The sequence below is a fragment of the Onychomys torridus genome, chromosome 23 (assembly GCF_903995425.1).
Source record: "Onychomys torridus chromosome 23, mOncTor1.1, whole genome shotgun sequence".
NCBI classification, from domain to species: domain Eukaryota; kingdom Metazoa; phylum Chordata; class Mammalia; order Rodentia; family Cricetidae; genus Onychomys; species Onychomys torridus.
Genome location: NC_050465.1, coordinates 49,776,791 through 49,848,449, shown reverse-complemented (window position 1 = coordinate 49,848,449; position 71,659 = coordinate 49,776,791). Strand labels below are relative to the sequence as shown.

At 43.7% G+C, this 71,659-nt stretch overlaps 4 protein-coding genes across 4 annotated transcripts in view; all 4 read left to right on the top strand.

The window, feature by feature from the left end:
- The window catches only part of Idh1 (isocitrate dehydrogenase (NADP(+)) 1), a 14,823-nt gene extending 6,751 nt beyond the window's left edge, over positions 1–8,072 (top strand). The window contains exons 5-7 of the mRNA XM_036173798.1: positions 3,394–3,534; positions 4,177–4,339; positions 7,172–8,072. Coding sequence (XP_036029691.1) covers positions 3,394–3,534; positions 4,177–4,339; positions 7,172–7,262 — 395 coding nt within the window. The 3' untranslated portion in view covers positions 7,263–8,072. The remainder of the gene's footprint in view (positions 1–3,393; positions 3,535–4,176; positions 4,340–7,171) is intronic.
- A 23,143-nt stretch (positions 8,073–31,215) lies between these two features.
- Positions 31,216–52,690, top strand: C23H2orf80 (chromosome 23 C2orf80 homolog). The gene is given in 11 exon segments (XM_036173746.1): positions 31,216–31,320; positions 34,646–34,775; positions 36,750–36,831; positions 38,409–38,491; positions 40,916–41,003; positions 41,676–41,747; positions 49,659–49,746; positions 50,228–50,269; positions 50,272–50,341; positions 52,000–52,054; positions 52,219–52,690. Coding segments are annotated over 10 exon segments (630 nt in total). The 5' UTR covers positions 31,216–31,320; positions 34,646–34,734; the 3' UTR covers positions 52,228–52,690.
- Positions 52,691–53,593: 903 nt separating this feature from the next.
- On the top strand, positions 53,594–56,816 carry LOC118573441 (gamma-crystallin A). Its single transcript, XM_036173745.1, has 3 exons — positions 53,594–54,302; positions 54,404–54,646; positions 56,478–56,816. Exons 1-3 carry the CDS (start codon positions 53,772–53,774, stop codon positions 56,748–56,750), a joined length of 1,047 nt encoding a protein of 348 aa, XP_036029638.1. The 5' UTR covers positions 53,594–53,771; the 3' UTR covers positions 56,751–56,816.
- A 10,618-nt stretch (positions 56,817–67,434) lies between these two features.
- On the top strand, positions 67,435–69,601 carry LOC118573254 (gamma-crystallin B). Its single transcript, XM_036173497.1, has 3 exons — positions 67,435–67,566; positions 67,649–67,891; positions 69,256–69,601. Exons 1-3 carry the CDS (start codon positions 67,558–67,560, stop codon positions 69,529–69,531), a joined length of 528 nt encoding a protein of 175 aa, XP_036029390.1. The 5' UTR covers positions 67,435–67,557; the 3' UTR covers positions 69,532–69,601.
- The last annotated feature ends 2,058 nt before the right edge of the window (positions 69,602–71,659 follow it).

Below are 71,659 nucleotides of genomic sequence, written 5' to 3'. Positions count from 1 at the left end.
ACAAAGTTCTCGGGTGTGATAAGGGAATTTCTTAATCCTTCTTTGGCAAGTGATGAAATGTTAGCACTTTGGGGTGTCTTCTCAGGTAAGGGAATCAAGCTCCTCCTGGGAAAGTGGCTTTGTTCAAGGTCACATAGGAAGTTCCAAAGTGATTTGACATTCCTGGCTCCAGCCTTACATTGGTAACACACCGCAGCCTTTTACCCTACTTGAAGTTTCAAAGCTTCTAGTCGGTCTGAATTTCCCTATCTTCTCACGGTGAGAATGTGAAAAGAGGCCAGGCATGGTGGTGGACACCCCTAATCTCAGGAGGCAGAAGCTAGTGGATTCCTTTGAGTTCCAAAGCCAGAATGGTTTACATGGCGAGTTCAAGGACAGCCAGGATACAGAGAGAAGTTCTGTCTCAAAGAAACAACCAGAAGAATGTAGAGAGAAAACCAAGAAGGAGGAGTAAATTGAGGGACCCCAGCACCAAGGATGGGGTCTCTAAGAGTTTATTCATGTGGCAGCGGGTCCTAAGCATGCCCCTGCTGCCAGCCTTGAAGGCTGTTCTGATGCTCTGTAGAGCAGTTGTGTGGTGTTTAGCTTCGAACACCGAGGAAGTGAGCGAAGCCCATGCTGTTCACAGAAATTCCAAGAACCAGGGTGGTTGTGCCAGGTGTGAGGTCCAAATCAATCCACATCAGTTCCCTGACTTCCTCGGCACCAGAGACCTCTATGAACCTGAATCTCCCCAGAGGAATGTTTGTGTTAGAGTCAATTATGTTTGCTTTTCCTGGGTAGGTATTACTTTTGCTCTTGTGAAAGCTGGGTCTCTCTTGTCGGTTTGAAAACCAGCAGACCAGCCCAACACAAGAGAGCTTTAGTATCAGATATGTGGGTTATACAGCTTTCTGTATTCTCCATCTGGCTCTCTAAAATCTCAAACATTCACGCTGAGTGGACAGGGGTAAGAACCGTTCTTTGCCGCGACTCCATGGTAGGTAGGGAAGGGAAACCATTCCTTGTCATCAGAGATCTGGGAAAGGTGTAACAAAGTCATCCCAAGACCTTGTCTGTGCTAGGCAAGTACAGTACTGTGAGCTAAGTCCCTACATCCATTGTTTTGTCTTAGGAAGAAGCATCTAGAGCAAGCGTGATAAGCCCTAATAACAACAAGACCCTAGAGCAGTAGTTTTCAACATGTGGGTCTTGACCCCAAAGGGGTCGCACATCAGATATTTACATTACGATCCATAACAGAAGCAAAATTACAGTTATGAAGTATCAAAAAAAAGATAATTTTGTGGTTGGGGGTCAGCACAACACGAAGAACTATATTCAAGTGTCAAGCTTTGGGAAGGTTGAGAACCACTGCCTTGAGCCTATAAATCGGGGGATCTCAGAGAGCCAGTCAGATTACAAGGCAACAGAGCTGGCTTCCCTTTTGTTCTTGAGAGGTACAGCTGCTGATGTGCTCGGTGTGACAGTGGCACCAGCTGGTGTCTGAGTAGACACATGGGGAGGAGCCGTGAAATCACAGTTGGGTAGAACGCAGGTCAGTGAGTACTGACCTCTCCAGTCCTGCTCATCTGAAGCCCCAGGGCAGCACCGTGACTGGAGGCAGCTACTGATCCCACACAGAGGCATCTTTCTTTCCTTTTACCTTTGCTTGCCAATTTCAAAATAAGGATTTCTTACTAGATCAGCGTGAATAGATTTAGATTGGTACAGAGAGGCGGGTGGGAAGAGAAATCGCAATTCCTCAGGAGCATGCTTACGACCTGTTGACAGAGAATGAGCTCTTGGGGATCCATCCTTTGGGGGTTAGGGGTCCCTCACTTTACTCCTTGCTAGCACCTTGGTCCTCTTTTTACGTTCTCACCGTGAGGTATGACGATAGAGAAATTGTGTGACTCTCAAATTTGGTTTGCATTTCGAGGGGGGGGGTTGTTTTTGTTTTTTTGTTTTTTCGAGACAGGGTTTCTCTGTGTAGCTTTGTGCCTTTCCTAGAACTCACTTGGTAGCCCAGGCTAGCCTCAAACTCACAGAGATCCGCCTGGCTCTGCCTCCCGAGTGCTGGGATTAAAGGCATGTGCCGCCGCCGCCAACCGGCTCTGTTTTTTTTTTCTTGTTGTTGTTTTTTTTTTTAAATCATCAAATGCATGAGATAACAAGGTAAAAAGAGAAAAGATTGATTTCACTGAGGTCAAAGATGACCAAAACCATCGGGGCTGGTAACTGTGGCTCAGCAGGCAAAGAAAGGCATCTACCACCAAGCCTGGTGATGCAGTTCAGTTCCCAGGATCCACATGGTAGAAGGCGACTCTAAAAAGTTGTCCTCTGACCTCCACATGTACATGTGTGTGCGTGCATGCACAAACACACACCCCAAGTATAAAATTTTAAAAAATTAGTATGACCAAAGAATAAAATTTTAAAAAAATTAAAAAAAAAAAAAAAAGACATCTTCTTGGTGTCAGACTAAAAAAAAAAAAAAAGGTGGCCTGCTTGTAACCTGTTTATTATGTTTGTGTCATCAGCTTCATTAGGTGCTCATAGGAGAATAGTGAAAATGAAGAGGTACTTTGTAAGCAAGAGAATGCATAAAAAGAAAAGGTGGTTGCATGGACTTAAATGTTGGAGTCAGCTTCTCTGAGTAGGATACTACAGAAATGTCAAGAGTATTGAACAGAGAAAGCAAGTGGGATGTCCCTGCATCCAACCCATCCTCCTCTTAATCTGCCTTTTCTTTCCGCCCCAGCAAGGGTGAGCCATGTGGGGGCAGCAGATAACTCACTTTCATTCTATGGAAAAGAACGTGCTCTCCACATAAGGACAATAGAGTGAGCTCTTACTTGATAGGAAGTTCTTTTCTTTAATTTTTTGTTTTTTGTTTTTCGAGACAGGGTTTCTCTGTATAGTTTTGTGCCTTTCCTGGAACTTACTTTGTAGACCAGGCTGGCCTCAAACTCACAGAGATCCACCTGCCTCTGCCTCCCGAGTGCTGGGACTAAAGGCGTGCGCCAACACTGCCCGGCTGGAAGTTCTGTTCTAAGGAATATAAGTATGACACCACATAGTCAGGATTATGTGTATATTCCTCTAATCCCACAACTCAGTGAAGTAGGTGTTTTTATTCTCCAATTTTATAGGAAGGAAAAGTGTGAAGCCACAAAATTATAGGTGGTCCCCTATCACAGAGCAGATGCTCCTAAGAGAGTAGAGTTGCCTTCCCAGACAGGTTGACTCAGACTTGAAGCTGGGATCCTGTTTTCTGAAGAGCAGAAGCGTTCTTGATGGTTGTACATACATGTGCCAGGCTTATCATAATCTGTCATCGTCAAGCCCCTTACTCTAGATCAGTGCTGTTCATGCAGTTGGACCCAACACTTCATGTTCTACCACTTACAGGTTATGGTTCCCTTGGCATGATGACCAGTGTGCTGATTTGCCCAGATGGTAAGACGGTAGAAGCAGAGGCTGCCCATGGCACCGTCACACGTCACTACCGCATGTACCAGAAGGGACAGGAGACGTCCACCAACCCCATTGGTAAGATGCTCTCCTTGACTGATTTCCAGCCAGGGAAGTCTTCAAAGGCAATCTTACAGGAACCGAGACATGTACCTTTGCTACTTAGAGTCTCCTGTGTGAAATCATCACCAAGTTGCTGATTCATTTAGTGCTGGGGGTTGTGGTTTGTTTCACTTTGTTTTGTTTGGGTGGTGGGTGGTGAGACAAGGTCTCACTATGTGCCCCAGGCTAGCCTAGAACTTCTTTACATAGCACAGGCTAGCCTTCAACTTTTAGCAATCTCCCTGCCTCTACTTACCAAAGGCTGGGATTATTGGTGTGTGCCACCATGGCCAGCTATGAGGAGCTATTTTAATGTCCTTTAAAATACATAAGGTTGGTCTTCTATTTTGTTGGAGAGTAGACATTACAGAGAAGAGTGTTTTCAAAAGCATTTTCCTTTACCCCTGGAATAGTGAAGTGTCACTTAAAGCCAAAGGGATAAGTCTCTAACGGGGCTTCAGATAAAATATTTCCAACTGTCCTAAAACTCTAATTCATAGCATCTAATGATGCCCATCACCTAGACAAAAACCTGCTCCATCTCTGGAAAGAGTGAAATACTTGGAATCCCCATAACTAGAGTGATAAAAATATAGACTTCTCCTTTTCTTTTTGTAGCTTCCATTTTTGCCTGGTCCCGGGGGTTAGCCCACAGAGCAAAACTTGATAACAACACTGAGCTCAGCTTCTTTGCAAAGGCTTTGGAAGAAGTCTGCATTGAGACCATCGAGGCTGGCTTGATGACTAAGGACTTGGCTGCTTGCATTAAAGGCTTACCCAAGTAAGTGTAAGATGCTCTGAACTCTGTGGTCAAATCACCCCTCTTTGGAATTAAGTGAGTTGTTCCTCTTTTCTGGGGCCAGCACAATACCGGTGTGTGTTTGGGTAGAAGGTAGAGAACCTACCGAGCTTTGTGAAATGTCCGGTCTTTCTACAGCCACTTCCTTTCACATTTGTTGCTGTAGCAGGAGAGTGGTCACAGATCACAGAGAAAAACATGGGCACAGTGGCATGCCTGTATATAAAACTAATTTTTTAAAGAGAACAAGAGGGCTGGAATGATGTCTCAGTGCTTATGAACATGTACTGCTCTTGTAGAGAACATGAGTCGGGTTCCCAGCACCCAGGTGAGGTGGCTCACAACTGCCTGTAAGTGCAACTCCAGGAGTTCCAAATTAGGCACCTGCACTGACATGCACACACACACACACACACACACACACACACACACACACTTAAAAATAATAGAAAGAAATCTTTAGGGAAGGGGTAAACAATGAAGGGAACGTTCTGATTAGGATATTCCACTCTTTTGTTTTCTTTAACTTACCAGTGAGTAAAGGAAACAGCGTAAGTATAAATATAAGTGATCCGGACAGCATAGTCCATTCTTGAAGTATCTGCAACCAGTAATCCAGCGTCCCTGTGGTGCCAGGGTTTGTCTGAGGACCTGGGAGCCAGTATCCTAGCTAAATTAGCTGTTTTAGTCAGAATCTTCTCCCAAAGTCAAAGCTAGTTACTGCATCTCATCTCAAATTCTGGAGTCAGCCCTAAAACTATATACACACAGCAAAAAATGGACCTTAGAACTGTATACACACAACAAAAATGGACCCGAAAACTATATACACACAACAAAAATGGACCCTAAAACCATATACAGACAACAAAAATGGACCCTAAAACCATAGACACAACAAAAATGGACCCTAAAACCGTATACACACAACAAAAATGGACCCTAAAACCATAGACACAACAAAAATGGACCCTAAAACCGTATACACACAAGAAAAATGGACCCTGAAACCATATACACACAAACAATAAAAATAGACCCTAAAACCGTATACACACAAACAACAAAAATGGACTCATCGGGTTGTATTTATATATTTGTGCATACATATGCACATATATGTAACAATAATAATTTGGGACAACCCATCAATTAGAGAGTGGGGGGACCTGGGAGTGTCTGAAAGGAGGAAAGTGGTACAATTATATTCAACTAAAAATGTATAAAAATAAAATTGTAAATAAAAAGGAAATTCTACTAAACAATAAACTAGTAGCACATCCCTACCTATTAGAGATCTGTCACCATGAGTGTAGCCCAGGAAATGTTTCTTAACTTAAATCTCAAAGGTTCATAGGAAATGTTCTTACCAGTGTAGAGGTCTTATAATCTATTCTTCAGGCATTTATTAGCAATCTTCTCCCAGACAATCCATTGCCTTTTGTTTTTATTAAGACACAGATGAAAATAGGCACACTAAAGCCTATTTTAAGAGCACAAAACTGTATGGGAATGCAGGTAAACACATGGCTGTGCCCCGGATGGGCTTTGTTATTTCTAAGAATAAAAAAATAAGAAGGGGCCGGGCGGTGGTGGAGCACGCCTTTAATCCCAGCACTCGGGAGGCAGAGGCAGGTGGATCTCTGTGAGTTTGAGGTCAGCCTGGTCTCCAAAGCAAGTTCCAGGAAAGGCATAAAGCTACACAGAGAAACCCTGTCTTGGGAAAAAAAAAAAGGGATGGTTCCAGTCACATTGGCATTATCTGGAATTGAAGCTCCAATTGGTTCAAAGCCACACAGCAAGGAGCCTCCTGTGTTGTATGCACCTGTGTCTGTCTGCACTGCAGGCTGTCCTGTGGATGTATGCACCTGTGTCTGTCTGCACTGCAGGCTGCTCTGTGGATGTATACACCTGTGTCTGCACTGCAGGCTGCCCTGTGGATGTATGCACCTGTGTCTGTCTGCACTGCAGGCTGTCCTGTGGATGTATGCACCTGTGTCTGTCTGCACTGCAGGCTGCCCTGTGGATGTATGCACCTGTGTCTGTCTGCACTGCAGGCTGCTCTGTGGATGTATACACCTGTGTCTGCACTGCAGGCTGCCCTGTGGATGTACACACCTGTGTCTGTCTGCACTGCAGGCTGTCCTGTGGATGTATGCACCTATGTCTGTCTGCACTGCAGGCTGCCCTGTGGATGTACACACCTGTGTCTGCACTGCAGGCTGCCCTGTGGATGTATGCACCTGTGTCTGTCTGCACTGCAGGCTGTCCTGTGGATGTGTGCACCTGTGTCTGTCTGCACTGCAGGCTGCCCTATGGATGTACACACCTGTGTCTGCACTGCAGGCTGCCCTGTGGATGTATGCACCTGTGTCTGTCTGCACTGCAGGCTGCCCTATGGATGTACACACCTGTGTCTGCACTGCAGGCTGCCCTGTGGATGTACACACCTGTGTCTGTCTGCACTGCAGGCTGCCCTGTGGGTGTATGCACCTGTGTCTGTCTGCACTGCAGGCTGCCCTGTGGATGTACACACCTGTGTCTGCACTGCAGGCTGCCCTGTGGATGTACACACCTGTGTCTGTCTGCACTGCAGGCTGTCCTGTGGATGTATGCACCTGTGGCTTGCTGCAGGCTGCCCTGAGCATGATCAGTCCAGGAACCTCAATCATTGCCCACAGATTTGTAGCTGGTTAACATTAATCACTTTTCTTCTAGAAGTTTGAGTAGTGTGGCTAGGATTTGTTTTTAATTACCTCCTAGCATACCAGAGAAAAAAACTAAATTTCCTTCTTCTTTTGTTTCTCCCACCAGCGTACAACGTTCTGACTACTTGAATACATTTGAGTTCATGGACAAACTTGCAGAAAACTTGAAGGCCAAGCTAGCTCAGGCCAAACTTTAAGGTCAAACCTGGGCCTTGCGGGGACAAGTCCTTGTGGTAACTAAGTCCACAGGTTTACATTTTTTTTTTTTTTAAGTAACACTCAAGGATAAAAACAAAAATCATTTTATAATTTGTTTAGAAGACAGAGTTGAACTTTCCTATATGTTTACAGGCTTTTCCTTTTTCATATAGTTACTGCCGCCTCTATGGGCACGATGGGGACTTTTTTTTAACCTGTATTTTATTGGTTGGTAGCAGTCTAGGAATGATGTTAGTCACATGGGTGTCACTTTTTCTCCTGCTCTGGTGTAAATGACCAAAATCAGAAGTACTCCAAGAGGTGAACGGTAGCTACAGTGTGGCTCCCTATAAAGGTGAAAAGGAGAGTGTGAGCACTGGGGGCTTTGGTGTGCACACGTTGCACTCTGTGTGGGAGAGAGCTGTACACAAGTGAGCTCACTCAAGACTGGAACAAATAGAACGTATGTAGCTAAAATGCATGGCAGCCATGTTCGCAAAGAGCATCAACATGTCCGATATACGAAATACGTTTTAAGGCCACTGGGGAATTCCAACTCTAGAATAAATGCAGGGGGTTGGGGTGGTCTGCCCTCTTTGATTTCCCTTTCTCCTCTGGCCTAGCCTAAGTATGATCCTACCCCAAGCGGCACATTTGCAATAATGGAAGCTGCACCTTTTTTTGGATTTCTGCTGGCCTGTTTCATTTCTTTTATATAAACGTGATTTTTCAGAAGTTGATATTCAACACTATTCCAGTCCTTCTAAACTGTTAATTTTAATTAAAATTACCTACTAATGATCCTTCTCCGTGTTTGTGCATTGTGTGTACTTAGATGCCCCGCCTTCATTTCTTTTCCTGTTACTGTAATAAAATACCTTGACGAAGGCCACTTAGAGGAGAAAAGGTTAGTGTTGCCTCACTGTTGAAGGTACAGTCCCCTCATGGCAGGGAGGTTAAGAGAGCAGAAGCTTGAAGCAGCTGGTCACGAGTCTACAGTCACAAAGCAGAAAGCATTTAAATGCCTGCTAGTGTTTAGCAAGCTTCCGCTGTTTCACATAGTCCAAGACCCTCTGGCCGGAAGTGGAGTCATCTACAGCCAAGGTGTGTCTTCCTATACTTTAACAGAAGTCATGATAATCCCTTACGTGTGTGCCCAGAGGCCATATCCTGGTGAGTCTAGACTCTGTCAAGTTGGAAAGTCACACTAACCGGCACAAATGCTATTATATCCTCGCCCTAGGAGTTGGAATTGAAGATATTTTTTCTCTTAAATAGTTTACTGTGGTGGGGGAAGGGTGTAAATTAACAGATAGTGAGAGAGGAATCTCCAGTGTGAGGAAAGAGGAGTATTATCAAACTATGAGAGGAGACACTGCATAAACTGAAGAGTGTAGGTACTGCCTTGTAAGTTAATAGAGAGACAGTGAAGAATCCTAAGAAGGAAGAGACATGTTTTCAGTCTTAAAAACAGCACTCTAGTAAAGACTCTGTGGTGGAGGGTAAGATCGGAGACATTGAGGGAGGAAGAGCACTTTTGAGGCAACTCTAGTCCCTTAATTGGAAAACATTAAAGGATGGCACTGAAAAGAGCCTGGCGTGGAATTCTGAGATCACAGAAGGGGGTGCAGCTGGAAACATCACTCAGTGAAGTGCTTTGAAGACCTGGAGTCAATCCCCACATATACCTAAAAAATACCGAAGTCGAGTTCACTAGTCTGTGTTTGTAATCCCACCACTGGGGAGATAAGACAGCAGGTGCCAGGCCAACCAGTCTCGCCCTCTTGGCAAGTTACAGGCCAGTGAAAGAACCTTTCTCAAAAGAATAAGGTTGATGGCGCCTGAGAAATAGCAGTCATTCAAGGTTATCATCTGGCCTCGTGTGCACAAGCACACACACACACACACACACACACACACAAGCACAAAGAAATTGGATGAGTGGATTTCTCTAAAACCAGATATGTGGGGATTAAGGGGAAAGTCAAAATCTCAGCACCAAGGAAGGCTATGTATATCCTAGTGTCTTTGGTTCAGAAGGCTCTGTGAATCTGCACTTTTCCCACCTCAGAAGTCCATGAGGACCAATGAGATGACTCAGCCAAAAAGCATCTGCCACCAAGCTTGACAACTTGAGATTGCTCTCTGGTACCCACATGGTGGAAGGAGAGATCAAAATCATTAAAGTTGTCCTCTGTAACACTCCCCCACCTGCAGCCCAAAAAACAAAAAAAAGGGATGAAAATTGTAAAAAGCAAAAAAAAAAAAAAAAAAGTCCAAGAGTAGGATGGCTATCTCCTGATTATTTTCCAGTCTGCCCTCCTGGCAAGCTTGAGCTCAGGCTATAGACACTGCCTATACATGGGGCCTTTCAGAATCCAAGCAGGTGGTGACGAAATACGCACATTTGGCCCAGTTCCCCAGTACCACCCTCATGGTGAACTCCAATCATTGACCCACTCTCTTATGAGGAAAGCCTCACAAAGTGGAAGAGGCCCGTGTGGCATCTCATCCCAGACAAAACAAGTTATAAACAATCCACATGAACTCTTCTGAAAAGTGGGAAGGTTCTAGTGTTCATCAGCTTTCCCAAATTTCAATCAGGTCCCTAGAGCAATAAGAAAAAAACAAAACATTGTTTCCATCTAACACTGCTAGGAAAACATGAAAACAAAAGGAATAAATACTTATATCTACATAAAAACTTAAGATACTTCTTTTTTTTGGGGGGGGGGCAATGTTTCAAGATGACCTCAAACTCACAGAGATCCACCTGCCTCTGCCTCCCAAACACTGGGATCAAAGGTGTGCACCACCACTGCCCAGCAAATTTAAGATACTTTCGCCAAAGATCATATAACTCATAACCTACACTTGAGGATGGCTTCAAACTTGTTATCCCCTGCCTCAGTCTCACAAATAGCTGAGATTACAGATGCATATCACCATATCTGCTCTCAAATGTTTTAGAATTAAAATTTACATTCACAAAATGTGTGTCATCTTGGGTGATAGTTGGTCTCAGGTACTTGGAAATCTGAAGTTTGGAAGACTGCTTGAGACTCAAAGTTGAAGATCAGCCCAGGCAACATAACAAGTTGAACTCTTAACATACAATTGTTGAGGTATTTGTATTCACCTTGCCTTATCTAAACTTACCTACTGCTCTTTAGACTTTGGACTGGTAATACTTATGATAACACCCATTTCCCCTTTATTGATTGACAAGGTGATAATTTGTGAAGCATTGCATCTAGGGTGGAACTCGGGTGGTAGAGTATTTGCCTAAGCACTGCATAAACTCACACAATGGGATAGCCTATGCTCCCAGCACAGGAGAGATGAAGGCAAGAGCATCTGAAGATTAAGGTTATCCTCTGCTACAGAGCAAGTTCAAGGCTAGGTGCTGCATGAGAACCTGTTCGGAAGGAAGGACAGACCATGGGTCCACTCTCCATTTGTTTCATAGACCCTTCAGGGTAGGTGGTAATTACCACAATGTGTTGTTAGGAAGGAAATGAGAGAGCCGGAAAGAGCTTTGGCTGAGATAACAGAACGTGTCAGTGGACATTTGTGACTGGACTTCAGGAGTCTTAAAACTGAACAAGGCCTTGTTCCGCTCTACCTGAGCCCTTCAGGTTTGGGAGTTTGGGAGGAAGAAAGCATGGCGTGGAACAATGACTTTGGACTGGGTGATCTCTCTTCCCCTCCTGTTCTCAGAGATTCTGGGAGTTGCTCAAGTAAGTGCCACTGCAATGCCCGGGCACAGCATCCGGCCAAGAACCAGTTAATGTCTAACGCAACTAGCAGATGGGCAGTTGCTGACTAATGTGTCCACAGGCTAATGGTTGAGTTTGTAACCACTAGAGGGTCAGCGCTGCTGACCTGGAAAATGGCTCCTCAGCAAAACCTTGATGGCGGCAGGATTCAGGGACGTAGGAGGAGAATTGCAAACTTTGGAATTCTTACGTTTCCACAGATACTCTTTCCTAGGGGAATTTTAAACTGAAACTATTCAAGTTCTAACCTTAACAACTAGAATCATATTTCTCCTATTCTTAATATAATATATAAAATATATAAAAATCCATTAAGAAACATTTATATAATACAGATTTTCCCGCAGATGAAGGCTCTTGCTCTCCCAGCTAATCAGGAGATGAACTCAAAATCTACTATAACAACAACAAAAACGAAAAGCACAGCAAGGAAAGCATGGAACACTTATGTGAACACTGCCACAAGTGTTCTGCTTCTTATATCTCATCCATGATCCCTTATTTTGTACAGGGGGCATGGAATTTTCAAACTGCTAATCTGCATACCTGTAAATTAGGGGTGCACATAATACAGAAAAAGTGGGAGCCTCTGTGGCCAAGCAATGCTTTTTATTGCAAAATGGTAAAAATTCTCTTTTGGGGGTGGGGAGGGTGGTTGAGACAGGGTTTCCCTGTGTAGCCCTGGCTGTCCTGGAACTCACTATGTAGACCAGGCTGTCCTCGAACCCAGAGATCCACCTGCCTCTGCTTCCCAAGTGCTGGGATTAAAAGGGCTAAAAATTCTTACATGGGAAATTTCTCTTGAATATTGGTACAGCATGATGAATAGAAAACAGAGAAAAAAAAGTTTAGACAAGAGGCTAACAACTTTGTGATATCTTAAGTCTGTGGACTTTCTAGATCGCTGGATTCCAAGGATAAAAGTGACTAACGTTCACATTCCCCAATTCCCAATGTGGGGCAAAGGAATATTTCTCCTATATCCTCTGAAGAAGGGTCTCAGGAATAAACTGGCAAAGATTGACTAAACAAACGAAAAGCATGGAAATGTATTCATGTGTAAAAGGGAAAAATCACAGCCTGTGTGATTCGGAAACTCAACTGTCCCTCTCCTACAGTATAAGAGGGAGTGTCGGATAGTGGACAATTTAAGGAGAACTTCATGGATTTCCAAAACAAACACTAGCCCAGGACAAAGTCCCTAGAACCCAACAGACAATGGATTGTGGGTGATTGTCTAGAAGACCTAAATAACGGACAATAGTGTGGGGCAGACCATTAAAAAAAAAAAATGATCCTTTGAGTTTGCTTTTCTTTGATTAAAGAAATTTGGGGGTTAGGGAGAGACTAAAGGTAATTTATTGTGTTCCTTTCTTAGAGGATCATGTAAGATTGATAGAGGAATAATTTGCAGGATGTTTCTCTTCACTCTGGAGGGAGAGGAGCAAGAAGAGACTAGAGGGACCTCATTCTGGTATGTTCTGTGATCCTTCAGCATTGAAGAGACAGTATCTGAGGTCCCGCTTTCTGAACCACAACACTAGTTATTTTATAGAAAGTTCCTAACTAGGGTTTGGCTGATGTTTCTTTGCAATCTAATTCAAATTAAACACTTTGGACAAAACAAAATAATACAGAAGTGGTATAGTACCCACCTAAGTAAGGCTTCCTCTGAGAGCTGCTTTCTACATGGTCTCCTTTTCCCACCAGCCAACATTTTAATCTTTACCCACCTTCTAGACCTCACTCCACTGTCCATGTACTCCCACTAACTCAACAGTAAGTATTCATGGAAGACTATGCTTTTCAAGACAGGACCTCTAGAGATCACAGACGGACTTAAAACCTGAATGCCACCACAAAAAGGACAGGTGTGGGCAAAAGAAAAGGAGGATTACAGGACTCTTGACCCCTTGGAGACAAGTGGATACCTACATTTTAAATTATAAAGTCAATGGGGTGTGTATTCAGATGATAATCAGTGGATGTAGTGGGTAACTGTTCCAGCTTTGACCTAGAAGTACTACCCCTAGGGAGGCTTCTGGTAAATGCCATGCCTACCTATCACCTGCCCCTGGGTTGGGGCCGAGACAAGAGCCCTTAAGACCTGATATCTGGATGTGGTAGGTCTCTTGGTTCCTCATGATCCTGGATGCTGGATGGTGGACCAAATCAGAGTTCTCCAGAGAACCCCACTAGACTGTACCTCACCTCTCCCAGATCCTGTAACCAACCTCTTTATTGGTTGTAAGTTACCTCAAAATAAACCTCCTTTTTTAACTATGTGAAGTTGCTTTGTTAAATCCCCACATTATGAGGGGCTGAGAATTATTGGAAGAGGCAGTGGAGGACTTCAAGGAGGTTGACAGTGTTCAATCTCTTGAGAAGGGTCATAAATAGAGTGCCTTGTAATAATTTGTTAAGCCATATCTTTGTTGTGTACATTTGCTATATCTATTTTAATAAAAGGTTCCTAAATGCAATACAAATGTGGAGCACTGTTCTCCCACCATGGCAAGCTTTTGCCATGCTTGAAATGGAGCATCTGCAATAACCTGCTTGAATCCTTCGCAAGATCAGGGTTATTGATATTCCCTCATGGAAGGAGTGGGAAGAGCGTTATCAGGCCCTCACCTGAGACTCCAGCCTCCCTTGTACCTTCTGCATGTGTGTCCTCGGGAAGATGCTAGGATATATGGGTATATATCCTATATATGGTGTGGAGTGTTCACTGAAACAGGATTATTTCTGTCTTAGTTAGGGTTCATGTGAAGAGACACCATGACCATGGCAACTGTTATAAAAGAAAACATTTAATGGGCTGGCTTACAGTTTCAGAAGTTTAGATCATGATTGTGATGGTGGGAAACAAGGCAGCATGCAGGCAGGCATGATGCTAGAGCTGAGAGTCTGTCGAGACCACCTCGACCAGCAAGGAAGACGCAACACCGAGCTCTTCTTTCTGCAGTTTATTCAGGAACCTTGAACAATCTTCTGACCCCGGGGGGAGCCCTCCCTCAGCCCTAATAGCCTCTGGGTAGCCAACCCTAAACCGCCACGTGGGCATCGCAGACAGGTCCAGGTATACAGAAACAAGCCAGATCCTAAAGCCAAGCCAAATATGGAGTTGTTTACTACCGAGAGTGCTCACCATCGGGAAGGTGGAAGGCGGAAGCCAGCGCCATCTCTAGGGTGCGGCACGCAGCTCTCTACAAGAGTCCTTACATCTTGATCCTACAGGCAACAGGAAGTGGTCTGAGACACTGGGCATATATGAGACCTCAAAACCCACCTCCAGAATGACATACTTCCTCCATCTAGGCCACACCTCCTGATAGTGCCAGTCCCTGTGAGTTTATGGGGGCCAATTACATTCAGACTACCATACCATCTATTAACTTTTGGGAGGTCATCATCCATGCTGTGGTGAGACTTTTTGGTGGTGCAGATGTTCTGGGGTCATCCATATACCTGTAAGTAGCCCTTCTCTCATGCTTCTGTAACTAGGCCCAATGAACTGATATTGGTTCACCAAGCTGGATTTGGGTGGGATCCTTTCTTTGGTCTGTCCTTGGTACTTTGTCTAGAGTGAATAGACTATTGCTCACATTTCCCCAGAAAAGTTGCACAACAGGAACCCTATCCCAAATCTTCCAGGGTAGACAGCACAGACCCGCATTCTCCTGGTCCAAGAACTTTCTCTGCAGCATTGGCTTTACTTTATCTTGCCTGATAGAATGACACAATTCCAGTCACATCATCTTTCACCTTTTCAAACATACGCTAGAAAGTTTCTCTTAGGAGATGTCTTTATCTGAAATCTCCCAGTAACTTCAGGGGGACGAGAAAGTAAGTGTTATATGGAAGACTCATGAGTCCTTGGCTGGATTTTTGGAGTTCCAGTCTCTTGCCTTGATGAAGTCATGACATCTTCCTGTCACTAATGTCTGGGGTTAAAGCTTTGCTTTGAGTTCTTTGTTGTGGTGGTTTGAAAGAAAGTGGGCCCCCAAAGGGAATGGCACTATTAAGGGGTGTGGCCTTGTTGGAGGAAATGTGTTACTGTCGGGGCGGGCTTTGAGGTTTCATACGTTCAAGATACCACCCAGTGAGTCAGTCAACTTCCTGTTGCCTGCAAGATGCAGCACTCTTAGCTCCAGCACTACATCTACCTATACATTGCCATGCTCCCATTCATGATCATAATGGACTGAACCTCTGAAACTGTAAGCAAGCCACCCTCAATTCAATATTTTTGTTATAAGAGTTGCTGTGGTCATGGTGTCCCTTCACAGCAATGAAAACCCTAAGATATGTGTGAGAATGATGTCTTACACATAGTTCAGCTCTTCAGGAACTAAGCTTCAATATGCATAACCAAATCACATTTTCCTATGTTGGGGGTCACTAAACTTGGGTCAATTTCAAATTTTCTCCTACATGTTTCCTGGTTCAAGAATTTTTTCATTTCTTAAATAATATTTGGGCACTATGGATTTTCCAGATAACCTCCCAAATCTTTAAATAACACAATGGAAACCTAACTTTGACTCTGTGTTTTGATCCTAATATTTTAAGGCTAGTCTCACCTATTTAGAGGTTCACGGATTCTCTATTTGCTGGGACTGCTCAGTGAGTTTCCACCCCTCTGATCATGCTCTTAGTTTTAATTTTTGAGGTAAGCCTGGATGTTGGTCACTTGTTTATTTGCGCAAGGCTGCCACACCCTGTACTATTCCATGAAGACTTACAGCTTGGGTCGCAGCCAGAACTTTGAGCCTGGTTTTTCCATCTTTGAAGAAGAGCGATTTTTTTTCTCCCTTTCTTGTGTCTTTGAACCCAATTCATGCAACAAGTAGATTTGAGCGTGTCCTTTACTCCTGATACACTCTGAAAAGCAGTGTTGCACAGAACCCACGACCTTCTAGAAGGAACTTCTTCTGGGTCAGACTATTCCAATGGCTCCATTTGCACAGCTGGGGTTTGAGTCACTGTTTGTTCCAATGCTTTCTTGTGGCTTATTACGACAGGAATTCCTTTCAGATTTTATCAGGAGTGCACATGGGCCTCGATTTTTTTTTAAAGAACACATGATTTAATATCCTAAAGCTGTGTCAAGATAAGCACTGTCCTTATCTGTGCAATGAGTAGCTTTGTGTTTAACCTTTCCCACAAGTGTGATGAATTCTTGGGATTTGGTGGCACCAGCACCCCATGGTTAATGCAATCCATTTCCTCAGATGGTTACAGGGGAAGTATCAGGCTTTGCAATGTCTGTCTCACAAACTCATAGTTCAGAGCACAGGGTAAGGAGGGAAGGCCTACGGCAACTTTGGACTGACAGTATTATCAATGATCTCATTGTCTATTCCACAATCAGATTATGTTGTTTATAAGTAAAAAGAAGAAAACATCCACCCCACGTAATGAGTATAGGCGGCTAGCTCTATGGTAACTCTGTGGCCAAAAGGTCACAAGCAAAAATGTGAACATTTTGGAAGAGACACATCAGAGCGTGGTGTAGTATTGGAGACATACATAGCAAACATGTCCATGTCATTTAGACAAGAAGCTGGGCAAGCAGAGCAGCCCACCTGGTCCTCCAGAGGTAATACAACACCTGTAACCAAGCATTCTGTCTACCTCCTACCTAGACTAATTGGTCATTTTTCTCAAATTTGGTTAAGAGCATGGACTGTGCTATATGTTGAGGAATCTATCAGAAACAAGGGCTGCAGCCTAAATTCCAAATGCCAGAGAAAGGCATCTTCAGAAACATCCAAAGAACACCTCAATCTTTGGAATTTTAACATGTTTTATACAAGGTGTCTGAGTTAGAGTTTCTACTGCTGGATAAAACACCATGAGCAAAAGCAACTTGGACAGGAAAGGTTTTATTTCCGCCTATGTCACAGTCTATCACTGAGAGAAGTCAGGTCAGGAACTCAAACAGGGCAGGAACCTGGAGGCAGGAGCTGATGCAGAGACTGTTGAGGGGTGCTGCTTACTTGCTTGCTCCTCATGGCTGGCTCAACCTGTTTTCTTATAGCACCAGGACTACCAGCTTAGGGATGGCACACTCCACAATGTGCTGGGCCTGCCTAGGTCAACATAAATCAAGAAACTGCAGCCCAGCCTACCCACAGACTAATTTGGTGGGGGCATTTTCTCAATTTATGCTCTTCTTCTCAGGTAACTCTAACTTACATCAAGGTGACCAAAAACAAAACAAAAGAAAACAAAAACAAACCAAAACAAACCAAAAAAAACCTAATCAAAACACAAAGCTTTCTCTGTACTACTTTGCTGTGGTTAGATAAATATTAGCCCGTTTGCAGAACTTCTTCATTACCTTAACTGCAGAGGATTCATCCAAGACAGCCTGCAGATGTCTAAAAGCACATATACACTAAACCCCATATAAATTATCTTTATTCCTATACACAAATATATCTATGAATGAAGTTAAATTTATAGATTAGACACAGAAAGATGTTAAGAATATCTAATAATAAGAAGGGACAATTATAACAGCCTACTATAAAAAAATTGCCATTTAAAACTCTTAGGTTGAAAAAAATAAAACCTTCCAAGTTGTTCATTTTTGGAATTCTCTATTTCCTATTTTCAGATTGAAATTGACCATAGATGACTGATGGACCTGTGGAAAAGAGGAACTACTGTGCCAGACATCTGTACTCATTTCTTTTGCTGTTGTTTGATGTTTGTTTTCAAGACGGAATTTCTTCTGTGTATCCCTGGCTGTCCTGGAACTCACTTGGTAGCCCAGGCTGGCCTCAAACTCACAGAGATCTGCCTGCCTCTGCCTCCCGAGTGCTGGGATGAAAGTCCTGCGCCACCACCACCCCATTCCATAATTCTTTGACCAATGTCTTTTTTTTTGGGGGGGGGGTCTTTTTTCACTTAAAATACGTTTCTTTAAAAAGTAAATCTTTGGCACTAAGAGTTGACTTGGCAATTAGAGCACTTGGTGCTGCTCTTCCAGAGGACCTGGGTTTGGTTCCCAGCACCCACATCAGGTGGCTCACAACTGCCTGATGACTGTTTCTGATGCACACAATTCAAGGCAGACTGGTGAGTTCTCTTACTTATTTGGCCTGTGGACCAAGCAGCCTTTGGTTTCTGGAAAACCTCCTCTGAGGCCCACCGTTCCAAGCTGCTGGTTTCAACATTCGTTTCCTCACCTCTGAAGTGGTTAGGCTGGGTTTGGTGTCGGGCATTCATCTGAGCTCCCACTAGTGAGGTCAGGAGACTGGCAGGGCTGGTACTCTTCAAGCAGGGTCACTTGTTAGGCCAGGAGCTCCTGATTCTGCAGCTGCCAGGGAAGGGATGGGTGCCCCAGTTTTCAAGCAGATATGCGATATTTTCCCCAGAATCTCTCAGGCAAAATGCACATTGGCATCAAAAGCCTCATTGCACACGAAAACCTTAACCACAAGGCCACTAATCACAGACAAATCAGGAATCATCTGTCACGTGTCAGAGCTGCAGTAGAAAGACCTGTGAGCCCAAATTACCATTTAATGCCATTTTATCGACTCAGGTAAATACTTCAAACTGATGTTCTATTGTGTGGAGAACTCTGCTTTCCCAAGAATTTTTCTTCAGCTCCTGTATGCACACACACACACACACACACACACACACACACACACACACACACAGAGAGAGACAGAGAGACAGAGAGACAGAGAGAGAGACAGAGAGAGACAGAGAGAGAGACAGAGAGAGAGACAGAGAAATACACACACACACACCAATCTTTTTTCTCTTGTTTGTTCCCATCTAAAGATTAAGTATCACAGACTAGATTGACTTGGATGAGTCAGCCATGGTCAACCCAGACTTCAAGGTAACCTCCATAAAACATAACAGATCAGGGTCAAGGACCAGACCCTTCGGGCAAATGATCTGGCATCCTCCAAAGTCTGAAATTCTAGGTAGTAGTCCAAATGCTGCCCAAGGGTTTCTATTGCTACAGTGTGTACCTGTCATGCCAGAGAGTTACTGTCAGCATCAGAGGGAGAAATGGAGACTTCTAATCATGCCTTCAGGGAAATTCAGACTCCCTGAGGGAGTTCTCAGGTCCCTGAGCACGTTCTAATCAGTTTGATCTATTTGTCTGCAGCTGTCTTGACCCATAGAAACTTGGAATATGATAATGTTTTTAAGAGGAAAGTGTATGGTTGGAATATGGGGTAATTATTCATTAATGTGCATATATATATATATGGAAATTTAAAATATGTTGATTTTTAGTCTTTCCATGGAAGACTGTCCTTTGACACCAAGAGGCCAGTTAGTACCCACAAATACCTTTGGCAGTGAAGGATTTTAGGCATAAAGAAGAAAATGGAGTTAGGAGGGACACTTAATAGAATCATAATTTACATTTAGACTGTACATTAACATAAAATTAATTTACATTTAGACTGTACATTCACATAACATTAATTTACATTTAGACTGTACATTCATATAACATTAATTTTACATTTAGACTGTACATTCACAAGTGGAATGGGAAGTTCTCTCTCTCTCTCACACACACACTCACACACACACACACACACACACATACACACACACACATTCTAATTCTCTGAAATATAAGCTCTTACGCATGCACACACACACATTCCCACCATAACATCCTGTCACCTTGCACACATACCAAAGGCTAAACCAATGGTCTCTCCTTGCCCAATCCTAGGCTTTAAGCCTCCAAAGCTGTGAACTAAATACACCTCATTTTCTTTTAAGTGTCTCACGTCAGCTATTTCATTATCACGGTGCAAAGCTGACTAATGATTACCAACAAGGATATCTAAAGGAGGACACTGCACTGAGCAAGTCACCTGGAGAGGCTGTGAGCTTTCCTGTTGCCACTGTTATGCACATGGTGATGCAAATTCTTATACAGCTACCTTTGGAGCTGGCAGATGAACCTCTCCTACATTTCAGGGTGAAAAGTAATTTAATGCAGAACTAAGTTCCATCTCTGACTGTTTCCTGAACCAATGATAGGGTTAGGAGGGATCACCAGCCACACAGTTTTCTGACTGCTGGCAGGCTCAGCATATGTATCCCACTGTTCACTCCTGTTAACCCCAATAGCCAAGATACGGAAACAAACCAAGTGTCTGTCTGTTAATGAATAAAGAAATAAAATGTGATTCTGTATATAAGTGAAATGTATTATAAATATATATATATATATATAATTTATTCAGCCTTGAACGAGAAGGGAATTCTGTCATTTGTTACAATATAGATAACTATAAATCCATAATAAATAGTAATAATCTGGACATAGAAAGACAAATATGACATCATCTCACTTAAACATCCTTCTGATGATGAATTTGTAGAAACAGAGGGGAGATCAGTGGTTACCAGAGCCAGAGAGTGAGAGAAAAGTCTCAGTCAAAAGGCATGGTCCAGGAGTGGTGGTCTAGGCATTTACTTCCAGAGACAGTGGCTCTCTGTATATCTAAATAATTTGGAAGGGTATACATTTTATATTCAGATTTGTAAAATGTTATATGGAAAACATGCAGATAAGTGACACACAACAGTCCTAACACTAGCCTGAATGATGACCATTGTAGATCACACCCATGACCCTTCTGTGTTAGAATGAATCCAAAGGTCCCAGAACACTCACAAAAACAGAATAGTCATGCGGGGAGTTATCTTATTCATGACTCAAATATATTTGAAATTTCATAGCAGAAATGAAAGCACCAGAGTGTGCCATTGCCTGCTGTCATTATCAAAACATTGTTATAAACTCTGCCTCAGCCTCATATGGTTGGGACAGGAAGCCAGCCTTAGTGTATTTCTGGGATCTTTGATCTGGTCCACTTTGATGTGGTAATGATTAAACTAGATCCTGAGCCGGGAGGAAGGAGAGAAAAGATTGATGACCGGTGCCCTAACTAATGTGAGAAGAAAAATTTGAATACTTCCCCCTTCCCTGCTTAATTTCATTAAAGTTTCCTGATGCTGGAGGAGCTGTGCCTTCTGTTTTCAGGCTTCAAAATACAACTAGTAATTGAGTTTGTGATTTGAAATCTAAGGCTACAAAGGAGAAGGAAGCCAGGAAGGAGGGGGAAATTGCCTATAAAACTCTGTTGTAGTCATGCGGAGAGTTTACCATAGCCAGCCCTGTGAGGACCTTCATGTTTGCAGAACACAAATACTTGAGGAAGAAGTTTTAATTTACCAGAATATGAGATGATCCAAAACACTCAAACAAAGGTCAATTTTACTGATTTAATTTCTCAGGGTGTTTGAAGCCTTTGCTGGGAACAGCGTGCTAAGGTTGGTTATTTACTTTCATCTGGAATAAGGGACTCAAGAATAAAATCTAATTGCTCTTTGCCCCAATCCAGGCAAACAATGTTAATTTGATGACCAATAAAGCTGCTATTGAAGGGATAGTGTGGACTCCTGAGCCTCGGGGATGTCAACATCATGGTGCTGTTCTGTGAACTGGTTCATTTGTGTGTGCAAATGGACACAGAAGTAGCACCAGGCACCCTAACAGTGCCCATTTAATGTTGACTGTGATATGTACTTTAGCCAAGTATATCATGCTATGTGGTGCCCTTGCAGAGGCCAATTTACTATCTAAATTTAGCATTACTATGTGCCACAGGACTCCCTGGCAGGACCTGATCCTGTCATGGGGAGCTAGAAGGCATGGCCTAATGTACCAGCCGCTAAACCAGGGGCTGTGTTCTCCAGCACGCGCGCACACACACACACACACACACACACACACACACACACACACGTGAAAAGAAGACTGTCAACAAGAGAGCGTGTGACTATTTAGTGTGATGTTGCCTAAGAAAATGGCTTTGGAAAGAGAAAATGACCGTAATCAAAGCATGAGCTGAATAGGGTGCGTCAGTGTTTTTCAGACAGTTGTCACTAAGAATATACCAGTTGGGTCCATTTTCCCCAGATTGGAATTGACACAGAAGACTTCCCTGCAGAGATTCGAACCTGTATTTACTTCCCTTGTTCCTCCTTCTCTTCACACCTCTCCTTTGCAGGCCATGACATGTGACAATGCAAAGCATTTGAGGGGCAGTAAGATCAATAAGAATTTTTTCCTCGGGCTGGAGAGATGGCTCCATGGTTAAGAGCACCGACTGCTCTTCCAGAGGTCCTGAGTTCAATTCCCAGCAACCACATGGTGGCTCACAACTATCTGTAATGAGATCTGGCGCCCTCTTCTGGCCTGCAGGGACACATGCAGGCAGAATACAGTACACATAATAAAAAAATAAATCTTTTAAAAAAAGAAAAGAAAAAGAAAAAGAATTTTTTCCCCTCTCTCTCTCTCCATTGGCTACAGGAAGGATTTATTTTCCAAATGTGGCACCAGACAAACATTTAAAACAAGCCATTTTATCGTTGTTTAGTAGCTCACCATGGAGCTGGCTTCATGCTTCTAAATGTAGCTCTAGCAATGAGGTCTCTAGAAATAGAGATAAGAATAGCCACGCTCCTAAGTGCTATTTCCCCATCCCTCAGTCCGGAGGCCTCTGGCATCTGCCTCGCTTGTGGACTTGGGGACTTCTCTTATCTGAGTCAAGGGAAATACAGTCCAGATCCCTTCTGATGCTCGCAACCTATGATTCCATGATTCCAACTCAGGTGCCATGAATACCTGTCTCCCTGAATAGCCCAAGTTCTCCTCCCTGCCCTGCGTTCCCCCTACAGCCAGACCAGCTGGTAGAGAAAGAAAAGCCCCAGTCTTCAGTTAGAGGTGATAAGACTAGGCTAAATTTCATTTGCTGTATCAGCAAGTGCATTTATATTTAAATGCAATAGGTGATATTTTGGAGCATGCTGTTTCTACAGCATAACATTTCTATCATTGGCGGGTTTTCTTTTTGTTTGTTTTTGTTTTTTTGGAGACAAGGTTTCTCTGTGTAGTTTTGGCCTGTCCTGGGTCTCGCTCTGTAGACCAAGCTGGCCTCGAACTCACAGAGATCCGCCTGGCACCACCACCACCCAGCCCTTATTGGTGATTTAATAGCTGGTATATCTAATAAGCTAAATGTATCTTGCAGTGGAGAGGAGGGAAAAGGGAACAGGGAAGTGGGCCCACTGGCCCCCACTTACGTTCACCCTACACGTGACATCATTTCTATCTGTACCAGAGCTGAAGCAAGCAAGCAATCAAGCCAAAAATTCCAGATCCTATTTTCCTTCCTTTCACTATTTTGTAAACAGACCATTTATATGAAATTAAGACTTAAACACTTTCTCTATTAACTTCAAGGCTTAAAATAGTCTCTAACTTTTATAACCAATTCTGACTTTATAATCTTTTTCCTCCTCCTTCCCAACAGAGATCAAGTCTATAAAGACAGAGATGTCGCCAGCAGGAAGCCATGAGACAAGTTCACTGTTCTCATGAAGGATGGGGCTGGTGGGAATGGTGCAGTGCTGCTCAGTGGGAGGGCACTTGACTGTCATGGGTCAGACTCTGAGTGTGACTTACAGAATTGTAGGAAAAGAAATAAGACAAGGGGTGTGTCTTCAACAGGCACGCAGAGAAGAGAAGATGGCTAACACATGTCTTTGCTGTGGAATGTCTTTTGGTATGCTCTGAACATGTGTTGCTCTGATTGGTTGACAAATAAAGCTACATTGGCCTATGGCAAGGCAGCTTAGAGGCAGATGGGAAATCCAAACAGATAGACAGAGAGAAGAAAGGAGAGCAGGGAGAGATTTGAGCTGCCACCAAGATGCCAGCAGACTGGTAATGCCACGGCCACATGGCAACTTATAGATAAATAGAAATGGGTTAAGTTGTAAGAGCTAGCTAGCAAGAAGCCTGCCATAGGCCATGCAATTGGTAGTTAATATTGAGCCTCTGAATGATTATTTTATAAGTGGCCGAGGGACCATGGGGCTGGGTGGGACCTAAAAGACCTTCTGGCTACATGTTTCCTTATGGTCATTGATGTTCTGGAAACAGCTGGCAGGTGGAACAAGTCAGATCTCATTTCTCAGACAACCTAAGAGGACAGTCATCCATTGTAAATACCTTCCATAAAGAAACAACAAAATGAGAAAAGGACTTTAGAAAACCATTTACTAATCCTGATGGAGGGGTTGAAAGACCCTGCTTCAACAGTTATCATTGTGTTCTTGTCTAAGAGCAAGTTATTTTCATTTATGTGTCTGTGAACATGATCATGTATGTACACACATGTGTGGATGAGTATAAGTCCAGAGGTTGGCCTCAATTGAGGCTTCCTCCTCAATTGAACTTCATCTTATTTTAAAATCTATATTTATTATATTGGTGTGTGTGTGGTGTACGTCAATATAAGTGTGGATGCACAGGTTCCACAGTGTGTGTGGAACCCAGAGGACAACTTTTGAGAGTTAGTTCTCTCCTACTGTGGGATGCAGGGATTGAACTCATGACATCAGGACCAGTAGCAAGCTCTCTTCCTTACTGAGTCATCTTACCATCCCCCACCTTACTTTTTGGCACAGGATCTCCCAAGGAACGCAGATTTCACCCATTTGCCTAGACTGACTGCCAGGCAAGCCACAGAGGGACCTTGTCTCTGCCTCCCCAGTGCTGGAATTATAAGCTCACACACTCAGTTTTTTTTTTGTACAAATGCTGGAGCTCACACGCAGGTCCACATGCTTGAACAGCAAACACTTAACTGACTGAGACATCTCTGTAGCCCAAAGTTTTTTACTTTAAAAGTAAAATGAAAATCCTACTTTTAAGAACTTAGTACATGAGCTGGGCAGTGTTGGCACACACCTTTAATCCCAGCACTTGGGAGGCAGAGTCAGGTGGATCTCTGTGAGTTCGAGCCCGTCCTGGTCTACAAAGTGAGTTCTAGGACAGGCAGGGCTACACTGAGAAACCCTGTCTCAAAAAAAAACAAAACAAAATAAACAAACAAACAGAACTTAGTATATGGGAGAAAATGAGAAAACACAGGGAGTAGCTTTAATTGGGAAAGAAAAGGAGGAAATTATAAAAGGAAGGGAGGGAAGAGAGAAAAATAACACTAAGGATGTCTGAAAAGGCAGACACAAGGAATTATATTACTTTGTATTTATCTAAAATTACATATAACACACACCAGTGTGTGTGTGTGTGTGTGTGTGTGTGTGTGTGTGTGTGTGTGTGTACATGTACAGTTTAAATGAAGTTATCACACTTGGGTTGACAGTGCTCCCCTCCAAGAACCATAGACTCTCTAACAGAAACCCCAGTATCAGGCATGAGACACCCCCTTTCAAGTTGTATGTCAGGGTTGTCCAGGAGACTCCAGAACAACATAGGTTACTGCTGTTGCCCTTGGTTTTCTGCCAGAAATTGAAAGTAAGCCTCTGTTGCTGAAGACACCATGCACTTTAGCACAGGACTCAGGATTCCTCCTGGATCCAGCCTAAAAGCTTCTTCCCTGAGGACCAGCTTTCACATTTCCAGAAGGTTCTGTGCAAGCTGCCGATGGAGGGAAGCAACCAATATTCCTACCCAGCTGTGTCACCTATGACCCACAATAGCCAGCATGTCGAGATATCTTAAGGGTATAATCGTGATGCTCATATCTTGACGGCAATCAACAGTTGTCTAATTGGACTTAAGGATCACTCAACAGGAGGGAAATCATGCCTGGTACTGGAAATCTAGCCAACTACCTGGGATGAGTGTAGTTGTTAGCTTTTTGGTTTTGGTTTTGTTTTTCCCTTTGGGAGCCTGCCACCCAGCTCCCAAATAAATACATGGAAACTTACTCTTTCTTATAAATGCCCAGCCTTAGGTTTGCTTGTTTCTAACCAGCTTTTCTTAATTACCCCATCTACCTTTTGCCTCTGGGCTTTTACAGTTCTCTGTTCTATATACCGTTCTTTACTTCTTACTTCTGTGCGGCTGGCCATATAACTGGGTGTCTGGCCCCTGCTGTCTACCTCTCCTCTTTCTTACCCCTCTCTTCTCTCTCTCTCTATATATATATATTCCCTCTGTCTGGCAGCTCCTCCTATCCTTTCTCCTGCCTTGCTATTGGCTGTTCAGCTCTTTATTAGACCAATCAGGTCTTTCAGGCAGACACAGTAACACAGCTTCACAGAGTTAAGCAAATGCAACATAAAAGAATGCAACACAGGGAAAAGGTTTTGAATGTACACAGAAGCTTCTCTGAAGTACCGAGGCACTAACAATAGACACCCAGAAAGACATTCAACCCCCAAAGCTGCAGCCAATGATATATATTTGTGGAGAGTGTCACACCGAAAATGAGATGAAGTCCAGGGGTCCAATCAGATGCAGAGAATGTAGATACAGAGTAATGCACAAGAAAAAGACTATAAGATTGGTAGTTTTTGATGCTCGATGCAAAGTGGGAATCCAGGAGTGTCTTCATTCATACTTTTGCTTCATTGATGTTTCTCTTTATAGCTTTTGAGTTAACTTACTTACAAGTATAACTGTATACTTATGGTTTCATTTTAGAAATGTGATTGTATTTTAATTCTTTGTATAAAGGAAATTTTGGTTTAACATATAACTTTTAATTTATTATGCCTGTAATCTCTCACACAATGAAGATTAAAGTTGTTTCCCCAAACCACACTTTTATTCAGTCTTGTTAAAAAGCCAAGTTTCAGGCCATCAAGCTGGTGCTTGCCACCTCACCAGGTGACCTGAGTTCAGGCCCTGGAACCCATATGATGTAAAGAGAACTAACTTTTGGAACTTGTCTGTCCTCTGACCTCCACATGCACACCAAGACTTGAGCATGTGTGTATGTACATACACAGATAGAAAATAAAACACATTTAAAATTTTTTAAGAAATGCAACACATCTTAGCATCATTAAACAAGTGCTCCACAGCATAAATGAATTTAACACATCTTCAGCTAATATTCCACAACAGTCTAGTGAGGTCATGGACCTTAGAAGAGAACTTACTACCTGTACTAAACCCACATAATTCCTAGCTGCATTCTAAATACATGTTCTTATACTCACAGATAAGTGTAGCTCAGACACACACACACACACACACACACACACACACACACACACACACACACACATGCATTCTCCAGTGCAAAAACAAACAACCTTCTCTTTGCAACAGAAGGGGACCATTACAGGAAAACAAACCTGGTGAAAATTCAGAGAAGAACTGATCTTAGAATGCCCAGCTCCAGTGAATACATCTACAACACAACTCCTGCACATTAAGGCTCAGGGAACATCACGGAAAAGGAGGCAGAGACTATATCAGAGCCAGAGGACCAGGAACTATGCTGTGGGATTGTGTCTCCTAGAAATGACAGGGTAGCTTCAGCCACGATACCTCAGTAATATGGCTGCAGAAATGAAGCAGTGCTACATCAATAGACATGCCAACGTGGAAGGGGGGAGATCTCACAGGGCCCCACCCCTAAACAACAAAGAATGACATGCAACTGAGGAATGCAGAGAGCAGGAGAAATAGTCTTCCCTCAGGAGGAGCCAGCCCTCTCCCTGGCAAATTGGTTATCCAACACCAAGTGGTCATCCCTGAAATCAGATACATACAAGTAACACTAAACAGAGCAAATGTGTGTGTGTGTGTGTGTGTGTGTGTGTGTGTGTGTGTAAAACAAAGAAAAAGGGGCCATGAACTTATGAGGGGGCCATGGGAGAGGTAGGAAGGGGAGAGATGATGCAATTATATTTTGATTTTTAAAAAAGGAACTTAGTATAAGCATGGGAGAGGAGGTCACTTCTAAGATGTGACACTGACATCCTTGTTTCCCATTTCTCTCTCTCTCTCTCTCTCTCTCTCTCTCTCTCTCTCTCTCTCTCTCTCTCTCTTTTAAGGAAATGAAGAGAAGTTGCCCTCAGCTAAAGTATGGTGCAGTTGTGTGGTGATGAAGCACCTTCCACCCAGATGTTCCTCTGTGGTGGGTATTGTGTTCCCTAAAATATTGTGTGTTCCCTGAAATAAACTTATCTGGGGTCAGAGAACAGACAGACACTAGAACAGAGCCAGAAATGGTGGCTGGAAAATGGGTCAGAGCAAGCCATAGCAAAAGTTGGGCGGTGGTGGTGCATGCCTTTAATCCCAGCACTTGGGAGGCAGAGCCAGGTGGATCTCTGTGTGTTCAAGACCCATGCCTTTAATCCCAGAAACCCAACCTTTAATCCCAGGGAGTGGGGGCAGAAAGAGAAAGGCATATAAGGCATGAGGACCAGGAACTAAAGTGAGTAAAGCATGTAGTTAGTTAAGCATTTTGGCTGGATAAGCATTCAGATTTTGGAGCAGCACAGTTCAGCTGAGATCCATGTGGAGGAGGACTCAGAAGCTTCCACCCTGAGGAAAAAGGATCACCTGAGGAACTAGCAAGGTGAGATAGCTGTGGCTTGTTCTGCTTCTCTGATCTTCCAGCATTCACCCGAATTACCGGCCTCAGGTTTGATTTCATTAATAAGACCTTTAAGATTCCTGTTACATTCCTCTGTCTCGGACATGCATCCGTGACCATCAACCTTCCTTGTGTATCAGAGCCCTTGTGGAAAGGTACGGAAAACAATGGCTTGATCTTACTCTCAGAGATTCAAAGGTAATGGTTCTGGGAGTTTTAAAAGTTTCTCAGGTGGACCACACAGCCAAAGTTAGAAGCACTGATCCAAATGGAATCTGGATGCTCCCACAGTCACTAATCCTCCAGACTTGTCTGGATGTGCCCAGACATGTCTAAATCCTAGTGTAGGCTTATTTCTCCTCGTTACCCTAGAATGTTTGGTCTTTTCTTTCCACAGTGAAGTTGATACAAGTGCGTCCCTTTATGAAGGAAATACTCCATTCATATATAATGGTTTGTTGTATGCTGTGGGCATGTACACATAGGTGACCCATCACCACACACACCGAATCCAAATGCTGAAAACACAGCCATCTGGTTATAGGAGAGATTATCTATTCTCTACCAATCCTAGGCCCCTCTGATAAAATGTAAAGAAGAAAGCAAACAGTTTTCTGACATGAGACCCTTCAGGGAAATGAGGACCCTGGCATGTTGGCTTTGAGGAAGCAATAGCAACAGGAAGGTCACTGTTACCTTCTCCCCAAAGCAAGCAATTAGCTACCAGTTCTCACTTGAAGTAGAGCCTAAATTCTCAGGTGACAGGTGGCCTCCTGATCTGGAGGGGAGCCAGTGACAGAGGAGCAGAGAAGCACCTGAGCAAGCCGGCTCGGTTTAAGTCTCCCAGGGTATCACCGCAAGATCACAGAATCTCTGTCACTCATATTTCACAGTGACTGTCTGTTATAAAATGGCAGGAGGCGCAGACAGACACACCACGCGACAGGGCTCACGTGGAGGATTTTATTAGGGGGAAGGGAGAGAAGGGGAGACAAAGGAGGCACAGGATGGCCTCTGGAGACCAGAAGCTGCAGGAAGAGAAAGAGAGATGGAGCCGGATGGGGCGAGAGAAGGGGGTGCAGAAGAAGACAAAGAAGCTGTGGAAGAGAGAAGGGGAGGGGTTTGCCTTTAATGAGGGAATTTAGTGCATGTGCTTAGAGACTACGCAGCCACGCAGCACATGCACAGACTGGACTAAGCGTTTGCCTGAATACTGACAGCGCATGTGCGGCCATAGGGCCCTGGGGCTGGCGAGGTGATGCCGGAAATGCTAACACTGTCCACTCTTCCAAACTCAATATGAAAACACACAGACTACCTGTTTCTTTGTGTCTTCATTTGATTATGAAATATCTTATGTCATATAAAACATATTAGCTGCATTAATGCCTTTCTCTTATTGTTATTTCTCAGTCTATTATTAGGAAGTCCTCAGCCAGGAAATTGGCTATTCACGAGGAAAAATACTTTTCCTCTGCAACATAACTAAGAGACAGGAAAGTGATGATTAATAGAAGTGTTTATAGTTTGTGGCTATAATGTTCATGGGTGCAGTGTTTACCTAGAAGAAACAGGCTCTAGATTCCATTCTCAGTACCAGAAACACAAAGAAAGGAGTGTTGGTAACACGACCCCCGCCTGGGGGCAGAATATCCAACTAGACATTTAGATGTTCTCATAAGAGCAAGAGAAGTCCTCTCCTTGGACAAGGAGAGTGTGTAAGCAGGGGTACAATTCATCAGGAGAGCAGTAGTATTATGTCTAGTTTGGTTTTCTGTTGCTGTGATAAAATAATGATCATCAATGATCCTGGGAGGAAAGGGTTTTTCACATCTTATAGACTAGAGTCCATTATGGAGGGAAGCCGGGGAAGGAGCTCAAGGCTGGAACCTGGAGGCAGAAACTGAAGCAGAAACCATGAGGGATGGTCCTTATTGGCTTCCTCCTCACAGCTTGCTCAGCCTACTTTCTTAGACAACCCAGGACCACTTGACCAGGGTGGCACCACCCACAGGGGTCTGGGCCCTCCTCCATTAATCATTAATCACGAAAATGCCCTTACACACTTGCCTCAGGCCATCTGATGAAGGCGACCGCTCAACTAAGGTTTCTTCTTTCCAAATGACTCTAGTTGGTGTCAAATTGGCCCCAAACTAACCAGCCATGATGATTTGGCCCCAGGAGGCAGTTTCCCAGGATTTTCACTGCTCTGTGTTCATACTCATTGAGTAGAATCACCCCAAGAGATTTCTTGGGGTGCTCTAAGTATGAAGGAGGTGGAGTTCCACTGGCTTCTTTAGCAAGGTCCTCTGACCCCTCCATCTGTAGCCAAATGCTATTTTAGAAAAGGAGAAAGGAAAGAAGGAAGGAAGGAAGCAAGGAAGGAAGTGAGGAAGGAAGAAGCAAGGAAGGAAGTGAGGAAGGAAGGGAGGAAGGAAGGAAGGAAGGAATGGAGCAAGGAAGAAAGGAAGGAAGGAAGGAAGGAAAGGGAGAGAGAGAAAAGAAAACCTGGGGAAGTGCCCTCCTCTTCTCATCTCCGTTTCCTGATTAATCATTTAGTTGGTACACCTGTGCCTATTCAGGTGAAAAGATATGTGAACTAAAGGCCAGGGTCACAATCTGTCTCAAATAAACGACACCCCCCTTATATGTGCGTGGGAGGAGACAGGAGGATGTTTATAAAACTATTTTCATCCAGTCACCGTTTCCTAGCAACCAGGCAAAAGCATCTGCGTTCAGGATGACTTTGAGCAGCAGCTCAAGCCTTCCAATGCTCAAGCCGGCCTGCAGGTACCAAGAAGAACAGAAGGGCCACAATTAGCCTCCAGTTGGTGAGACGTTCTGGGGAGCGGGGGGAGGGGGTTGGTAAGAGCCTGCAACTAGTCTAACGTAGTAGACATCTATATATCACTGAGACAGGATTGTGGAGAGGGGATCTGCTTGGGGCGTGCAGATAGTCCACAGTGCCCAGGATTCCTTAAACTATGGGGATTGTGACCTGGAGTGGGGGCACTTGAGTTCTATAAAGAAGCTAGAGCTTGGGGCAGCTGACATCTTAACAGTGTCCCTTTTGGGTGTATTTCAAGGTAATGATCTTGGTTCCTTTAGAGCTTTATAGACAGAAAAGAGTGAGCGGCAAAAGTCAAGTCTAACTGAACAGTCTATGCAAATGGCTGACAAGTGGGGGAGAATTTCCAGTTAACCGAACCTCACCAAAGAAGAAGAAAGGCAAAAAACCCAGAGTTAATTTGCACAAGGTGACACAGCTATAGGTCTTTCAAGGTCTCCTGACCCCTGCCTAGTGATCTGGAGGTGGTAGGCACTTGCACAGTTAAAATTTAAAATATTATATATCCGATACAACTTTGAGAGAAAGCTGTGGCAGCAACCAAAGATGCAAATTTGTAATTCCCAAGTATGAAAATCAAAGGGCTTGCTCAGAGCTGTAAGACAGGAATCGGTTAAAGAAAATGCTAAGACCTTCATTATGCAAGCTTCAAAGCTAATGATCCTGCTTTCTGCCAAGGTATTGAGCCCACTTCCTGCTAAGAGACTGAGCCCACTTCCTGCCAAGAAATTGAGCCCACTTTCTATTAAGGAATGTGTGGGAGCCCACAAAAGCTTCCTTTTTGTGAGCTCTGAGATCTGAGCTTGCTTTACCCAGCAGGGCTGCATTAGAAGATGGTTTGACCACATGTATGGTCACCAGGCATTTGGGATGGTCTGCACTTGGCTGTGCTGGGAGATGGGGGGGGGGAGGTCTTTTGCTCCACCCCTTGGCATTCCTTTAAAAAGCCCTTTAGTAGAGACAGAAAAGGATGGTGGGTTTTGACCCAGGCTATCCCAAGGCTATCCTGTGTTTCTAACTGTCTCTTTCTTCTGTATTTCTATCTACGTATTTCTCAAGTACCCTGGGGGGAAAAGTGGGGACAGCTCCCCCACCCCCAGGAATGAAATAGAACAAATTCCTATGAGCTTATGCTTTTATAAATTGTTGAATTAAAAGAATTTTAACACATTGCAGCCATCATGGAAGGATAAAATGTCAGGGTGAAGTCTGGCAAGAAGTTAACTAGACCCGCTTTTTTTGTTTTATTTGTTTTTGTTGTTGTTTGTTTGTTGGTTTTGTTTTGTTGCTTTTTGTTTTTGTTTCTTGTAACATCAGAGAGCCAGGCAGCTTGACCATGGTCACATCGATCACTTGTAGAGGGGATGCCCCATCCTGGTACCTGGCTTCTCCTAGACCACGGGGCCTCCTTTCTAACTTGTGACATTCTTTCCCATCCTCTCCTGATCAGAGCAATAGCTGCATCTTCTCTGCAAGGCTCCTTCACCTCTTCATAGCCACGTGCTCCTTCTCACAGGCTGAAACAGATGCAGGAAGAACAAGTTATCTCCAGTTTTGTTTGTTTGTTGTTTGTTTTCTCATACAGGGTTTCTCTGTGTAGCTTTGCGCTTTCCCTGGATCTCGCTCTATAGACCAGGCTGGCCTTGAACTCACAAAGATCCGCCTGGCTCTGCCTCCCAAGTGCTGGGATTACAGGCGTGCGCCACCACCGCCCGGCTCTCCAGTTATTTTTAAAGGAGGGACTTTAAATCACACGTACAACTTAAACAGTCTGTCAACATTTTTGTTTCATCTGAACTCAGTCATCTTCTCCAGAGAAACAAAATCAGGAGAGAGAGAGAGAGAGAGAGAGTGGGGGAGACTGATTTTAAAGAAACTGATTCCCATGATTGGGAGGCTTGATCAGTCGGAATTTGATGAAGGAGATCAGCAGTCTAGAGACCCCAGAAAGAGCTGCAGTTAGTCTTAAGTTCTCTGCTGGAGGATTTCCTTCTTGCTAGGAGAGGTTAATCCTTGTTCCTTCAAGGCTTTCAACCAGTTAGGAAAGGCTCACTCACATTATGGAGGGAAATATACTTTAGAGTCTCTCAGTTTAAATGTTTATCTCATCCAGAAAACAATTTTTATAAAAACACCCAGAATAATGTTTTTGTTTGTTTGTTTGGTATGGTTTGGTTTTTTTGTTTGTTTGTTTTTTGTTTTTTTTTTCAAGACAAGGTTTCTCTGTGCAGCCCTGGCTGTCCTGGAACTCACTCTGTAGACCAGACTGGCCTTGAACTCACAGAGATCCACCTGCCTCTGCCTCCCAAGTGCTGGGATTAAAGGCGGTTAACCAAATATCTAATAATGGTGATTCAGTCACAATGATTCGTCAAACTAGTCGTCACAATGTGCTTCAGATCTTTTTAAATTACTACAGATGATGCTGGTACTCATACTTGTTTCTGAGTTGTCCCATTCAATAGTAATGATTGTTTTCACAAACGTGTGTGTGTGTGTGTGTGTGTGTGTGTGTGTGTGTATGTGTGTGTGTGTGTATGTGTGTGTGTGTGTGTGTGTGTGATTTCAGACCCCCTTTGATCCCGTTACCCTTCCAGCTCAAAGTCAAGGTGGGCACTGAAGACACATTTGCCACTATTGTGTAGACTGTCAAATGACAGTCCATGACAGCTCTGGGAAGTCACGGACAGTTCCATCGCTAGCTGTCACTCTAGCATGAACACACTGAGAGTCACGGTGTTGACCGTACACAGGACACTCCCAATATATGCAGACCACAAGTCAGCCTGTCTGTATGAGTGATTCTGCCCAAAGAGCCTTCTCAACGGCTACATGAACCACCCCTGTTTCAGAACCTAGCTTAGTGGGAGAATAAGCACACAGTGAATGTGAGAAGAACTTGAGAGAAGGCAAGCAAGATGGCTCAGCAGGCTAAAATACTTAAACATACGTAAGCAAAATACTTATCCTGAGGTCTGAGGACCTGAGTTCCATCCCTGGGTGACGTCACAAGAGAACCAACCTCCACACTTAGGCCCTGGCACACGGGCACCTGCACTTCAAAGGCACACACAAATTAAGTGACTTAATACATTTATTTCTTGCAATTAAAACTTAAGGAATGAGCTGTCAGATGGGCACAAGGTCCAGGGCTAGTCTCCAGGTCACTTTCTGACGTGGCACTTGCTGGATAGGAGAAGGTCTGCATGCTGGATGCTCTTGGATCCCTTCCACAGCCTCGGATTCCACAACGGGTATTTGTAGCAACAGCATCCCTAATTCATATTCTCTCTGATTTGCTGCTGTAGTTTCTAGGCTTGGCAGAAATTGCTCTTCCTAAAGCCTATCAGGTGGAGCGCAAGCTACGGGGTAACCTGCTCAGCCCCGGCCTCCCGCCATGGAAAAGAGGCTTGTCAAGCAGGAGGTGAAAAGGTTGCTGTGAGTATCGCTGAAATAAATAACTTCCGTTTCTGACCCTCGCGTTTGGAGCGCTGTCACAGATGGTCTGGATATTGGCGGGTGGACAAAAAGCTAAGGAGGGATCTCTCTGCTCTGTGGGAGAAAGCCGGCAGATGCTCTGGCCTCTGTCTCTGCCAGGCAGGCACATGTGGCGCAGGGCAGGACGCAAAGTCTCTTGGGAAAATGCTTCTGCAGCAACATGGCAGAGCAAAGCACCCCCAAAGTCTAGGGGGACAGGATGCACCGCTGAAAGGTGGAGCACCTACTGGCAAAAGCTGTAGATGCCTAGATGTGCCCTAGGGCCCAGCATTCGAACCAGAGTCTCTGCTACTTCTGTTGCCAAGCTTAACAACCAAATAACGCATCTCCTTTTTCTTGACTTCTAAACTTTCTTGACTGACAAAGACCAAGTTTCTCCTACATTTTCTCCATCCCCTTCAGTCTTTCTTCAACCTGGTACTTCAAAAATGTTGATTTAAAAATAATCACAGATCATATAACATGAAGTCATTTTTGTTTGTTTGTTTGTTTGGGTTTTTTTGTGGTTTTTTTTTTTTTTGTTTTTTGTTTTTGTTTTGTTTTGTTTTGTTTTTCGACACAGGGTTTCTCTGTGTAGCTTTGTGCCTTTCCTGGAACTCACTCTGTAGCCCAGGCTGGCCTCGAACTCAAAGAGATCTGCCTGGCTCTGCCTCCTGAGTGCTGGGATTAAAGGCGTGCACCACCACCGCCCGGCCAAGAAGTCATATTTTATTTTGTATGTATTGTTGGCACAACACTAATGTTTCTTTTTTCATCAAAGACCTTATCATAGATTCCACCAAATGTCCTTTGTCTGCCTGTAAAGATGATTGTCTTCTACTAGATTTTTAAGAGATGCTGGAATAAGCATGTGTGGAATTCACTCGTCTTTACACATCCAGGTTTGGAAGCCAATATAACAAGAAAAAACAAACAGTAGTTAAGAACGCCAACTCTGACAAGTGTAGTGATGCATGCCTTTAATCCCAGCACTATGGAAGGCAGAGGCAAGTGGATCTCTGAATTCAAGGCTGGCTTGGTCTACAAGTTCTGGGACAGCCGTGACTACACAGAGACCCTGTCTCAAATGAATGAATGAATGAATTAATTAATTAAATAATAATAATAAATTAATAAATATTTCCTTGCTGACCATGCTAACTCCAGGCAGAATGCCCAATGCTAGTGTGTTCTGTGGGAAATATTTTTTAAAAGATTTATTTATTTATTATGTATACAGAAGAGGGCTCCAGATCTCATTACAGATGGTTGTGAGCCACCATGTGGTCGCTGGGAATTGAACTCAGGACCTCTGGAAGAGTAGTTGGTGCTCTTAACCTCTGAGCCATCTTTCCAGCCCGGGAAATATTTTAAAAAAAACACATTCTTTTATGTTATAGCCTCTCTTGGAGTATAAACGCCCATAGGTGGTATATCTGTTTCTATCTCCTGCTGGGATTAAAGGCATGTAATACCATGCCTGGCAGGAAAAATGTTTTCTGTGTGTTGACATTCTGCATTCTTCCTGCTTCCCAATGATGAATTTAATATTAAGATAAATGTGGGCCAGGCGGTGGTGGCACACGCTTTTAATCCCAGCATCAGGAGGCAGAAGCAGGCGGATCTCTGAGTTAGAGGCCAGCCTGGTCTCCAAAGTGAGTTCCAGGAAAGGTGCAAAGCTACTTGTCTCAAAAACAAAACAAAACAAAACAAAAGATAAATGTGATCTAAGTCCATTGTGATTAGATGTTTCAAACCTATAGCCTTTGGAGATCACTGTGCAAGCCAAAATTGAATATTAACAGCTACTAAACCATCAATGACTTCTGTGGCATTTTTGTTGGGGTGGGGGGAGGGATTGGGAAAAAAGCCTCTTTCTGAAGATGGAACCCTATATTGTTCCCCATAGTTCAATGCTGCTCTCTTGCTTTTAAGGGGAGAGTATATTGGCATCAGACTTCGGGAAAATGAATTTGATCCGAAAGGAAGAGGTCAACACACCTTTCTAGATGAGATGGTAAAGAATGTCATGCTGGTGCAACTCCCATTGCCTTTCTGTATGTAATAAGGGGACAGAACAGGGATCAAATGTATATGTAATACCATACACACACACACACACACACACATCCGTATGCACGCAGGCACCCCATCCTCGTCCTTAAGTTTTCCACATCCTGAGGTTGTCCCTGTGATCATCTCACCCACTAACTAGAAAGCAGAAAGAGAATAAGAAAATAAACATAGGTGAGAAAAGATTAAAAACAAATGACTGCAAGCTAAAATGTTAACACACAGTGTTAAAGACCTCCACAAAATTAGCAATAGCGCAGTCTTCAGCTCTAATCAACTGTCGCCGTTTGCATTAGCGCCATAAAGGCAAAGTGACACGTGACCCCAGAATCCTTTTCGTGACTCGTACTGAGTCCGGGCTCACGTGAAGTTCTGCTAGCTCTCTCCACAGAATCAGTAAAGAAACTGCAGAAAGATTTAATCTAAAAGAAATCAGTAAACTCCAGTTGACCCCCTGCCCACAAGCCATCCTTGCGCTAAGAGGGATGTGTCTCTTTTCCTCAGTTTCCCTCTGTGTAAAGCCAGGGTTTGTAGTTAAGCCTGCCTGTCTGTGTGCACACACCACACAGGAAGTTACAGAGCTGTACTTCTCAAACTTTAATGAGGTATTATTACAGAGCTATTTTGATTCTGGAGGTGGTGGGGAGGGCTGGGTGCTTATATTTCCAAAGAGCATGACCAGTGTGACTGGTCCAGATATCAGACTCCAGATGAGGTTTCAACAGATGACCATGGTCTAAGCCCCTTATTTATTATTTAAGTCAACATTTTACTTTTGTTGGGTCCCTGGAGGGCATCTTTGCATTATGTAGAAATTCTTAGAACCTTAACCAAACCCAGACCAACCTTCCCTTTCCTGGATATAAGGAGGAAAAGGAAATGTTGATAGTAAGTGGTAAACATGTTTATTAAGTAAGAGCTTACAGATGACCTGGGGAAGGGTTGCTGCCGTGATAAGCATCAACAGAAAAATTGACCCTGCTTTGTGCTTGGTGTGAGGCTATCCATCTGTCAGTCAGGTCTTTCTGGCCCGTTGCTCATGCCATGTCCCCCTGGAATGATATTCCCCATCTGCAGAAATCCCCCTTTCCTATAAGCCCTAGCTCTGAGGATGCTTCCTCAGTGAAGTCTTCCAGGATTGTTTCTATGTGCCCAGGCAAGCACCACAGGACCTCCCTCCACATTCCCACACCTCCCCTGTCCCCTGTGAGTGTATTTCTAACACCAAACAAGATCAGCAAATGTTCTCAGTAGCCTTCTCTCTTCACCCTCTCCTTTTGCCTTTTTAAAACCTAAGGAGAGGGAGGCCCAATGCTCATCAACAACTCACCCAAGAATAAACCCTTGTCAATCCCAATGTGAGGCCACAAATCCTGAAATAGCTCTAGCTGAGCTATTCTTATAAATAAGAATCGCCCCCCCCCACCCCAGTTGGAACATGGCTTAGTGATGCCATTGTCCGGGGAAGTGCTTTGCCTGGATCTGAACCCATGCCCTCTGCTCTCTGTTTTCTGCTTCCAGGCCCACTATGACTTGGCCATCAGTGTTGCTTGCCAATGGCTAGATCCCTCAGAAGACTTAAGTTGGCTCCAGTGGGAGAAAGTGTAAGCTAAAATATGTTCCATGCTTTTCTTTTTAATCTATCTATTCAATGTGGGTAGGGAGATAAGCATGTACGCGCATTCCTGTGTATGGATGTGGGTATAGACAGAGGGCAGAGGTCAATGTCAGTGTCTTCCTCTGTCACTCTTCACCTTAGTTTTTGAGAGAGCTCCCACTGGATCTGGAGCTCGCCACCAGCAAGCCTAGCCGGCCAGCGAACTCCAGGGTGCCTCCTGTCCCCATGGCCATCTCCCCAGCACTAGGATTGCAGGATGTGCCACCATGCCCAGATTTTGACATGGATGATGGGGAGGGTTCCAAACTCAGGTCCTCATGCTTGCACAGGACAAAGCACCTTGCCTACTGAGACTGTTCCTCAGCCCTTGCGGTTTTCCCTTTTAAAACATGACTCTTGTTGATGGAGGGAGTTCCAGCCCTATCTGGCGTCTTCTTATGAGGCACTCTGACATACAAACACAAGGCAAACTTCTCCAGCCAGAAGCTGAAGACATGCTACAGTTGCAGTTTGAGGATGCCATAGGTATGCTTACACAGTTTGTATTTCTAATCATTGGTTTCTGTCAAGTACATTTAAAAAAAAATCTTGCACGGGCTGCTCTTCCTGAGAAGCTCACATGACTTCAAGCTATTATTCTTAGTCAGTTCTGTAGGTAAAGCCTGGCATTGCTTCCCGAGGACAATCTTACAGTTTCTGGAGTCTGTAAGCAGCTAAGTGCTGGAGTCTGTTCAATCATTTCCTCCCCAGGCTTATCAGCATTTTCCTTCAAGCTAGTGACTCAGCAGGTGCATCCGACTGGTCAGACAGGGAACTGAGAGGCCACGAGGAATAGCTCATTCCAAAGTCCAGATACTGTTTCTATCCCGTGGTCCTGGCTCAAGGTCACGGTTAGGAACTGACAGGAATAAGCAGAAAATCCCGTTTGAACCAGCTTAGGGAAGGAACCAGAGTGAGGGGGAGTGGGAGACGAGACATGGAGAGGATGGGAGAAGCTGGGGGAGGCAAGTTGAATTGCCCCTAGAGCTGAAAAGTTTGTGAACTGGACTGTTAGGCTCAGTAATTCCAGCTCAGACTGATAAGATGTCTCTGTAGGCAAAGGACTTGCCAACAAGCCTGACTATCGGAATTCAACCACTGGAGTTCATGGGGTGGGAAGAGAGAGCAACTTCCCTCAAAGTGTCGTCTAACCTTCACAGGTGTTCCACAGTGAGGCAAGCTCTCTCTCTCTTCTCTCTCCCTCTCTTTTCTGTCTCTGTCTCTGTCTCTGTCTGTCTGTCTCTCTCTCTCTCTCTCTCTTCTCTCTCTCTCTCACACACACACACACACACACACACACACAATGTGATCTTTCTCTCCCTCTCTGCCTTCTCTCCCCCACCCCACACACTAAATAAATATGATTTAAAAAACAAAACAAAAACCACCTCACCTGATGCTGCCGGCTCCTACCTCCAGTCTCTTTCTCCCAGGTGCACACTATTAGAGTCATAACAAGGTTCAGTCCAAACCAGGACAGATTTAAACAAACAATAAGCAGGCATGGCATGTGTCTCAATGTCTCTGTTTCCCGAATCCTCTGGACGTGGAACACACCAGTCAGATTCCTTCACAGAATCTAGGGGTATTTCCAGCCTCCCTAAAGGTGTGCAAGCTTACAATAAAGTAAGGCAGGTTCCTCCAAGCAGATGATGGGAAGCGGGATGGATACCTGCTAGCAAAGCCCTAACCAGCCACCATGGTGCCACTCAGCATTTGTGATAGCTTTAGTAAAAACAGACAAAAAAGAAAAATTCATCACTTTGTTGGAAATTCAAAGTAGGTTTTTCAAAGACAGAAAAATCAATCATATTAATCCTATTTTAAAAGTGGATAATACACAGTCGTTGCTGGCCACTTACGGATTAGCGTCACAACCTTAGCAAGTATCAAAAAGAACAAGTGTAGGAGCCTGGAAGATAGACGGCTCAGCCCGCGCTTACCATGTGAGCAAGGGGACTGGAGTTTGATCCCCAGAACCCACATAAAATACTGGGCATGGGGGCATTCATTTATAATCACAGCACTATAGAGGCATAGATGTGGATCCCTGGTGTTTGACAGCAGCCTAGGCTACTTGCTGAGCCCCAGGTCCAGTGGGAGACCCTGACTCAAAAACCAAGGTGGAGCCAGGCGGTGGTGGTGTACACCTTTAATTCCAGCACTCTGGAGGCAGAGGCAGGTGGATCTCTGTGAGTTCCAGGAAAGGCGCAAAGCTACACAGAGAAACCTTGTCTCCAAAAAAACTAAAAACAAAAAACAAGGTGGGTTGGCTCCAGAGGAGTGACATCTGAGGATGGCCTCTCTGTCCTCCATAAACACAAGCGCACCCCCCAACCGCCAACTCTTCTCTATCCATATTTCCCCTTAGGAAAACGCCACTTCATGGCAGACCTCTGTATCCAAACCGAAAAGAGCGAGAAGCGGTGATCTTATCATCTTACGCTGGAGTCTTAATGGTGAGGGGAAGAACACTGTATGCAGACATCCCGAGCGTCTTCCTTTTCCTTCCTTCCTTCTTTCCTTCCTTCCTTCCTTCCTTCCTTCCTTCCTTCCTTCCTTCCTTTCTTTTTATTTCATTTTATTTTTGAGCTGAGGATTGAACCCTGCTAGGCGAGCGCTCTACCACTGAGCTAAATCCCCAACCCTCTTTTTATTTTTTGCCCTTTCAGGACAAGGTTTCCCTGACTATCCTGGAACTGACTCTGTAGCCCAGGTTGGCCTCAAACTCGCAGAGCTCTACCTGCCTCTGACTCCCGAGTGTTCAGATCCCTCCACACCCAGCTTTATCATATGACTTCTAAGCCCATTTTGGTACTAATGCATAGTTACATGTCTTCAATATTGCTTCTAAATGCCTAGGGTTTATTAACAGTAAAATTTATGATTTTAAATGCATAATAGAAAATTTGGCTTCCATACTGTATTGCAAAAAATAGTTGTGGGAGACAAGAAAAAAAAAATGATGAGAGATATTAGTGTCTAGAAAACTTGTTTACCCCTTCATCTAGAAATTATTTTGTAGTAGCTGTGCTACCTTGTCCTGTACTAGAACCACTGGAGGGCTAGGAATTCTGCTTTTTAATCAAGAACAAGCCACAATATGACAACACATTGTTTTTATTTCCCAGAACAGTATCCCAGTTGAGGAAGTCCTTAGAATTTACGGGGTTCATTCTTCTGCCAATCCTGATTCTACCAAGGTAAGGGTGATATGGGACTATTCATACCAGGCATATGAACATGCTAGGGACTGAACTTGGGGCCTGTTTATGGGTATATGCTAAGCAAATGCTCTACCACTAACATACATTTCCAACACTTAGCTCATAGCTCTTTATAGGTGTGTGTGTGTGTGTGTGTGTGTGTGTGTGTGTGTGTGTGTGTGTTTGCTGGGGACTCTACTTGGAGTCTTCTACATGCTAGGCATCCACTCTACAACTGAGCTACATTCCCAACCCCTGAATGAGATTATTTAGCATATACATTCACAATGATATATTTTCAGGCATCAGATTAAATAACAATTTTAGGTCCAAAAGTAAAAACTGAGATATTCTGATTGCTCAGCAAATAAAGGCTCCTGCAGTCAATCCCAACCCCCTGGTTCAGTTCCCCAAATCTATGTAGTAGAAGGAGAGGACACACTCCTGCAAGCTGCCCTCTGACCTCCACATGAATGATTATGGCGCACAAGTGTCTATCCCCTACAAATAAATAATTGTATTGTTTTTGTTTTTTGAGACAAGGGTTTCTCTGTGCAGCATTGGCTGCCCTAGAACTGGCTCTGTAGACCAGGCTAGCCTCAGACTCAGAGATCCACCTCCCTCCTGAGTGCTGGGATTAAAGATGTGTGCCACCACTGCCTGGCAATAATTCTAATTTTAATAAAGGTAAAAACCAGATGAAGTCACATCTTGAGTCACACGTGCTTGTAAAATGCCCCCCCTTTGAAGTGGAGTAGCACGTCGGAACTGCCGGTGAGTTTTGTGGGTGGCTAGGTCTGGCAGCAGAGAGAGCACTGGGCTAGGAGTCCAGCTCATTGTTTCTGCCCACTGCAACTTCTCAGCCATGTTCTCAGTCACGTGCACCGAGCAAGCCACACTCTGCATTCGACCATCCAGAATGAGGAGCAGGTCCATGAGGCTTCTGCTCATGATAAAAAGCCCACCTCCCACATGCACCTCTCCCACTAGCTTCTTGGGCATCACCAGCAGATGATCCAGTGAGAGCTACCTGAAATCCCAGCACTTAGGTAATGGAGGCAGGAGGTCAAAAGTTTAAGGTCATCCTTGGCTACATAGGGAATTTGGGCCAGCCTGGGCTTCATGGGGTCCTGTATGTGAAAAACAAAATTATTCTGAATGATTTTTAAAGCTGGTTCCATTCTCACCATTTATGAATGTGTGAACACTCAGTAAGAATTTAAATACTAGCTATGATCCCTTTACCACTGGAAATATTTTTTTTTTGGGGGGGCGGGGATGAACCAGCATGCTTACCCACCCCTGACCTTCTGCTCACTGTCTCTTGTCTCATTGTCCCAAATGTCTCCCATTTGGATTTGGGAGGGAGTCAGGTGCTGACCCCAGACCAGAAACACAACTACACGACAGGTGCCCACCCTGTTTCCTTACCTGTAGATGATAGCGTGTAAACAATGGGTCACAAACACAGGGCAGTTTGGAAGGATTCAGAAGGAGGTCAGGGCATGGCCATGGTCATAGACACAGGACAGTTATTTATCCTCTGTTCTTGTACCTCCAGACTATACTGTATAAGCCATGGGTCACAGAAGTTCCAGCACCCACCTCAACACCTGACTCATGCTGAGTTCCAAGTTCCCTGGATTTGTGCAGGAATCACAGCCCTCTCCCTGACCACAGGACTGCTTACTTGCTCCTTCTTTTCCTCTTTCAAACGATGTGGTTGAATGTCAGGGATGCATCAGTGAGCAGGTTGGGCAAGGTACCTTTTGGTAGATGGATTTTTCTGTGGGTCACCAGCTCACAAAGAACAACACGGAGACTTCTTATTAATTATAAAAGCTCAGCCTATAGCTTAGGCTTGTTCCTAACTAGCTCTTATAACTTATATTAACCCATTTATATTAATCTGCATTCTGTCATGTGGCCTTGCCTCTCTTCCATCTCGTACCTCCTGTTTCTTCTCTGTGTCTCTTGGCATCTCTTGTGTGCCTAGATTCTCCTCCTCTTCCTTTCTCTCCCCCGAAATCCTGCCTATACCTCTTGCCTAGCTATTGGTAGTTTAGCTTTTTATTACCCCAATCACATCAAATATATCTTCACACAATGGACAGATATCCCACAACACATTTTCTTATAAATCTCATATTTTGTATTGAGGGTTATCTTGACTGGTGCTCCTAAGAGACCAGATGGTCTTTTAAGTTGAAGAAAAGCCAGCTTTTCTGGAGTTCTGCCTACACACACTACATTGCTCAGTTCCCTGCAGCCTTTTTCTGCAGCCAGTCTTCTCTCTCCCTCACCAAATATGCCCCAAACCTTGAGCCCTGCTCACTGGTTTTCACTAGGATTTTCCCTCCTTCGTCCTCTAGCTTTGGGGAGGTGTCTGCCACATGATTAATGGATTAAGTCTCAGTTCCCATGCTTCATTCTGAAGGGGACAGCGCTGTGACCTTCCAGTTTGGTGGGGTTATCTGTCAGGGTTTGCAAATGTCTGTGTCTGAGCAGCTTGGCTTAAACAGGAGGCCATGCTGCTCTGCTCGAGGGTGGGCCTGTCCACGCCATCATTTATTCAGTCATGAAAGAGCCTCTGCTCAGTGACACGTAGCCTTTATCCTCATAATCAGACCAACAGTGAGAAGTTTCTCTCCATTTGTGACAGTTAAACATGCTTTCCGACTGCCAAATGTGTCCTAGGGGCAAAATCACATGACTGAGACTCACCGCTCAAACATTAAACAGCTAATCAAAAGTGTGTATTATTAACACAATGCAATCTTGGCCTAACTGAGGCAACCAATTCCAAGCAATACTAGCAGCCCCTCCCCCACCAGGAGCTCCCACCCACCCCTGGCAGAATTGCAGGCTTCAACTCCACCCAGGGAACTTCCTTTCAACTTGGATGGGGAACCGGCAGGATCTCTCAGTGGCAAGGTAGCATTTCAAAAATTAAACTGCAGGGCGACCTTAAAACAGTCTTTTGGGGGTTAACAAAACTTCAAACCGTAATGGTTTTAATTAGAAGCCAGAGTGGTTTAAAAACAGTAGGTGTGGTCAAAGGTTCTTTAATTATAGCTGATATCGGAATGACCTTTGACTCCTCTGGATAAAATGTCTCCTGCGCAACAGCTGAAATAGTTTCTAAACCAGGGTTTAAAACCCAGTAGGCTACAAATCAGATTAGGATGAATTTCCGGCAGCTGGGAAGGATTTATGGGACTGTGTGCCACCTGGTGGCTTTCTCTGGGACTCTGCTGCCCCCTGGTGATAGAAAGGCAGAACAGGCAAGTCCTGTTTACTATCAGCCACAGGCTCCTGATAAATGGCGCATTTTTTAATTAGGGATTTGGTTTTCTGTTTGTTTTGTTTTGTTTTTTGATGAGGAGTCTGGACCCAGAGAAGGTTCCATTAAGGGCTTTCCATAAGTGTGGGACATTTACATCTGTCTCCAGATAAATATAAAATATGCCCAACTTGAATTAAACTGAAAAAAAAAAAAACAAAAAAAACATACCTCTTCTGTAAACCTGTAAAGCAACTGATAAAAACAATCTTCAGCCTCATTCGATGGAAGAAAAGGGAACAAAAGAAAGGAAGACAGAGAGAATAAAGTGATGGAAGGAGAGAAGGGTACTGAACAAAGAACCCCAGGGCCTCAGCTTTCCTCTGTCTTCCCAAAGATCGTCCCATCTGAGCCAGCATTCAAACCCATCCTAAGCAACACTCAAACTTCAAAACTCAGACAGGACCCAGACACACACCCATCCCTTCCTAGCTGCGTTATTTTCCCCTGACCTCAAGTTTTCTATGTGTAAGTAGCTCTGAGGTCATGTCCCCAACCACACCAGGCTGTTCTGAGGATTAGGTGGGACCGTGAATATAAATTAAATGATGGTCCAAGGGGAGCCTTCCAAGTCCACGCTGCTGGGGACACCAGCCTCCTCCCTCCAGCAAGCAAGGCTTCTCTCAGTACCAAGCTTCCTCTACCCTCTCTCATTTACTTCAAGTACCTCCTCTTCTTGAAGGATTTTCCCATCCTCTCCTGATCTTTCTTCCTTCCTTTCTTCCTCCCTCCCTCCCTCCCTCCCTTCCTTCTTTCTTTTCTTTCTTTTTTTTCCCCCCAAGACAGTGTTTCTCTGTGTAACCACCCTGGCTCTCCAGGAACTCTCCCTGCAGACCAGGCTGGCCTTGAACTCATAGAGATCCATCTATGAACCTACATTTTCAACAAAAGCTGGAGATTAACATATTTGAGTAACCGGGGATCCAAAAACATGCCTTTGATACTAGTTATGTCTACCCAGACTCCAGTTCCTAGAGGGCTTATTAATCAATATTAATTATGTCATAATTGACACCATATATGATAAAGTATAACTAAGCAGACAAGCCTATGGAGTGCATGAGACATGCCGGTCTCCAGAGCTTACCATTCTCACCTGCTGATCATGCTTTCACCACACACACAACTTTAAGTACATGTCATTTTATCTCACACAGTGGTGGGTTTTGTTTATGTTTCTGCAGTGCTGAGATTGAAGACAGTGCCTTGTGCCTCCTGAACCTTCTAGACAAGTACTCTATCTGGGAGCCACATCTTGAGTCTTGCAAGCGCGCACGCGTGCGTGCGTGCGTGCGTGCGTGCGTGCGTGCGTGTGTGTGTGTGTGTGTGTGTGTGTGTGTGTGTGTGTGTAGTGTGCATTCTGCGTATATGCATAGTTGCATGTGTGTGCATGCCCAAGTGTGCAAAAGCACGTGGAAGCCAGAGGCTGGTGTCAGGTCCTTGATCACTCTCCTCTTGGTCTAGCGAGCTATGGTATCTCTCTTGCTAAGTAACAGGGCGTTTAGACTTCTGAATTGTTTCTTCTGTGTGTTTCTGTTGAGCAGCCGAGTTCCTGGATGGTGTGTGTCTAGGAAGTTGTGCTGAGCTGTGGAGCATGAGCTTGCTCAACACTTCCATGAAGCCTGTTGCTTTCCAAAGTGACGACACTGTTCTGTCAGCAATGTTTGCTATATCTACACTGCTGTTTCCAAAGTGGAATGCGTAAATTAGGAGTTCGCCCTGGACTTCCTTGGTAGCGGTTGTTGTGGATTTGTGTTTGTTTGTTTGTTTGTTTGTTTGTTTGAGAGGAAGTCTCGTAGCACAGGCTGACCTTAAACTCACCACATAGGAAAGGACGACTTTGAACTTGTGATCCTCCTGCCTCCGTCATCTGTGGCTTTAAATCATATTCCGATCACCAATCAACAACTATATATATTTCCTCTCTGGGAAAGTGCACATTAAGTTCATTTGTCCCTCTTTCTGAGGAGTTGTTCTGTCTCTTTCCATCGCATTTCTGCCTCCCCCTCCCCCTAAGACTGAGTCATAGCTTTTGGAAAAACTACTATAGGATAGCATCAGCCAAGGCATAGGCTTTCCCAATGATTTCCCAGGTTTTTTTCCACCAACATTAAAATGTCCTGAAGTATATTTTTGCAATATCCCAGCCACATTTTTCAGAACTCCCTAGGTGCATGCAAGTTATCCTTCCAGACAACATGCCTGGCTTTGTCTTTGATAAGCCTGATAGCTGTAAGATTCTGTCCAATTGTTTTGGCACCAAGGGCCAGAGCCTACTCACCCCCACTTCCTGTCTTGAAGAGGTCCTCACAATATTTTTATTTATGTATTTAAAATATATTTATATCACTTCACCTCTTCCTTGCCTCCTTTCTAGCCCTCCTCCTCCCCTTACTGTTGCCCTAGCAATATTTTAATAAATTACCACTTCAGTTTGATAGGCAGGAGATAAAGACATGATCCTTATCTTCCTTGTGTCTCCCCATGCCTTCTTTGGATCAGTTCTTGCATGCCTTAACACATCCTCATCGTCCCTCAGCTCCAAGAAACTTCTGCTGACTGGGCTGGGGCGTTTACCAGGCTAAGATGTGACTAATACAATCCTTTAACATGTAGATGATGAAAACAGGTTTGGAGTTAAAGAAAACACGATTAACTCTAGATTAGGATCCAAGCGTCACCCTGCTTTTATAGTAATCCTTTATATAAACCACACAGGACGCTAAGTGAATGGCTGGTGTGAGTCATAGATTATCAGGACTCGGGAAACATTATCAGATAGTCAGGTTGGCAATGACCTCCGCAAATATCTCAGGTCTACCTCCCCTGGGGCAGGAACACCAGAGCCCAATAAATAACGTGCTTTTTGGTTTTGTTTTGTTTTTATCAAGGACGGCACAAGAGCCTGTTTCCCTTTGCTTATTCCTGACACACAGCAGCTGTAGCAGCCTCCCATTCTGACCTAAAGCCTTTTTTTCTCATTAGTTTTGTGCCGTAAGGTCACCTTCCTAAACAGGCATTTCAGTTTGTTTCCTGATGCTGTCATAAAGAGCCTGACACTTGGAGAGATAAAGGGTTCGTGTGACTCACCGTTTCAGGGAATAGTCCATCACCGTCACCCTAGGGATGTCAAGGGGGCAGGAACTTGGAGCACTCGAAGGTCACAATACATCCACAGTCAAGGCAGAGCGCAGTGAATTAGTGCATGCTTGCTAGTGTTTGGCTTGCTTCTTCAATGTTACACAATCTACTGTCCCCCAGTAGGGAATAGTGTCACCCACAGTGGGGAGGATCTTCCCACTTCAATTAAAACCACGAGAATAATACCCCATGGCCGTGCCCACAGGCCAAGCTCATCTGAACAATTGCTGATTGAGATTCCCCCCTCCCAGGTGTGAAGTTGACATTCAAAACACATCACAATAAGAGCAATGATTATTTGCAATGTGCAAAGATTGTTCCACAGCATGATACAGAATATAAAAGTAGCCTTACCATCCCACGTGTCCTGCTGCAAGACAGCATATGCTATAATGATGCAGCTCACATTCAAACACGGCCAATTTGGAAATAAGATCCATGTTGTTAACTGCTAGTGCCTTGACTAAAACCATAGTTATTTGGCTACTTACAAACTTTGGGGAGGGGCTGTTATCTGTTAGGTATGCTCCAAGGCTCTGAAATTAAATGGCCTCTCTGCTTCCACCTTCCCATGTATTCCTCACAAAGAAGCCAAGGGGATCTTTTTGCTTGATTTAATTTTTTTTTTCTTTGCTGGGAGTGAATCAAGGGCCTTTGCATGATAGACAAGCATTCTTCCACTGAGCCCTCAGATGTTCTTAAAAATTTAAATCAGACTCAATTGTTCTGGTGTTTTAAAACATTCCAGGGAGAAATAAGCCTCCCCCAGACCAAATCTCTTAATTGGTTGTCTAATACAAATTAGTCAGTCCTGGATCATATACACACACAGCCTCACAAAATGGACCCATCAGGTTGTAGTGATATATTTATGCATTTATATACATGTGACAATAATAATAAAAAAGAGGCCACCAGTTAGAGACGGAAGGGCATGGGAGGAGTTGGGGAGGAGAGAGAATGGAGGAAGTTATATAAATATATATATATATATATATATATATATATATATATATATATATTTACTAATAAAGTTAAGAGCACGCTAAAAACATTCCAGGGGCATAAGTAGCAGCCTATACTGTGCACCGGTTTGTGGGAGCAGGAGGCAGCAGATGAGGCATGATGTCAGGGCAAGTTCCTCACTCGGACAAGGGAGTACTTGAGCTCCACAGCAAAGGCAGGAGCCTAGGGCAGAAAAGGGACTCTTGCCGGGAGAGGGAACCGTGAGGAATGTCCAGTGCAAAGGGGACTTCTGTGTTAGGGGAACAAGCACAGAGCAGAGGCTGTAAATGAAGACAGTGGTCACCCTCCTTTCAGGTTCACTAGGACTCAGGGTTGGGGAGACACGCCGGGTGCTGTGAGTAGCAGGTGCTCCCCAGTCGAGGCTCACACAGCTGTGAAACAGAACTGTCTTCTTTCAGGTCCCCCAGGCTCTGTTGCCCCGTCGCTCCCTGCACCCTTTTGCCATGCTGACAGCACCCAACGCAGCAGAGTGCAACCGCAGACAGAGTAAGTACGCTTTCTTCCGGAAGTAGAGAGAGTTAAGTAGGGGGTGGGCCCACCGAGTGAGGTTAAATGATAACACTGATTCCATTTCTCTCTGGTGAGATTAAAGAAAAAAAAATCCTTCTGAACTTGAGTTCCCCTCCTCTACCTTACCCTAACCAGAAAGGTGTATTTCTTCGATCCTTGGGGGGCGGGGCGGGGGCGGGTACAATACAGTCCAGAAAGGCGGTGGTGGACACACTTTTCTACAGTTTTTGTTTTGTTTGGCTTTGTTTGGTTAGGGGTGGGTGTTGTTTTTTTCCTAGACAAGGTTTTTCTTGGTGCCTGTCCTGGATCTAGCCCTGTAGACCAGGCTGGCCTCAGACTCACAGAGATCTGCCTGGCTCTGCCTCCCGAGTGCTGGGATTCAAGGCGTGCGCCACCACGGCCGCCCAGCTTTTTCTACAGTTTTCTACTCTGACGTGGTTACTCTGGGTATCTGCAGGTGTCAAGTTGAGGAGAGGAGCAATGGCTAAAAAAGCCTCCAGCAGCAATGCAAAGAGAGCAATGGTACCAACTGGGAATCCCGGAAAAGGTGCTCGGACAGCCCAAGAACAGAGTAGGTCTAAACGTGAGTGTTGTCGGGGGGGACGTCGTCTACATTGTGATGAATGTTGGTGCTCATACACACAGCCCAAGAACAGAGTAGGTCTAAACGTGAGTGTTGTGGGGGGACTTCGTCTACAGTGTGATGAATGTTGGTGCTCATACACACAGCCCAAGAACAGAGCAGGTCTAAACATGGGTGTTGGGGGGACTTTGTCTATATTGTGATGAACGTTGAGTATTTGGAGATTGAGGTTCTGGATGTGAATACTTATCAGCTGTATGGTTTTGAACAGACTGTTTAACCATTCCATGCCTACACTCCTTTCCCATGATTTATAACTAACAACTGCTAACATGTCTTATGATATTCCAATATTTGCTATATATACATGTACATATGCATATGTAGCAGTGGTTTGCTACAATTCTTGTTATAATTAAATAAGTAAATATAGAAAATATGATTTTATCTTTTCTTTTTTTTTCTTTTTCTTTTTCTTTCTTTTTTTTTTTTTTTTTGGTTTTGCAGGACAAGGTTTTCTGTGTAGCCTTGGCTGCCCTGAAACTTGCTCTGTAGACCAGGCTGGCCTTGAAACCACAAAGATCTGCTTCCTTCTGCCTCCCAAGTGCTAGATTTAAAGGCATGCACCACCACTGCCCGGTTTTTTTTTTTTTTTTTTTTTTTTTTTTTGAGGAATTTTTTTAATCTTACATATTTGGTATTCACTGTTTTTCCTTATGACTTCTGGATATAATATCGTATCTTTGAGCTGAAAAAAAGACCCAATTTTTAAGCCTCAGTATAAAACAATTCTTTTTTTCATAATTTTTTTTTCATTTCCAGCCACTAAGTTTCTTTATAAACTAAGAGAAAGGTGAAAACTGTTTTTACAACTCCCAGATATTGTAGGAAACATCTAAGGATTTCTTTTTATTGCATTGGTAGCTTGTTTTAATCAAAATGGACATGAGCAACAGTTCCCGGGAAAGCTAACCTCTTTGTGCCTTACTTTCTTTGCTATAAAAGACAGTATATTATGACCTCACCAGGTTGTTTCAAGACCTAAATGAGTGAATGTATGTATAAAAGCTCAGAGACTCAACAAGACCATACCAAGCATAAAGACACCTGTTCCTCCTCTTCCCATTCACGGAGAACCCACGGCATTGTGGAAGGAAGCCAAACAGAGGAAGGAGAATTTAAACTTAAATCCAAAGCAATATATGCAAAACTTAAAATAATACACTACCAGTACAGAGCTGGAAAATGATTGATGTTGGGTATTGCTAGTCCAAATGAGTTTGACTTTTATGATTTTCAAATTTAATAATTCCAAGCCACAAGAAATGTAGCCTTAGCACAAAGGACACAGATTCACCATCTGTCATTGCTTTTGTGACACTAGCTTTATGTCTCTCTCTTGGTCCCTTCTCCCTTCTGTCTTTCTGTTTTTGTGTATGGATATTGATAATCTTTTCTGAACTATTAAAACTTGCACACACCCTATCAACTTACCCTGTATATTTTACTTTATAGATCCCAAAAGCAAAGTCATTCTCTTAAATAACCAATTATTAGCTTCAGAATCTAAAACCTTGCTACTTTTATCTAATCTCTTACCCTCATAGCATTCTTTTTTCACTTGCCCGAATAATGTCCCCTTTAAGGATACAACGTGAGATCACATACTGCTGTCAGTTGAGAAATAGAATTCACTTTCAGGTATTTCAGAATGTTCCATAGAAATTCTTTTACATCTACATGGACCTAATGCATCTCTGTTGGTTCCCGATGTTTGACTTTAACCCCCTATTGATAGAAAGCTGGTGTATGTGTCTGTGTTATACTGATGTGCTTGGTACCATAACCATCCTTCCATTCTGCAGGTCACTTAGAAATGAGAACTAGTACCATGGATGCATAGCAGAGCCTCTGGAAGCAGACAGGAAGCTTCGCCTTAAAGCTGCGGTTGTCAACAACACACTCTCTCTGCAGTTGGCTGCTGCTGTCAGCTGCGTTGGCTCGCATACTTGCTCTTGAGTTTTCTTCTCTTGGAAGCACAGCGCACACCTCTATTTTGGTAAAAGGAAAATATGTGTAGATCCCACGCTACTTCATTATATGCTTGGAAGACCGATGGAGCATTCTGAGGGCGTTCACCATTTCTGGAGGAGTTTAGACAATCTGGTTTTGATACACGTTTTAGCAAATATGTAGCATTAGTGCATAGAATGCTGGAGAAGGAAGCAGTTTTCCAAAGTTTCAACCCCACATAAAATTAATTTCTCATTAGCATACTTTCAGGTAGAGAAAATGTAAACTCATTCAATTTCAATAAAGTTTGAAAAGAGAAATGGATGCCGGCTTTCTCTGGGTAGAACATGATGGTCACTAGGGAAAGAAAATGCTGCTCTTTTGAGGCCTTTCCAAAATGGCAACAGGGCACATGGATTAACCAGTTTGTAGAAACAACTTCATCAGATGAATACCAGTACATTATACCTCTCCTTTCTTAAGGACTGGGCCAGCCATCTTTCTGTGGAATAGTCTTAGGGCCACATGCAAAGTCAGGTGAGTTTGTTGACCTCTTCTGAAAATAGTAGTGTACTCCCATGTGAGGTTGTGGCTGGGGAGGTCAGGGTGGGCCTTTCTACGAGGTGCTTGACCACAGCTTGTACTTGAGGCTTACCAGGATCCTTGGAACACCAGGATGGACACAGAGGAGGAGGATATCAGTGGCCTGTGATCCTCGCCAAGCCTCCCGCTTCTGTACAGCCTTGCTAGCTGTGAGGAGGCGCCTCTTGCTGTCTCTGTTTTTACCAACCATACAGGTCACGTGAGCGATGGCTGAGGATTTTTCATGCAGGCGTTGTACCTGCACTGCTAACTCTAGTTGGGTGTCTTTTGAGAGGCTCCTCATGGCATGAACCAAATTAGGCATGACTTCACCTCCTATATAGGCATGGCCTGGGATAATGAAAGATAATCCAAGGTTGGGTGATCCTCACCCCCTGCCATGGAGAAGCATTCTGCATCAGCTGTCAAGCATCCTGGCTCAGGAAAACTGGCACTTCAGTGAGGGAAATGCAGACAAACCGTAGCATTAAAAGTAACTCTGGGAAAAGGGTAGTGTCAGGGAGAATGGAGAAGTTCTTTGCCTTCTCCTCAGGTTCTTGGAAGAGCTATTAATTTTAGACCAATCTCACATATGAGCACATATATATATGCTTTTAAGCATTAACTCAAAAAAAATCACACATTTAAAATTTGATTTTACTACTTTTATTCACTAGATTTGCAGTATATATTTATAGTAGAAAGTTAAAAAAAATATTTAAAATCAAAAGGAAGAAATAATATGAGGACCTATACCATTCCTTGATAACCAAGGTCGATCGACATTTAGTCTCTACACAGTTCTAATCTTTTTATCTTAAACATGTGCAAAAAAGAAAATCAAATCTGTATTATACAGATAAAGATGTGCAACTCTTTTTCAATTCGAGGTTTTGTTTGTTTGCTTTTCTGCTGCCTCTTGGTGCCTCGGAGTGCTTCTGGAATTCATATGATTCTCGTGAGCCTCCCACAAGTGGAGGCACCGACCTCCACCTCAGCACTTTCTATAGGCAAACATTGCAAAATGCTGGGTACGTCATGTATTTCTAGAGAGCTGCATAGGGTGAGAAGCGCGCCCTTTGTCTCCAAGGTCATAATGGCTCTGCTGACTTCAATTCCTTTCACTGGAGTTAGTGAGGACAACTCGAAAATGCCAGAGAGAATGAGAGCCCCCTACCCCATGATCCCCAATGAAAAAGCGAGAGAACACAGAAATCCCCTTACGCAATTCCCCCCAGGTCCCTTTTGTGTGGTTCCTGCCAGCACAGCAGCCATCCTGCTATATATACCAGCTGCCACCCCTGTCCCCATCACACTCAACACTGATCACTTGCTGTCAACAACAATGGGAAAGGTGAGCCGAGAGAGAACCTTCCAGGCTCGCCGAGTGTTTCCTCCTTGTCGGGAACGTGCCTTCCAGTTGACCATGTTCTGTCACCTGTTCTTCCCTTACAGATCACCTTCTACGAGGACCGCGGCTTCCAGGGCCGCCACTATGAATGCAGCAGCGACTGTCCCAACCTGCAGCCCTACTTCAGCCGCTGCAACTCTGTGCGCGTGGACAGTGGCTGCTGGATGCTCTATGAGCGCCCCAACTACCAGGGCCACCAGTACTTCCTGCGGCGGGGGGACTACCCTGACTACCAGCAGTGGATGGGATTCAGTGACTCCATCCGCTCCTGCCGCTCCATCCCTTACGTGAGTATTGCTTCAGCCTGGCTGACGTGAGGACATCCTATTTGTTAGTTTGTTTCCCCTGTGTTCTAGTGTTCTCAGCAGGTAGGAATGCTGGACAAGTGCTCACACCAAGTATATCAAGGCTCAACTCTCAAACCTAAATAGAAGGAATATATATGTATGTATATGATATATATACACACACACACATACACACACACACACACAGAGCAATATATTATTTCTTACTTAAGGACATCAATGTTGTTTTAGGACATAAAAGCCATAGCACAACCTTTAAAATTAAACCCGACTGACTAATCACATACCCTTCAGCCATAAAAGAAGGAAATCCGGTTGTTTGCAATGACATGGATGAACCTAGAGGGCACTGTGCTAGAAGAAATAAGCCAGGCAAGTCCCGATAAAGATCATCTGTTCTCATAAACAGCAGGTTTACGGTGGGAGAGAAGATTGGACTTGGAGACTTAGCTCAGTGGTTGGTCGTGTACTTGCCTAGCAAGCATGCAGCCCTGACTTCTGTCCCAAGCAGCAGTTCTGTCCTTAACAGAGAAGAGAACAGTGCTTACTAGAGGCTAGAGCGGCAGAGCAGGGGACCAGAGGTTTGGAGTGATGATCTTTCTAGATGAGAGTTCATGCTATGTGTTAGAGCCATTAAAAATGCTAAAGATGAGGCTGGAAAGATGGCTCAGTGGTTAAGAGCACTGGCTACCCTTCTAGGGGACCCGGGTTCAGTTCCCAGCACCCACAAATGACTCACAACTGTCTGTAACTCCAGTTCCAGGGAATCCCACACCTTCTTTTGGTCTCTAAGAGCACCAAGTACAACTCATGTAGTATACATACATGCACATAGACAAACACTCATCCACATAAAATAAAAATAGATTAAAACCTTAAACACACAGTAGAAATGCTGAAAGAATAGATTCTATGTGTTCTTACCAGAAACTGATAATGATGAAGGGTAAATATATATTAATTAGGTAGATTTAACCATGGTGCTTACTTTAAAGGCACCATAATATACCTAATAAATGCACACATACTATTTGTCAATTTTAAAAATATCTAGGTACATTTGAAACTCAATTAAGTTTGGTTAGTTCTAGTGTATTCTGACTGTATTGGTGAGATTTCTCTTTGCTATACTCTCTCACACCCACCTAGAACGATGGGTCTCACCTCGTGTGGCTTTGTATTTTTCAGGAGGTATTACTGACTAGTTTCTTTCTTTTCTTTTCTTTTTCTTTCTTTCTTTCTTTCTTTTTTTAGACAGGGTTTCTCTGTGTAGTTTTGGAGCCTGTCTTGGATCTCACCCTGTAGACCAGGCTGGCCTCGAACTCACAGAGATCTGCCTGGCTCTGCCTCCCGAGTACTGGGATTACCACTGCTCAGCTATTGTCTAGTTTCTTATGAGACAGGTAACTAGGATTTCATGAGATATAGTTCACATTTCCTGTCTTTTTTTAAGAAATAAAAGAAAAAGAAAGGTATATGGACTCAAAGCAAATCCGAATCATTGCACATCATGTGTACACAAGGCAGCTTCAAAGCAAGCTCGCTATGATTCGGTTACAGGGGCCGTAAATGCTTTCACTCCCTGACTCTTCAGTGTTCATTTCCTTCACATGGGCTCCGGGTCACTGGTCAGGTCGCTTTATGTGGGTGCATTTCCTAATTTGCTAGAACAACAGCACAAGGAGCAGGATTAGGGAAGAAGCGTACTTGACAGATTCACCGGAGACCCGTGTTTTCCGAAGGAGCAAGCAGGCTGCAACATCAAGCATATAAATCGTCGCTTTTCCTCTTTTGTTTACTGCCACAACAGACCAGCTCTCACAGGATAAGGCTGTATGAGAGAGATGACTACCGGGGCCTTGTGTCTGAGCTCACAGAAGACTGCTCCTGCATCCACGATCGCTTCCGCCTCAATGAGATCTACTCTATGCACGTGCTGGAGGGCTGCTGGGTCCTCTATGAGATGCCCAACTACCGAGGCCGGCAGTACCTGCTCAGACCTGGAGACTACAGGCGCTACCATGACTGGGGTGCCATGGATGCCAAAGTCGGCTCCCTGAGACGGGTCATGGATTTGTACTAAGCCTCATTTTGCTTGTTACACTCCACACACATGCAATAAATATACAATTTGTGTTCCTGGCACTAAGTGGTTCTTGTTTATCTTTCATGTCTAAATTCTATTAAATGGCACCTTAGGGAACTTTCCCAACCCTGAAAATGTTTTTGAATGCTCACCTACTTCCTTGTAGTCAGGGAACAGTGCTTATTGGAAGGTCCACACCTTGGTGATCTCTGAGTCTGCAGAACAGAGGAAAGATGAACATAAGCAACCATCAGAACCCAGAGAAAGAAGAAAATGTAAAGCCTGCCTGTGGCTACCATGAAAGACAAGGGATTCCTAAGGGATGAGGTAGCTGATATCTCACAAGGCAGTACTCAAGAGAAGATGCTGGAGGGGCTGGGGAGACACTCGATGAATAAAGTACAAACTCGGGGACCAGAGTTCTGACACCCAAAACATACACAAAGCCAGAAGCCATGGTGCACAAAGCAGAAGCCTGATTGGTCTCAGTATATATATTTCCTCAGTAGGAAAATATAAACGTAATCCTGATGTGCCTACATAGGATGGAGACAGGCAGGAGAACCCTCAGAAGCCATGGTGCACATCTGTAATCCTGATGTGCCTACATAGGATGAGAGACAGGCAGGAGAATCCCCAGAAGTTTCCAGGCCCGATAACCTTGTATGAGCAACAGTGAACATGAGACTCTTCAGACAACGAGGAAGGCAAACAGGTATACCCAAAGTTGCCTTCTGACTTCTGCACAAACCTACACTCACAGACACGCAAACATATACATGCATACATGCACACACTTCAGATACACATGTGCACATATTTTTTTTTTTAAGTACAGAAAAGATGTACAAAGAAAGAGGTTTAGGCAGAATTTTCCAAAGGAGAATCCTGATTGGTCAACCTTAGTAGTGCAAATGCTGAGTTAAACAGCCGGATCCCTTGCCCTGCCTCTGTTATTCAGGACAGTGACCAGCTCAGTCCAGTTCCCTCAAGACATCCACGATTCTAGCACTAACAGTTTTCCACGCAGGGAAACCAGGAGACTTGCTATACTTTCTACCATATCTTTCTGAACGAGTCACTTTGTAATGTTCTCTGTGTCTAAATTATTTTATTAAAAACTACATGTGACGACAAATCCATGCCTCTCTAAATCCCAGGGAAGTTATGATGAAAAGATGAGGAAAAATTATGAACACTTTTTGGTATCTTCACGAGATCATACAAGCATGGAGGAAGAAATGCACATACCCTCAGCCCCTTTACACAAACACAACACACACACACACACACACACACACACACACACACACACACCAAGGTCATGTTTATTTTGGACTCTGGTGTGAATTGATCCCAAGACTCAATTGCACAGAGTAAGATATTAGCATGTCTCTTTGCGAGTGAACAACTCCCTAGGAGTGTTTTGTCTTTCTGCAGGTTGGTAGAAGCAGGAAATGATATGCTTGTGCCTGCTGACTTCCTTGTAGAAATTGTCAAGCTAATACCAAAGTCCTTATAGAATCTCAAGGGGTCCAGAAAAGCCAAACCATCCTGAGAAAAAACAAAAGGAGGAATATTTGTTATTTATTTATGTATATGAGTGCTTTATCTGCATGTACAACTTTATGCCGGAAAATGGCATCAGATCCCTACAGATGGTTGTGAGCCACCATGTGGTTGCTGGGAATTGAACTCAGGACCTCTGGAAGAGCAGGCAGTGCTCTTAACCACTGAGCCATCTCTCCAGCTCCAAGGAGGAATATTTATATTTCACTATTTTGAAACTGATCATAACACAGTGGAATTAACACAGACTGAGGACAGGCTGTAGATAAACAAAGTAACTTAATAGTCCAGAAATAAAACCCTGTGTCTATGTTCAACTGAGTACTGGCAGAGATGAGAAGTGCATTTACAGAGAAATAATAGTCTTTTTAACAATGGTCCTGAGACAACTTAATGTGCACACACACACACACACAAACGACTGGACCCTCACTTATATTACATATAAAAGTTCATTCAAAATTATATACAGACCTGAAGTTAAGAAGTAGAGCTATAAAACTTTAAAGAATAATTATATTTATAAGCACTTATGATCTTTTATGAAACAATGATTTTAAAAATATATATATAGCATTAAAATCACATGGCATGTGGGCTGCTGAGATGGCTCAGCAGGTAAAAGCACCTGCTGCTAAGCCTAAAGACCTGAGTTCAATCCCTAGAACCCACCTGGAAGAAGGAAAGAGCCTAAATTAAATTTAAAAATTTTAAGATCATGAAGCTAAGGAAAGATTAGTAAACTGAACTTTAACCCAGGCAGTGGTGGCATATGCTTTCAATCCCAGCACTGGGGAGGCAGAGGCAGGCAGATCTCTATGAATTTGAGGCCAGCCTAATCTACAGAGAGAGTTTCAGGACAGCCACAACTTCTCAGAGAAACCCTGTCTTGAAAAACAAAAGCAAGACAAAACAAAAAGTTGAACTTCATAAAATTAAATATTTTACTCACCAAAAAAAGCTTAATAAAATAAAATGACAGCTCACAGAATTGAGGAGAGATGTTTTAAAATCATGGATCTGTTAAGGTCTTAGAATCTAGAATATATAAAGAACTTTCCAAATAAACAATAGCAACAACAACAAAAATGATCCAAAGGGAAAAGGATTGAGATGCATGTTTTTCAAAAGAAGACATATAAATAACCAGCAAACAATTGGGGAAAAAAAATCTCAGCACCATTAGATTTTAGAAAAATTCAAATTATACCCAAGGCAGGATGCCACTAATGTATATTCTCATGGACACAATAATATTTTTTAATCAAATTAAAATTTAATTTTAATTAAATCCCACCAAACAGAAAATAATTTTGGTGAGGATGTGGAAAGGTTAGAACTCTCTTAAACTTTTTATGGGAATGTAAAAATGATGCTCCTTCTGCAGGAAATGACTTGGCAGTTCCTCAAAAACAGAGTCATCTTATGACCCATAAATTCCACTCATGCGTAAATAATCAAAGGAACTGAAAATAAATGTTCAAACAGAAACTTATACATGAATTTTCACAGCAATACACTTTACGATGGCAAAAAGTGGACCCAGCCCAGTGTCTGGATGTCAATGGATTACTGGATAAACAGTGTAATCTGTCAATACAATGGGATGATATCTGCCATGAATGAAGCGCTGATACATGCTATGACAGTTTGTAAAGTTAAGGAAGCCAGTCACACAGGCTACAGACCACACACTAGTGCATCCAGTTATATGAAATACCCAGGACAGACAAAACTATAGTGACAGCGAGTATATTAGCAACTGCTTAAGGCTGAGGGGATGGATACAATGCGTAGACTATAGCTTCTCATTGTGATGAGGAGCATATCTGTAAATACACTAAAAACACTGAGTCATATACATGAAATGGTATGATCAAAGCTTCCTTAAGAAACACTCGTCACCTAATTCACAGTTTCTTTTTTAAGAATATTCTTTGCTACTGAGAGAACACACAGGACAAATCAGAAAGAGGAAACGCATACATCAAAAAACTGCAACTCTTACCAAGATAGAATGTGCAGAAATCTGTGGTTTGCTGGTAGCTCAGCTAGTTCACTGGGTTATCCCACTGTCTTAGGTGACTAATGACGTACAAGTTGGTGTCTTTGCGTTTTGTTTTCTAACAAAAAAGGAAAAGGTATGTGTCATGTCTCACAATGGAAAACAGTTTTGATAACTTGAAATCTCACTTTAGTCTGGATGAACTGAACAACGTAGAAAACTGCATTTTAATTGATGAAACTTTATGCTAAAACACAATTTTCCCTTTCCAAAATAAGAGGTGTGGGCAAGGTGAGTCCCATGTTTCTTAAAGCTCAGACATGTTAAGACTATTGGGTTTCTAGGTGAGGTACAGCTGTGGTTCAGTGCTGAGTCTGGAGCTCATGAACTTGGTTTCTGGCGCTGTGAACTTGAGCAAGGTCTCTGTTCTCTCTAGCTTCAGTTCTGTGATGTCATGCTCTCATGGGGGATACATGGAACTCTGCCTGGCGGTGCTAGCAGACAGTAGAGGCTCAATAAATAGGGGTCATCACTCTTTTGATTTGCTATCATTATATGTTCATACAGTCATGTGCTGTCTCCAGGGATGTTATAGGAGAAAAGAACAGAGAGGATGAGCTATTTTCCAGAAAGTTCCTCTAATTCAAGTGAATGTGAATAGCCTCTTTTAGTTTTCTCAATTTTCCTCAAAATCACAATTGTCCCGCCTCAACCTTGCAGGTAGCTGGAATCACAGGCATGTGCTACCTTGCCTGGATCTCTATGTTGTTTTAAGCATCACTTATGTTGTTTTAAGCATCACTTATTACCAATATATCATGTGTACCAATACTTAGAGAGCCTCTTATGGTTAGCTAGATACTGAGATATTACAAAGAAAATGAAGAAATCAATTGATCAACCCACCAGAACCCACCAGAACTCCTTTTATGGCCAAAGATCCCCAGGGCTGGCCGAGGTTGAACAGGCTGCTTGAGTGATAGGGTGTGTGGCTTTGTTATTGAAGTGAGACCTTGGACCTCTTATAGGAAGTGTCTAATTTAGAGAAGTGTAAGATCTGCACACCTAAAAAGATGACATCGTAAACAAGTCACTGGCATAGGAAAAGGCCATTAGCTTAAGTCTTAGGGGCAAACAGATGAGTTCAACTCCCACTTCCTCTACTTATCAGCCAAGTATACCTCTCTATAGCATAAGCAAACGTGTAGACGCTGTGATACCAAAAACTGGAAATAGATTATCAACTGACACATCAAAGATGTGAATAATATTATCTTTGACGAGTATTAAGATGTTGACAGCCTGTCCCTCTGGTAAAACCTGGAGCTGGGTTCTTACGATTGCTCAGCTTGGCTCTGACCCTAGACTGCCCTCTGTGCTCTTGTCCAATCAGATTTGAGCAACAATCCTGCTGCATCAGTTTACTGAGTCTCATCCACCCATGACTACCCTGGCCTACCTTCCTCGTTTATCTTACCAGTCAGTTTAGCTGGAAACTCCTCATCTCTGATACTGCCTTTTGGTAATTTCCCATCTACTGACACCAGGCCCCATCCTGCTCATTGGTTACAAACCTCCACGCATCCATTTCATTTCGCATTGGCGCTCGAGTCAAACTACTTGGCTCATTACAAACTCCCACATAATTATTCCTCTACCTACTTTTATATCTTGTTTTGAATAAAGTCAGCCTTGCCACCTCTAGCAAACACTATGACTCATTTTTCTTTCATAATAATTCTTTCTTTCAAAATGATACAACTCTTTGCCACCGGTATTGATTTTTGAAGGTACTTTTAAATTAATTATATCTTTGATTTTCATTGTTATTCTTACCTTATAAATGGAGAAATGAGGACTGGGCAGCTAAGTGATTTTCCAGGGATTGAGGAAGCATTGCCAGAAACTGCAAAATATGCATGGATGTGTACAACCGTGGCTTCCCTGAACATGTTCTTCATGGATAGTGACTATTCAGAAGCTCCACTGTGTTTTTAAAAATGTTTTAAAGGACGTACTGTGAAAACAAAGAATAGAACAGGAAGGCAGGTCATTCAAGGTGGTGGTGTTTGCGAGTGTTGAATCTTTCAAGCCCTGAGAACATCACTTGTACCCAGGTCTCTGATGCTCCAACTTTTGAAATTGCAAGCATGGACCACTTATTCACGGCCTAGATGTTGCTATAACTCATTTATCTAAAGAGGCCAACTTTCATTATTGAGCCAACATTTTATTTCTAGGTATCTTATTTGATCTTCAGCATGTCAAAATACAGTTGTTTGCTTCATGGATCCTTTGGGACTGCTGTTGTTTGGGTGAGATGTGGGAGCAAATTCTACAGTATCACATTGCATAAGCTAAGGACTTAGCAGGAGGCAGAAATAGAACCATCCCATACTTTTTCATCTGTGATGAATTACCTGCTAGAAACACCTCAAGGAAGGAAGTTTTGGCTCACAGCCATAACCAGAAGATTATAATCTGTCATGGTGAGGAAAGCATACTGACCAGAGAGAGCAAGCCATGGCTACTGATTCTCATATGGTGTCCCACCAGGAAGCAGAGAAGTGAGATTGGAAAGAGATGGAGATGACACATCCCCCGTTGGCGTACTTCCTTCCATTAGGTCCCATTTGCTAGAGGTTCCACAGCCTAATAAATAAAACACCACATGAGAACCAAGTTCTCAAGGAGGCTGTGGAGAACATGTCACAATCAATATGTCCATAATCTCATAGAGAGTGATGTCAGGACCAGGGTATAAACTTCCTGCTTATTAAGACCTACTGTCAACTTCCCTTTTTGTTTGTTTGTTTGTTTTTCCAGACAGGGTTTCTCTGTAGCTTTGGAGGCTGTCCTGAAACTCGCTTTGTAGACCAGGCTGGCCTCGAACTCACAGAGATCCACCTGCCTCTGCCTCCCAAGTGCTGGGATTACAGGCATGCGCCACCACCGCCCAGCTTCAACTTCCCTTTTTATTAGGGTGCCATGAGTCACCGCACAAGCTGCTTGGATCAGGAGCTGACATCTGTGACAGGGGTTTTATTTGGAGATGCCCTGCACCTGGGAACTTTGGAGCAGCCTGGATCCTTGGAGCCCACAGGATATTAGATTCCCAAACCCCTGCCAGGAACACAAACCTTCAATCACCTATGAAGTGGAGAGCCAACAGCCACTTTTTCTAGATCATGATGAAAACCCAGGATTATTACAGGAAATCCTACTTCTTCCATTATAAGGGGCAGCCATGTGCCTATCCAAGACTGACTCTTTGATTTGTGACCTTTGTACTTCTTTACAAATTGTTAGAGATCCTCTAATGCCATAGAACCAAGAGAAGGCATTACTTTCTTCCCGTTCTAATCTTCGTCACAGCTGGCCAGCTCCAGGGATGAAGCTGTACCAGATAGCTTCATCCATGTGGGAGCTCTCTGAAGACCGCTTCTTCATTCAGGATCATGCCTCCTCTCAAGGACATCATCTTCCTATCCCCAGACCACAAAAGTCTTGGACCTGCTATGAGATGCCCATCTACAGGGGAGAAAGTGGATCCCAGTGCTCAAAAGGAAACAGATCTATTACTAGGAGAAGGCAAATGCCAAATCCAGTCTTTCACAAGGAAGTACAGTTGATGCTGAGACATGTCCAAGGCTCGAGTTCTATTAGAGCTGATCACACTCTAAACTGCTGTTCCTTAGTCTTGATTGATTTTTCTTTTTGAAATTTTATACCACATTTATTCATTATTTGTGTGTGTGTGTGTGTGTGTTAGAAATCCAACACTCATACATTATTACTGACCTGGCTGGTTGACACAAGCTAGAGTCGTGAGAAAGGAGAGAGCCTCAATTGAGAAAATGCCTCCATAGGATCCAGCTGTAAGGCATTTTCTCAATTAGTGACCAATAGAGGAGGGCTCAGCCCATTGTGGGTTGTTGGTCCTGGGTTCTATAAGAAAGCGGGCTGAGCAAGCCATGGAGAACAAGTCAGCAAGCAGCATCCCTCCATGGCCTCTGCATCAGTTCCTGACTCCAGTTTCCTGCCTTGCTTGAGTTTATGTTCCCGACTTCCTGTGGTGTGGAAGTAAAAGCCGTATAAACCCTTTCTCCACATCCCCCGCCCCGACACACAAAAGAGTCCAGTGTGATCATAAGCTTTTCTTCACCAAAAAATAACCTTTCATTAAGAGGCTAAGTGTGATCGATCACCTCAGTTGATGTTACCATTCACTTTATTTAAAAGAGGGACCAGGAGAGAAAAAGAGAGGTGTGCTCCAAAAGGATGAACAGGAGCTGGTGATTGGTGGAAGAGTCATGACCCATGGCTACCAGAGTTAGAATGGTCTTTATTAGAAAGAAGAGGGGATAGGCAGAGAAGCCAGGTCTAGCAGAGAGGAAACAGAAAGAGAGGTGCAGAGAGAGAGAGAGCATGGGGGTGCACTTCTGCTTTAAGGCTGGGACGAAGTCGCCTGTTGATGCTGGAGTAAGGCACCAGACAAGACGCTGAGATGCTCATGTACAGAATCCTAACATGCTCCATAGTGTAAATATTACAACCATAATGCAATAATATGAAATGGGCTTTGCATGCCTTGGAGCCTGGAAGCTAGGTGCCACTGTGTTGCTTACATTTACCTTAGCTAGTGGGATCAAGATAAATCCTTATTTTCTTCTAGGAGTGAGCACTGTGGTACACTGTCCCGACCACCACTCAGGCCAAGGCACTGCTTCCCATAGACATAGACAGCTCAAAGCTGAATGTACCTCCAGGACTTTCTTCAGCTACAGGAGCTGCGAGGTATCCGACATTACACGCCTCCATGGCAGCCTACATCAACTTACTGAGCAAGAAGGGGGCACAAATTCCCAGCTCCTTGTTCAGTTCGTGGTGGCTCTAGAGTTCCTTGTGGCATTGGCTAAGCCAGTGCCGTTGTATTAGCTTCCGATTCTAACTACATACAGGAAACCCCATGGTCAGCTGACCAGAGGAAAGGGGACAGGTGGGCTCAGTTCACCAATGACTTGGCTTTATGTAGGGGTTCAAGCCAAAAATCATGCTATTGCACGATGACAACTCACTCAGGCAGTCCCCAAAACAGCAATGAGGGAAACCTTCCCCACGGACAACCTTAGAGAAGGGAGCCTTGGGCTAGAGAGGTGGCTCAGCAGTTAAGAGTCCTTGCTGCTCTTGCAGAGGACTTGGGCTTGCCTCCCAGCACTCACATGGCAGCTCACAGCCATCCATAACTGTAGACCCAGAGGATCAAAGCCCTCTTCTGACCTCTGTGGGCACCAGGCATGCATGCGGTGTGCATACATCGCTCCAGGCAAACACATTATTATTTATTAATAACTTATTTATTTATGTTATTATATTTACATCAATTTATTAATAATTTGTTTATTATGATGTTATACATACATAAATCTATTATTCATTAATAATTTTTGTGTTATTATCTTTATATCAATTTATTGTTTATTAATAAAATAAATAACATTGAAAACTTTTAAATTTTTTCTTAAAACAAACAAACAGATGACAAAACAGCTAGCCTGGTCATCCACCCACTTTGTGTGTGGAGGAAAATAGCCTGAGGTCATGCATGGCCTTCATGGAATCTTTGAGCAGTGGTGAGTCACTTGCTAGTTGATTCAGGGTCAAGAAAGGGAGAGGCTGGGGTAAGAAGGTCTAGGATAGAGTTATGTGCATGGAGATATGGCTACACAGTATGAAGATGATCCTATCATATACTGGTATCTATTATAAGGCACCCAACATGAAAGCATGTGACAGACTGATTGGAAAAAATGGCCTCACAAATACCATGTCTATGGTAGCTTAGGGGAAGGCTGTGCCTAACTGCTCCTGGCCAACATTCATTCAGCTATTACTGCTGTGCAGTGTCCAATCTGAACAACATAACAACCATAGGCCGTACTATATTCTCAGCCTTTGAGGAAGTCCATCAGCCACTTGATGGTAATCAGATCCTTTCCAATCTTCCTTGTTGGAACCCACACATATCCCAGGTTTTCGTGGCCCTGCAGGGTCTTGAATAGTGAACTTCTTATGTGTTAAATAAATATTATATGTCTATGAATAATCACCATATTTCCCCACACAAAGACAATGAAAAAATGTGTTGTTTTATAGTTTTGCAAATCCTTAATGTCATGCAATGGGAAAATGTCAGTACTCATTTGTGAAGAAAAGAGTATTAGGAGGGAAAAAAGCAAATATATTCTAAGTATCTGAAAACATCATTTGTAAGTCATCTAGGAGAGACCCCAGGGTTCTCATAATGCATGTCTGATGTACATGTTGTCCATTACCTCTAATCTGAGAAAGTTGGTGATTGGATGCTAGGACCATTTCTGCCTGGCTGCTTATACTGCTTTGATGAGATCATCTCATCAAAGGAGTGAAGGCTTTAATTGAGAAAAAAAAGAAAGAAAATGCCTTTGGGCATTTGAAGGAGGGACAGATACTGGGTAGCCATCAGCAGACGGAAGACTTAGATTCTCTAAGGAGATGAGAAATGCGTGAAGCACAGAGTACCTGTTCTCCTTCTAGTGAGAGCCACAGCAAGGATCTAGTCTGCATCAAACCTCTGTTCTAGGGTGCAAGGATGGAGACCACAAACTGCAGTTAACGGATTCTAGTCGAGACAGTGCCCCAGCTAACTAACCATAATGACCACAGAGTCTTGAATTTGAACTAAGCTTTAGGCTTTTCAGAACGCTTCCTCGGATTATATCGCTTAGATCTCTCTTACTCAAGACGCCTTATTGCTTAAATCCTTGTCTTTAAAAAGTGTAAAGCAAACAAACAAAATCCGAAGCACGCATTCGCCTTGCTAAGTCGGATTCGCTTTGAGAAGTCGTTTAAGCCGAGTAAGCTATAAAATAAACGCATAGAGTTACAGCCTCGCTCAGTCTTTTGAAAAACAAGAGCAAAGACTTTTCTCGTTGGTGGCGGCAACAGGACAGCTTTAGTGAATCAGAGCAACCCGAACCTACCAGAAAGAATGAGAATAAACCATTCAGCCAACCCCAACGAGCAGGGGGAGGGAGGGAGCTCTCGGAGCTTGCAAATCCCCTTACTCACCGGAATGGGCCCTTTTGTGTGATTTCCTGTGGAGGCAGCAAACGGGGTAGCTATATATACCAGGGGCACTCCCCTAGAGCCTCACAGCACCGAGGGCATCTCTTACCTACTCTCAGCGAGATGGGAAAGGTAAGTCCTGGGACCCTGACCTTTACCCTCACGAAGCATTCTTACCTGGGAGAAATCACTGTTTTTGTCTGGTCCCTTACAGATCACCTTCTACGAGGACCGCGGCTTCCAGGGCCGCTGCTATGAATGCAGCAGCGACCACTCCAACCTGCAGCCCTACTTCAGCCGCTGCAACTCTGTGCGCGTGGACAGTGGCTGCTGGATGCTCTATGAGCGCCCCAACTACCAGGGCCACCAGTACTTCCTGCGGCGGGGGGACTACCCTGACTACCAGCAGTGGATGGGATTCAGCGACTCCATCCGCTCCTGCCGCCTCATCCCCCATGTGAGTGTAGCTCTGTCTTTATAATTGGCTTCTGGAAACACAAATTATCTTAAACCCAGCCGTTACAACTAGAGATCAGAGAGTGGGTGTGACATCGTGTGTGTGTGTGTGTGTGTGTGTGTGTGTGTGTGTGTGTCGGTGTCCCAGTAGGGTACCTGAGAGAGGAATCTCATTTCTCAGGAACTTGGTGGTGAGTTTTTCAAAAACTCACGTCCCCACTTTTTTATTGTGTATGCCACTGAGAATTCAAACCCTAGAGAGTAATTAAGAAAAAAATAGAATATGGAAGACAATGCATTTACTACTTGTTCAAAATGTAATTCACCTCCACATAAGTTCTGAGTCCATTCCAAACCACTTCAAATCAAAAATCCAGAGCTTCTTACTCTATAAATACAGTGTACTACTGTTTGGGTGACTAAAATTGCATTGGGTAGGTAGGATATGCTGAAAAGGCAGTGGCAAGAGTTCAAGGCCAGCCTGGGCTGCACCTTTGTCTAGGACCATACCACCCTGAATGCCCCTAGTCTCATCTAAACATGTTTTGGCTTGTTTGGCCTTCGATTTCTACTTGATTATTTTCCCCATCTTCTGGTTTTTATTTGTATGGAGTGAGCCGTGTGTATTAGCTTGTTTTGAGGAAGAAACCAGCAAAAAGGCCAAACCTAAAACTAAAGCTCAAGATTCATGCTTTCTGGAGAAGGACCGCAGCATTCCTAGGGCAGGTGGAGTGTGACAGATGTAAGACACAGTGCCTCAGAAATGCAGCTTCACCAAGGCCAGAAGGATTCCTTCGCAAGCAGGAGGTGGAGAGTGGGATAAGCTCTGCTTTGGGCTGAAATTGAGGCTTGCAAAGGGAAACAAGGGAAAGACAGAGCCTTGTCGCTGGAGCTCGCTCTTCTGATCCATAGACACGTGAACACGAATACACAAGTTTGCAGAGAGTAGCTGAAGGTTAATACCTTCCCAACAAGAGAAATATATCAAAATGCAACCTCTCCAGTAACTTGATTTCCTCTTTTGCAAAGGGCTGGCTCCCCAACAGGCGCTGAGATAACATGATAAGTTTTATTTTCAACCATTTTTTAATTAAGTGTGATAAGCTTGATTTTAAGCAACTTTAAATTGCCAGGGACCACAGACTGGTAGGCAAGCGTGGGGAAGCTTGGGCTTTGTTTCTCGATTAGCCACTGAAGCCCTGGATTCTCCAGTGATAGGCTTTTTAGAGTAGAGGCTTCCAAAGTCTTCGACGGGTTTCTGAATGCGATTTTGGACTCGGGGTTTTGAGGCGGGAGACACTGGGAGTGGAAACTTAGCTTCTACCCATGTTCATTCGCTTTTCCTCTTCTGTCTGTCGTCCCCAGCACTCTGGCACTTACAGAATGAGGATCTACGAGAGAGATGAGTTCCGAGGACAAATGTCAGAGATCACAGACGACTGTCTGTCTCTTCAGGACCGCTTCCACCTCAGTGAAATCCACTCCCTCAACGTAATGGAAGGCTGCTGGGTCCTCTACGAGATGCCTAGCTACAGGGGACGACAGTACCTGTTAAGGCCCGGGGAATACAGGAGATATCTTGACTGGGGGGCTACGAATGCCAAAGTTGGCTCTTTTAGACGAGTCATGGATTTGTACTGAAGCATATTTATTCTCCACTTTTCTTCTTTAGAATCTAATAAAATATGTAGCTTGTGATTCTGGCACTACAGGAGTCCTGCCTTTCTTTCAATCTCTTAAGCAATCCTAAGCAAAAAATGGCACTAAACCAAATATGATAGTCTTTTTCAAGATGGGAAGCAACCTCCTATAAGAGCGAAGAACATTCTTGGTATAACTACATTCTCTAGCGACTAAATATGCAGGATTTAAGAAAGCTTTAACTTATCAAGAAAAGTCATACTGGGCTGGTGACGTGGTTTGGCAGGTAAAGATGCCTGCTCCCAAACCTGGTATCCTGGGTTTGATCCCCAAGACCCATTCATCAGGAGAGTGTCAGTTTTCCCAAGAGTTGTTCTTTGACCCCCCCACACACCCCCCCCCCATACACACAAGAAAAAATAAAAATGAAATAAAGGAGAGATGGCTCCATGGTTAAAAGCATCTGTTGTTCCAGAGGACCTGAGTTTGAATCCCAGTGCCTTTGTGAAGACTCACAGGAGTCTGTTCCTCCAGTTCCGAGAGACCTGATGCCCTCTTCTGGCCTCTACCAGCACCACACAGGCATGGTGCGCTGACATACATGTGGGCAAAACACCCATAAATACAAAAAATATAAATAAAAATAATGTAATGGAAAAATTTTAAATATAAGTTAATTATTCCCAGTACTAAAACTTTTTTTTTCTTTTTTTTTGGGGGGGGGTTGTTTGTTTTTTTGTTTTTTCAAGGCAGAGTTTTTCTGTATAACAGCTCTGGCTGTCCTATAACTTGATTTGTAGACCAGGCTGGCCTCAAACAGAGGTTCACCCCCATCCCCACCCCACCCTGAGTGCTGGGATGAAAGGTATGTGCCACCACTGCCCAGCTAAAACCTGGTTTTTCTTATGGGTCCTGGAAAAGAATTTATTGAGTAAAAATCATTTAAAAACAAAATAGCCTCCAGTTATTAAATGAGGTTATGAGGCTGTTTCTTGTAAAGTTCATAAATAAATCTGATGAGTTCACGTGAAAGTTCATCAGATTATCCTGTCTTTTGAGAGGCTAGTGAATTGGCTCAAATGTTGTCTTGCCTGGGGCGGAACTTTATGTATCCACATCTCCCCACACAGACATAACCAATGTCTCCTAGGGAAGGGATGAGTGGGCTATGGTTTTCCCAGGAACCCCTAGTCTATACTCCTCCCTCATCACTGGTGGGTCACCACACTCTCCCAGTGAGCCCTGATTTTCCCATGCCCCGCACTGACCCAGATGGAGAACTCAGTTTCCACCAATCCCTGACCTATCTCTCACATATGGCTTTGGTGCACCACACAGCTGTCTTTGTTGTAGAGGTTCTGGGGGCATAGGTGTAAGTTTATTTCAGAGCAGAATAATTGTAGACATTTAACACTAGGTGACCCCTGGTTTTGTGGATGTAGCTCAATGTAGAGAATCTGTCTAACATGTAAGGCCATGGATTCAATCCCCGAGATCAGAAAAAACAAAAAAACATTAGATGGCACTACTTTAGATAGTCTGTACACATCAGCTGACATGCCTCATGGCCCTTCCTTGCTCCCCTCTTCTTGGTAGTTATCCATATACACATGGCTATTTATCTCTTTGTGGGGGGGGTCTCCTTTCATTCCATGTCTTTAGGGCCATGGTGATGTCTGGGCCAGACTGACGCCCAGGGCCATGTCTGGGTCTGTAGTAGAATATTATTTTAAGGTGTGTTACTTTGGTTTATGTTACATTTGTTTAACTCTGTGAAGCTGTGTTACTGTGCCTGTTTAAAATACCTGATGGTTTGATAAAGAGCTGAATGACCAATAGCAAGGCAGGAGAAAGGATAGGCGGGGCTGACAGGCAGAGAGAATATCTAGAGGAAGAAATCCAGGAGGGAAAAGAGAGATGGAGGAGTGAAAAGAGCTAGTGAGGGACCAGGGAAGGAGGAGGACTCTAGAGGCCTGCCACCCAGCTACACAACCAGCAATGGAGTAAGAGTAAGATTTACAGAAGTAAGAGAACGGGAAAAGCCCAGAGGCAAAAGGTAGATGGGATAATTAGTAAAGGAAAGCTGACTAGAAACTAAGCTGAGCTAAGACTGAGAATTCATAATTAA

Excerpts from the sequence above, each read along its gene's own strand:
- LOC118573441 (XM_036173745.1), top strand. The coding sequence starts at position 53,772 with ATGTGCAAAAAAGAAAATCAAATCTGTATTATACAGATAAAGATGTGC. Across the intron at positions 54,303-54,403 it reads TGTCAACAACAATGGGAAAG|ATCACCTTCTACGAGGACCG; the intron begins GTGAGCCGAGAG and ends CTTCCCTTACAG. Across the intron at positions 54,647-56,477 it reads CCTGCCGCTCCATCCCTTAC|ACCAGCTCTCACAGGATAAG; the intron begins GTGAGTATTGCT and ends CTGCCACAACAG.
- LOC118573254 (XM_036173497.1), top strand. Across the intron at positions 67,892-69,255 it reads CCTGCCGCCTCATCCCCCAT|CACTCTGGCACTTACAGAAT; the intron begins GTGAGTGTAGCT and ends TGTCGTCCCCAG.